The sequence below is a fragment of the Trifolium pratense genome, linkage group LG3, assembly GCF_020283565.1.
Source record: "Trifolium pratense cultivar HEN17-A07 linkage group LG3, ARS_RC_1.1, whole genome shotgun sequence".
Lineage (NCBI taxonomy): Eukaryota > Viridiplantae > Streptophyta > Magnoliopsida > Fabales > Fabaceae > Trifolium > Trifolium pratense.
In genome coordinates, this window is record NC_060061.1 from 26,148,929 (window position 1) to 26,221,017 (window position 72,089).

The following is a 72,089-nucleotide window of genomic DNA, read 5'->3' on the forward strand; positions in this document are numbered from 1 at the left end:
GAGATTTTGGCCAATTTTAGTGTTTGTAGTGGTTTTAATGTTTTTGGCCTATTTTAGGGTCGTTCTTTAGTTTTTGGCCAATTTAAGTGTTTGTAGTCGTTTTTATGGGTTATGGCCTATTTTAGTGTTCGTAGTCGTTTTTTTGGTTTTTGGCCTATTTTAGGCTCGGTTATATGGATTTTGGCCAATTTTAGTGTTTGTAGTCGTTTTTATGGTTTTTGGCCAATTTTAGTGTTTGTAGTCGTTTTTATGCTTTTTGGCCTATTTTATGTTTTGTAGTCGTTTTTATGGTTTTTGGCATATTTTAGGGTCGATATTTGGGATTTTGGCCAATTTTAGTGTTTGTAGTGGTTTTAATGTTTTTGGCCTATTTTAGGGTCGTTCTTTAGTTTTTGGCCAATTTAAGTGTTTGTAGTCGTTTTTATGGGTTATGGCCTAATTTAGTGTTCGTAGTCGTTTTTATGGTTTTTGGCCTATTTTACGCTCGTTTATATGGATTTTGGCCAATTTTAGTGTTTGTAGTCGTTTTTATGGTTTTTGGCCAATTTTTAGTGTTTGTAGTCATTTTTGTGTTTTTTGGCCTTTTTTAGGGTCGTTTATATAGTTTTTTGCCAATTTTAGTGTTTGTAGTCGTGTTTATGCTTTTTGGCCTATTTTAGGTCGTTTATATGGTTTTTGGCCAATTTTAGTTTTTGTAGTCGTTTTTATTGTTTTTGGCCAATTTAAGTGTTTGTAGCCGTTTTTATGGGTTATGGCCAATTTTAGTGTTCGTAGTAGTTTTTATGGTTTTTGGCCAATTTTGGTGTTTGTAGTTGTTTTTATGGTTTTTGGCCTATTTTAGGGTCGTTTATATAGTTTTTGGCCAATTTTAGTGTTTGTAGTCGTTTTTATGATTTTCGGCCTATTTTAGGGTCATTTATATAGTTTTAGCCAATTTTAGTGTTTGTAGTCATTTTTATGGTTTTTGGCCAATTTTTGTGTTTTTAGTCGTTTTTATGGTTTTTGGCCAATTTTAGGGTCGTTTTTGGGATTTTGGCCAATTTTAGGGTCGTTTTTGGGATTTTGGCCAATTTTAGTGTTTGTAGTGGTTTTTAATGTTTTTGGCCTATTTTAGGGTCGTTCTTTAGTTTTTGGCCAATTTAAGTGTTTGTAGTCGTTTTAATGGGTTATGGCCAATTTTATTGTTCGTAGTCGTTTTTTATGGTTTTTCGCCTATTTTAGGTCGTTTATATGGTTTTTGGCCAATTTTGGTGTTTGTAGTTGTTTTTATGGTTTTTGGCCTATTTTAGGTCGTTTATATGGTTTTTGGCCTATTTTAGTTCGTTTATATGGTTTTTGGCCAATTTTTGTGTTTTTAGTCGTTTTTATGTTTGTAGTGGTTTTTAATATTTTTGGCCTATTTTAGGTCGTTTATATGGTTTTTGGCCAATTTTAGTTTTCGTAGTTGTTTTTATTGTTTTTGGCCAATTTTAGTGTTTGTAGTCATTTTTATGCTTTTTGGCCTATTTTATTGTTTGTAGTCGTTTTTATGGTTTTTGGCATATTTTAGGGTCGATATTTGGGATTTTGGCCAATTTTAGTGTTTGTAGTGGTTTTAATGTTTTTGGCCTATTTTAGGGTCGTTCTTTAGTTTTTGGCCAATTTAAGTGTTTGTAGTCGTTTTTATGCTTTTTGGCCTATTTTATTGTTTGTAGTCGTTTTTATGGTTTTTGGCATATTTTAGGGTCGATATTTGGGATTTTGGCCAATTTTAGTGTTTGTAGTGGTTTTAATGTTTTTGGCCTATTTTAGGGTCGTTCTTTAGTTTTTGGCCAATTTAAGTGTTTGTAGTCGTTTTTATGGGTTATGGCCTATTTTAGTGTTCGTAGTCGTTTTTATGGTTTTTGGCCTATTTTAGGCTCGTTTATATGGATTTTGGCCAATTTTAGTGTTTGTAGTCGTTTTTATGGTTTTTGGCCAATTTTTAGTGTTTGTAGTCATTTTTGTGTTTTTTGGCCTTTTTTAGGGTCGTTTATATAGTTTTTTGCCAATTTTAGTGTTTGTAGTCGTGTTTATGCTTTTTGGCCTATTTTAGGTCGTTTATATGGTTTTTGGCCAATTTTAGTGTTTGTAGTGGTTTAATGGTTTTGGCCTATTTTAGGGTCGTTATTTAGTTTTTGGCCAATTTAAGTGGTTGTAGTCGTTTTTAAGGGTTATGGCCAATTTTAGTGTTTGTAGTCGTTTTTATGCTTTTTGGCCTATTTTATTGTTTGTAGTCGTTTTTATGGTTTTTGGCATATTTTAGAGTCGATATTTTGGATTTAGGCCAATTTTAGTGTTTGTAGTGGTTTTTATGGTTTTTGGCCTATTTTAGGTCGTTTATATGGTTTTTGGCCAATTTTTGTGTTTTTAGTCGTTTTTATGTTTGTAGTGGTTTTTAATGTTTTTGGCCTATTTTAGGTCGTTTATATGGTTTTTGGCCAATTTTAGTTTTTGTAGTTGTTTTTATTGTTTTTGGCCAATTTTAGTGTTTGTAGTCATTTTTATGGTTTTTGGCCTATTTTAGGTCGTTTATATGGTTTTTGGCCAATTTTAGTGTTTGTAGTCGTTTTTATGCTTTTTGGCCTATTTTATGTTTTGTAGTCGTTTTTATGGTTTTTGGCATAATTTAGGGTCGATATTTGGGATTTTGGCCAATTTTAGTGTTTGTAGTGGTTTTAATGTTTTTGGCCTATTTTAGGGTCGTTCTTTAGTTTTTGGCCAATTTAAGTGTTTGTAGTCGTTTTTATGGGTTATGGCCTATTTTAGTGTTCGTAGTCGTTTTTATGGTTTTTGGCCTATTTTACGCTCGTTTATATGGATTTTGGCCAATTTTGGTGTTTGTAGTTGTTTTTATGGTTTTTGGCCTATTTTACGGTCGTTTATATAGTTTTTGGCCAATTTTAGTGTTTGTAGTCGTTTTTATGGTTTTTGGCCTATTTTAGGGTCATTTATATAGTTTTGGCCAATTTTAGTGTTTGTAGTCATTTTTATGGTTTTTGGCCAATTTTTGTGTTTTTAGTCGTTTTTATGGTTTTTGGCCAATTTTAGGGTCGTTTTTGGGATTTTGGCCAATTTTAGTGTTTGTAGTCGTTTTTATGGTTTTTGGCCTATTTTAGGCTCGTTTATATGGATTTTGGCCAATTTTAGTGTTTGTAGTCGTTTTTATGTTTTTTGGCCAATTTTTAGTGTTTGTAGTCATTTTTATGTTTTTTGGCCTATTTTAGGGTCGTTTATATAGTTTTTTGCCAATTTTAGTGTTTGTAGTCGTGTTTACGCTTTTTGGCCTATTTTAGGTCGTTTATATGGTTTTTGGCCAATTTTAGTTTTTGTAGTCGTTTTTATTGTTTTTGGCCAATTTAAGTGTTTGTAGTCGTTTTTATGGGTTATGGCCAATTTTAGTGTTCGTAGTAGTTTTTATGGTTTTTGGCCTATTTTAGGTCGTTTATATGGTGTTTGGCCAATTTTGGTGTTTGTAGTTGTTTTTATGGTTTTTGGCCTATTTTACGGTCGTTTATATAGTTTTTGGCCAATTTTAGTGTTTGTAGTCGTTTTTATGGTTTTTGGCCTATTTTAGGGTCATTTATATAGTTTTGGCCAATTTTAGTGTTTGTAGTCATTTTTATGGTTTTTGGCCAATTTTTGTGTTTTTAGTCGTTTTTATGGTTTTTGGCCAATTTTAGGGTCGTTTTTGGGATTTTGGCCAATTTTAGTGTTTGTAGTGGTTTTTAATGTTTTTGGCCTATTTTAGGGTCGTTCTTTAGTTTTTGGCCAATTTAAGTGTTTGTAGTCGTTTTAATGGGTTATGGCCAATTTTATTGTTCGTAGTCGTTTTTTATGGTTTTTCGCCTATTTTAGGTCGTTTATATGGTTTTTGGCCAATTTTGGTGTTTGTAGTTGTTTTTATGGTTTTTGGCCTATTTTAGGTCGTTTATATGGTTTTTGGCCTATTTTAGTTCGTTTATATGGTTTTTGGCCAATTTTTGTGTTTTTAGTCGTTTTTATGTTTGTAGTGGTTTTTAATATTTTTGGCCTATTTTAGGTCGTTTATATGGTTTTTGGCCAATTTTAGTTTTTGTAGTTGTTTTTATTGTTTTTGGCCAATTTTAGTGTTTGTAGTCATTTTTATGCTTTTTGGCCTATTTTATTGTTTGTAGTCGTTTTTATGGTTTTTGGCATATTTTAGGGTCGATATTTGGGATTTTGGCCAATTTTAGTGTTTGTAGTGGTTTTAATGTTTTTGGCCTATTTTAGGGTCGTTCTTTAGTTTTTGGCCAATTTAAGTGTTTGTAGTCGTTTTTATGCTTTTTGGCCTATTTTATTGTTTGTAGTCGTTTTTATGGTTTTTGGCATATTTTAGGGTCGATATTTGGGATTTTGGCCAATTTTAGTGTTTGTAGTGGTTTTAATGTTTTTGGCCTATTTTAGGGTCGTTCTTTAGTTTTTGGCCAATTTAAGTGTTTGTAGTCGTTTTTATGGGTTATGGCCTATTTTAGTGTTCGTAGTCGTTTTTATGGTTTTTGGCCTATTTTAGGCTCGTTTATATGGATTTTGGCCAATTTTAGTGTTTGTAGTCGTTTTTATGGTTTTTGGCCAATTTTTAGTGTTTGTAGTCATTTTTGTGTTTTTTGGCCTTTTTTAGGGTCGTTTATATAGTTTTTTGCCAATTTTAGTGTTTGTAGTCGTGTTTATGCTTTTTGGCCTATTTTAGGTCGTTTATATGGTTTTTGGCCAATTTTAGTTTTTGTAGTCGTTTTTATTGTTTTTGGCCAATTTAAGTGTTTGTAGCCGTTTTTATGGGTTATGGCCAATTTTAGTGTTCGTAGTAGTTTTTATGGTTTTTGGCCTATTTTAGGGTCGTTTATATAGTTTTTGGCCAATTTTAGTGTTTGTAGTCGTTTTTATCATTTTTGGCCTATTTTAGGGTCATTTATATAGTTTTGGCCAATTTTAGTGTTTGTAGTCATTTTTATTGTTTTTGGCCAATTTTTGTGTTTTTAGTCGTTTTTATGGTTTTTGGCCAATTTTAGGGTCGTTTTTGGGATTTTGGCCAATTTTAGTTTTTGTGTGGTTTTTAATGTTTTTGGCCTATTTTAGGGTCGTTCTTTAGTTTTTTGCCAATTTAAGTGTTTGTAGTCGTTTTAATGGGTTATGGCCAATTTTATTGTTCGTAGTCGTTTTTTATGGTTTTTCGCCTATTTTAGGTCGTTCATATGGTTTTTGGCCAATTTTGGTGTTTGTTGTTGTTTTCATGGTTTTTGGCCTATTTTAGGTCGTTTATATGGTTTTTGGCCAATTTTTGTGTGTTTTAGTCGTTTTTATGTTTGTAGTGGTTTTTAATGTTTTTGGCCTATTTTAGGTCGTTTATATGGTTTTTAGTGTTTGTAGTCATTTTTATGGTTTTTGGCCTATTTTAGGTCGTTTATATGGTTTTTGGCCAATTTTAGTGTTTGTAGTCGTTTTTATGCTTTTTGGCCTATTTTATTGTTTGTAGTCGTTTTTATGGTTTTTGGCATATTTTAGGGTCGATATTTGGGATTTTGGCCAATTTTAGTGTTTGTAGTGGTTTTAATGTTTTTGGCCTATTTTAGGGTCGTTCTTTAGTTTTTGGCCCATTTAAGTGTTTGTAGTCGTTTTTATGGGTTATGGCCTATTTTAGTGTTCGTAGTCGGTTTTATGGTTTTTGGCCTATTTTAGGCTCGTTTATATGGATTTTGGCCAATTTTAGTGTTTGTAGTCGTTTTTATGTTTTTTGGCCAATTTTTAGTGTTTGTAGTCATTTTTATGTTTTTTGGCCTATTTTAGGGTCGTTTATATAGTTTTTTGCCAATTTTAGTGTTTGTAGTCGTGTTTACGCTTTTTGGCCTATTTTAGGTCGTTTATATGGTTTTTGGCCAATTTTAGTTTTTGTAGTCGTTTTTATTGTTTTTGGCCAATTTAAGTGTTTGTAGTCGTTTTTATGGGTTATGGCCAATTTTAGTGTTCGTAGTAGTTTTTATGGTTTTTGGCCTATTTTAGGTCGTTTATATGGTTTTTGGCCAATTTTGGTGTTTGTAGTTGTTTTTATGGTTTTTGGCCTATTTTACGGTCGTTTATATAGTTTTTGGCCAATTTTAGTGTTTGTAGTCGTTTTTATGGTTTTTGGCCTATTTTAGGGTCATTTATATAGTTTTGGCCAATTTTAGTGTTTGTAGTCATTTTTATGGTTTTTGGCCAATTTTTGTGTTTTTAGTCGTTTTTATGGTTTTTGGCCAATTTTAGGGTCGTTTTTGGGATTTTGGCCAATTTTAGTGTTTGTAGTGGTTTTTAATGTTTTTGGCCTATTTTAGGGTCGTTCTTTAGTTTTTGGCCAATTTAAGTGTTTGTAGTCGTTTTAATGGGTTATGGCCAATTTTATTGTTCGTAGTCGTTTTTTATGGTTTTTCGCCTATTTTAGGTTGGTTGTATGGTTTTTGGCCAATTTTGGTGTTTGTAGTTGTTTTTATGGTTTTTGGCCTATTTTAGGTCGTTTATATGGTTTTTGGCCTATTTTAGTTCGTTTATATGGTTTTTGGCCAATTTTTGTGTTTTTAGTCGTTTTTATGTTTGTAGTGGTTTTTAATATTTTTGGCCTATTTTAGGTCGTTTATATGGTTTTTGGCCAATTTTAGTTTTTGTAGTTGTTTTTATTGTTTTTGGCCAATTTTAGTGTTTGTAGTCATTTTTATGCTTTTTGGCCTACTTTATTGTTTGTAGTCGTTTTTATGGTTTTTGGCATATTTTAGGGTCGATATTTGGGATTTTGGCCAATTTTAGTGTTTGTAGTGGTTTTAATGTTTTTGGCCTATTTTAGGGTCGTTCTTTAGTTTTTGGCCAATTTAAGTGTTTGTAGTCGTTTTTATGCTTTTTGGCCTATTTTATTGTTTGTAGTCGTTTTTATGGTTTTTGGCATATTTTAGGGTCGATATTTGGGATTTTGGCCAATTTTAGTGTTTGTAGTGGTTTTAATGTTTTTGGCCTATTTTAGGGTCGTTCTTTAGTTTTTGGCCAATTTAAGTGTTTGTAGTCGTTTTTATGGGTTATGGCCTATTTTAGTGTTCGTAGTCGTTTTTATGGTTTTTGGCCTATTTTAGGCTCGTTTATATGGATTTTGGCCAATTTTAGTGTTTGTAGTCGTTTTTATGGTTTTTGGCCAATTTTTAGTGTTTGTAGTCATTTTTGTGTTTTTTGGCCTTTTTTAGGGTCGTTTATATAGTTTTTTGCCAATTTTAGTGTTTGTAGTCGTGTTTATGCTTTTTGGCCTATTTTAGGTCGTTTATATGGTTTTTGGCCAATTTTAGTGTTTGTAGTGGTTTAATGGTTTTGGCCTATTTTAGGGTCGTTCTTTAGTTTTTGGCCAATTTAAGTGGTTGTAGTCGTTTTTAAGGGTTATGGCCAATTTTAGTGTTTGTAGTCGTTTTTATGCTTTTTGGCCTATTTTATTGTTTGTAGTCGTTTTTATGGTTTTTGGCATATTTTAGAGTCGATATTTTGGATTTTGGCCAATTTTAGTGTTTGTAGTGGTTTTTAATGTTTTTGGCCTATTTTAGGGTCGTTCTTTAGTTTTTTGCCAATTTAAGTGTTTGTTGTCGTTTTTATGGGTTATGGCCAATTTTAGTGTTTGTAGTCATATTTATGGTTTTGGCCTATTTTAGCTCGTTTATATGGATTTTGGCCAATTTTAGTGTTTGTAGTCGTTTTTATGTTTTTTGGCCAATTTTTAGTGTTTGTAGTCATTTTTATGTTTTTTGGCCTATTTTAGGGTCGTTTATATAGTTTTTTTTGCCAATTTTAGTGTTTGTAGTCGTGTTTATGCTTTTTGGCCTATTTTAGGTTGTTTATATGGTTTTTGGCCAATTTTAGTTTTTGTAGTCGTTTTTATTGTTTTTGGCCAATTTAAGTGTTTGTAGTCGTTTTTATGGGTTATGGCCAATTTTAGTGTTCGTAGTAGTTTTTATGGTTTTTGGCCTATTTTAGGTCGTTTATATGGTTGTTGGCCAATTTTGGTGTTTGTAGTTGTTTTTATGGTTTTTGGCCTATTTTAGGGTCGTTTATATAGTTTTTGGCCAATTTTAGTGTTTGTAGTCGTTTTTATGGTTTTTGGCCTATTTTAGGGTCATTTATATAGTTTTGGCCAATTTTAGTGTTTGTAGTCATTTTTATGGTTTTTGGCCAATTTTTGTGTTTTTAGTCGTTTTTATGGTTTTTGGCCAATTTTAGGGTCGTTTTTGGGATTTTGGCCAATTTTAGTGTTTGTAGTGGTTTTTAATGTTTTTGGCCTATTTTAGGGTCGTTCTTTAGTTTTTGGCCAATTTAAGTGTTTGTAGTCGTTTTAATGGGTTATGGCCAATTTTATTGTTCGTAGTCGTTTTTTATGGTTTTTCGCCTATTTTAGGTCGTTTATATGGTTTTTGGCCAATTTTGGTGTTTGTAGTTGTTTTTATGGTTTTTGGCCTATTTTATTGTTTGTAGTCGTTTTTATGGTTTTTGGCATATTTTAGGGTCGATATTTGGGATTTTGGCCAATTTTAGTGTTTGTAGTGGTTTTAATGTTTTTGGTCTATTTTAGGGTCGTTCTTTAGTTTTTGGCCAATTTAAGTGTTTGTAGTCGTTTTTATGGGTTATGGCCTATTTTAGTGTTCGTAGTCGTTTTTATGGTTTTTGGCCTATTTTACGCTCGTTTATATGGATTTTGGCCAATTTTAGTGTTTGTAGTCGTTTTTATGGTTTTTGGCCAATTTTTAGTGTTTGTAGTCATTTTTGTGTTTTTTGGCCTTTTTTAGGGTCGTTTATATAGTTTTTTGCCAATTTTAGTGTTTGTAGTCGTGTTTATGCTTTTTGGCCTATTTTAGGTCGTTTATATGGTTTTTGGCCAATTTTAGTTTTTGTAGTCGTTTTTATTGTTTTTGGCCAATTTAAGTGTTTGTAGCCGTTTTTATGGGTTATGGCCAATTTTAGTGTTCGTAGTAGTTTTTATGGTTTTTGGCCAATTTTGGTGTTTGTAGTTGTTTTTATGGTTTTTGGCCTATTTTAGGGTCGTTTATATAGTTTTTGGCCAATTTTAGTGTTTGTAGTCGTTTTTATGGTTTTCGGCCTATTTTAGGGTCATTTATATAGTTTTGGCCAATTTTAGTGTTTGTAGTCATTTTTATGGTTTTTGGCCAATTTTTGTGTTTTTAGTCGTTTTTATGGTTTTTGGCCAATTTTAGGGTCGTTTTTGGGATTTTGGCCAATTTTAGTGTTTGTAGTGGTTTTTAATGTTTTTGGCCTATTTTAGGGTCGTTCTTTAGTTTTTGGCCAATTTAAGTGTTTGTAGTCGTTTTAATGGGTTATGGCCAATTTTATTGTTCGTAGTCGTTTTTTATGGTTTTTCGCCTATTTTAGGTCGTTTATATGGTTTTTGGCCAATTTTGGTGTTTGTAGTTGTTTTTATGGTTTTTGGCCTATTTTAGGTCGTTTATATGGTTTTTGGCCTATTTTTGTGTTTTTAGTCGTTTTTATGTTTGTAGTGGTTTTTAATATTTTTGGCCTATTTTAGGTCGTTTATATGGTTTTTGGCCAATTTTAGTTTCTGTAGTTGTTTTTATTGTTTTTGGCCAATTTTAGTGTTTGTAGTCATTTTTATGGTTTTTGGCCTATTTTAGGTCGTTTATATGGTTTTTGGCCAATTTTAGTGTTTGTAGTCGTTTTTATGCTTTTTGGCCTATTTTATTGTTTGTAGTCGTTTTTATGGTTTTTGGCATATTTTAGGGTCGATATTTGGGATTTTGGTCAATTTTAGTGTTTGTGGTGGTTTTAATGTTTTTGGCCTATTTTAGGGTCGTTCTTTAGTTTTTGGCCAATTTAAGTGTTTGTAGTCGTTTTTATGGGTTATGGCCTATTTTAGTGTTCGTAGTCGTTTTTATGGTTTTTGGCCTATTTTAGGCTCGTTTATATGGATTTTGGCCAATTTTAGTGTTTGTAGTCGTTTTTATGGTTTTTGGCCAATTTTTAGTGTTTGTAGTCATTTCTATGTTTTTTGGCCTATTTTAGGGTCGTTTATATAGTTTTTTGTCAATTTTAGTGTTTGTAGTCGTGTTTATGCTTTTTGGCCTATTTTTGGTCGTTTATATGGTTTTTGGCCAATTTTGGTGTTTGTAGTCGTTTATATGGTTTTTGGCCAATTTTAGTGTTTGTAGTCGTTTTTATGGTTTTTGACCTATTTTAGGTCGTTTATATGGTTTTTGGCCAATTTTATGGTTTTTGGCCTATTTTATTGTTTGTAGTCGTTTTTATGGTTTTTAGCCTATTTTAGGGTCGTTTTTATAGTTTTTGGGCAATTTTAGTGTTTGTAGTCGTTTTTATGGTTTTTGGCCTATTTTAGGGTCGTTTTTATAGTTTTTGGGCAATTTTAGTGTTTGTAGTCGTTTTGGCCAATTTTAGTGTTTGTAGTTGTTTTTTATGGGTTTTGGCCTATTTTAGAGTTTGTAGTCGTTTTTATGGTTTTTAGCCAATTTTAGTGTTTGTAGTCATTTTTATGGATTTTGGTCAATTTTAGTATTTGTAGTCGTTTTTATGGTTTTTAGCCTATTTTAGTGTAGTGGTTTTTAATGATTTTTGGCCTATTTTAGGGTCGTTTTTATAGTTTTTGGGCAATTTTAGTGTTTGTAGTCGTTTTTATGTTTTTTGGCCTATTTTATTGTTTGTATTCGTTTTTATGTTTTTTGGCCTATTTTACGGTCGTTTTTATAGTTTTTGGACAATTTTAGTGTTTGTTGCCCAAAAACTATAAAAACGACCCAAAAATAGGCCAAAAAACATAAAAACGACTACAAACACTAAAATTGGCCAAAAACCATAAAAACGACTACAAACACTTAAATTGGCCAAAAACTAAAGAACGACCCTAAAATAGGCCAAAAACTTTAAAACCACTACAAACACTAAAATTGGCCAAAATCCCAAATATCGACCCAAAAATAGGCCAAAAAACATAAAAACGACTACAAACACTAAAATTGGCCAAAAACCATAAAAATGTCTACAAACACTAAAATTGGCCAAAATCCCAAATATCGACCCTAAAATAGGCCAAAAATCATAAAAACGACTACAAACACCAATTTGGCCAAAAACCATAAAAATGACTACAAACACTTAAATTGGCCAAAATCCCAAATATCGACCCTAAAATAGGCCAAAAACATTAAAAACCACTACACTAAAATAGGCCAAAAACCATAAAAACGACTACAAACACCAAAATTGACCAAAAACCATAAAAATGTCTACAAACAGTAAAATTGGCCAAAAACTACAAAAATGACTACAAATACTAAAATTGGCCAAATTATGGTTTTAGACCTATTTTAGGGTCGTTTATACCCATAAAAAACAACTACAAACACTAAATTTTAGGGTTTTTTCGCCAAAATCCCAAATATCGACACTAAAATAGGCCAAAAACATTAAAAACCACTACACTAAAATAGGCCAAAAACCATAAAAACGACTACAAACACCAAAATTGGCCAATTTGTTTTTATGATTTTTGCCAAAAAAATATAATTTTAGTGTTTGTAGACGTTTTTATGGTTTTTGGCCTATTTTAGGGTCGTTTTTATAGTTTTTGGGCAATTTTAGTGTAAAATAGGCCAAAAACCATAAAATCGACTACAAACACTAAATTGTAGTCGTTTTTATGGTTTTTGGCCAATTTTAGTGTTTGTAGTCGTTTTTATGTTTTTTGGCCTGTTTTAGGGTCGTTTTTATGGTTTTTGGCCAATTTTAGTGTTTGTAGTCATTTTTATGATTTTTAGCCAAATTATGGTTTTTGACCTATTTTAGGTCGTTTATATGGTGTTTGGCCAATTTTAGTGTTTGTAGTCGTTTTTATGGTTTTTGGCCAAATTATGGTTTTTGTAGTCGTTTTTATGTTTTTTGGCCTATTTTAGGGTCGTTTATAGTTTTTGGCCAATTTTAGTGTTTGTAGACATTTTTATGGTTTTTGGCCAATTTTAGTGTTTGTAGTCGTTTTTATGGTTTTTGGCCTATTTTAGGGTTGATATTTGGGATTTTGGCCAATTTTAGTTGTTGTAGTCGTTTTTATGATTTTTGGCCAATTTTAGTATTTGTAGTCGTTTTTATGGTTTTGGCCTATTTTAGTGTAGTGGTTTTTAATGTTTTTGGCTTATTTTAGGGTCGTTTTTATGGTTTTTTGCCAATTTTAGTGTTTGTAACGACCTAAAATAGGTCAAAAACTATAAAAACGACTACAAACACTAAAATTGACCAAAATCCCAAATATCGACCCTAAAATAGGCCAAAAACCATAAAAACGACTACAAACAATAAAATCGGCCAATTTTAGTGTTTGTAGTCGTTTATATGGTTTTTGGCCAATTTTGGCCTGTTGTAGTTGTTTATATTTCTTAACTCGTGTTATAGAATCCACAAGCAAGAATTACAATCAGACAATAAAAGACTCAACAAAGACTCAATATGTGTAACTAATACTTTTCAATGAGATACTTAGTCTTGAGCTTGGTCTTCGTATATATAATGATCTAGCACGCTCCTCTTGCTTCACAATCAATAGGACGCTCCTTGAGGGTCATAAAGGGTGATCTGATTCTCTTTTGATCTTCATCAAGAATGTATAGAAACTTTCCAAAAGTGTTTAAGGGACTTTCTAGGATAAGTGTGATCATACCGTTGTACCATTAAGACTTATCTTATCCTTAAAATTCCTGATCAGATCAAATCTCCATTAAACGTGCTCTTTAAGTGGATTTCCATATATAACAGATGCTCTCATAAATGCGCGAGATTTCCTTTAATAAATATGATGTTGTAACATGTTTTCCAACATCTTGTTAGTATATTTGTTTTAGCAAAATTAAGCCAATTCAAATATCCAACAAATACAATGGCTCATCCACTATAAATAATATAACACATATTGTCAAATCGACATTCATAATATAATTCATCAGGTCTACTTGAAAGACTATCAAGTGACACCACCCCCACATTTGGTAACATAGGTGGATTTTTATTCAGGTCTACTCAAATGATTTCTCAAGTGACAGTGTCCCCATAATTGGAACAATTTATAATTCCGCATAGAGATATATTTCTCATAAACAAATTTACTATACATCATTGTATTATTTTAATACAATGGATAATCCACAATTTCACTAAACATCATTGTATTATTTTAATACAATGGATAATCCCAATATACCATATTATAGTTTATGGTATCTCAAAAATATTTCATGAATCATAATCATGTACAGGTTTACTTAGAATATTTCTAAGCGACAACATTTTTATCACATAAGTATCTCTATAAATATCTCAATATCATGAAATTTCTCAACAAAGTATCTCCTCAGTTTGCTTCAATCAATTATTAAAATTATAAGGAGTACTAAATAATTTATTCAGTTTCTATTTTTTTTTTATAAAAGTCCCTCAATATTACATTCCAGTAGTATTATACTACTATAGCACTCATTATAAATATATAAACATTTCATAAAGCTTCTCAATAAAATATTTAATGGTAACACAGTCTCAAAAATATAAGTATATGTACCTCATTATAAGACTTTATAATTGCACTGGATATGATGCTACACAAGTTAGTTTATTCGTTCTCTAAATGCACATATTACATGTTAGTTTATTCGTTCTCTAAATGCACATATTACATGTATAGCAATTTTTAACCACCGTAACTCATGTCATTGAATGACGTTTGTAAAACATTATTCTAAACACATGATAAGCATCATATACATAAACAATACCACTTTTATAGTCATTACTGTTTTAAAGTCTAATTCATCAAAATATGATATGAACATACTTGTGCTTCTTACAATTATATACTCAGTTTCAAAAGTAAAGTAACCCAAAGTTTCTTTCTTGTCTTTACATTATCGTTGAATGCCAATCACCATGCCATTTAATTTCCTAGCTTTTACCAGATATGAATCGCGGAGACTGCTTTGAGAATTAGATCACAAAACATGATAAATCCTTAAGATTGTTGTAAAAATTGGACCTAATCACAATATTCAACCATATATTAATTTAAGTAATTCAATAAATATTATAGAGAATAAATTAAAATAGAGTTCATAAGAACTTATCTTCTAATTGCGGTAATTGATGTCGGCAACCGTGAAGTATGCAACCACGATATCACAAATGATGAACGACCTGCAAACTATCAAACCGTGATACAATACCTGAGGCGTGCTGATCGCACTGTCCTTAAGGATTTATCCGCCTCATAAGTGCAAATCCCCAGGATTCAACAGGACCTTCCCGGATATGAATCATGTCCGAGGTGACAGAACTAACAAAATATTATTAGACACCGATAACGTAATCCAGGAAGATACACCTCAATTTTTATTGGAAAGAATAAAATTAGCTGATTGTATGTGCCCATGTATATTCCCTCTCTCACTCCCTTAAGCCACGTTCCAATCTCTATATATGAACCAAGCCTCTTTGTGAGGAGATCAAACATGTGTATGCACCGTATTCCCCTTTTATTTCTTAATGCCACATACATCTGTATATTGTTGCAAGCATAACAGACAAATCCTAATAAATAGGATTAAAACCATATAAATTCAATTAAAAGAAAAACGTGTCTTTGACTAAGTAAAAAATCACATTTAACAAATCATCAATAATACTATTAATTTATTTAAAACAATATATAAAATTATTTTAAATAACTTTAAAATAAATTATAAGATCAAAATATCCAACATTTTCTACATAGGCTAACTTCGGTTTACAGAAACCGAATCAGGAAGCGAGTGGGTTTTAGAAACCGAATTTCTAATTCCTTCGATTTGTAAAACCCGAATTTGCTGACAAATTTTTTTCACATTTTGGAAGAGCAAAATGGGATTTAAGGGGGTGTAAAAGAATCGTGGGGGGCCTAAAGAGAAATTATCTTAATTATTTATACCCCTAAGTGAAACAACGTGCCTCGCCAGCCCACTTGCCTCATGCGCCCAAACAAACAAATCAACACGCCTCGCGCCAGAAAGTAGAAAACCATGCATGCAATAGCACGCTAATGCGCCGCGCACCAAGGGCTTTGCGCGCCGCGCGCACCAAGGGCTTTGTGCGCCGCGCGCACCAAGGGCTTTGCGCGCCGCACAAAATGGAATGGTGTCCCGCACCAGTTGCAACCCCTCCATGCTACTGTTTTGCTTCCAAAACACCTCCTTTTAACATCCTATACCCTCTCCTTCATACAAACACACAAATTCACATCAAATGAAATTAATCAAACACAAATACTAGTAAAATTAACACTAATAAAAATTGGGGTGGTACATGGATCTCCACTAATTTTATTTTATTTTTTGGTAAGTGGATCTCCACTAATTAAGGACATATAACACACAAATTCACATCTTTTATATTATAAGCTTGTATACACAAGCAAATCCTAAACCCTAATTTGTTTTCCTTGTTTTCCCTCCATTTTATCTTGCAATTTTTATTAAAAAATAATACAATTTTGTCTTGATTAGGATTTGAACCCGCAACCCTTTAGTGCAAAGCAATATTTCCAACCACTATGGCAAGTATACCAATTGTGATTAAAATTATGTGCAATAATTGATAAGCACCATCAATTTTAAAAGTATATCATATCAAAATTATTGTTGACTATATTATTCATCACGAAATATTTTTATGTCTTTCCTGATCAATGATTTTTTTCTACCGGATCATAAATTTAGAGAATAATTATCATGTGAGATTTGGAAAGTTATTATCATGTGTGATTTGGAAAGTTATTATCAAACTCAATTCTGCTAAATCAATTTTTTTTGCAATACAACCAAACGCAACCATAGTCATGTCACTAATCACATTCATTATTTTGATTTTAACATTGCAGATTTAATATTAACCGATGATCAATTAATATAATATGCACTACCAGATATTGAGATGATGTTACGTAGTTGTGGGAAGAGTTTAAAAGATTATCCTCCAATGCCTAGAGCAGACACATTATTAGTTCATGATATACAAAACAGTTTAATACGCGACTGTCGCGGTGATTTTTGGACGGCAAGCTATTGGTTAGCTTTGGTTCTCAAAAAATGATTCACCACCGAACTTTAATTTATCCAAGGGAAGGGAAAAAGATCGAATAAAACCAAAATTAAATTTTTAGAGATTAAAAGGTTCGGGGGTTAGTTATACAAAAGGAAGGTATTAGCACTCTTTGTATCCGTAGTACTCTACGGGAACCTCTTGTGCTATGTGTATTTTGTGCTAAAAGGGATTTGCTTGTAAATAATTGTTTATAAATAATTGGGATAATGAGAAACAAAAGAAAATATGTATTTTATTAATTTTGATTTGGGAAGACGCAAGGTCTCTTGCACTACGTACCCGTTAAGGATCAAAATCCCGTAGTTCGGGGTAAAAATTGTAAAATGGTTTGTTTGGTTATTTTTTTTAGGTGGAAAGACGAGTTGTCATCTTAAGTTTTAAACTCTTTTTAATCCACCACAAACATGCTAAAAAAGGGATTTTTAATTCATAATAGGGAAGGGCTCTCACTCGGAATTCATCATCGAGTATGCCACTAACTCTCCTAGATGAAGAAGAAATCAAACTTTTCATTGTTTGGGGAATATTAGGATTCTCGACCATAGAGATGACTCACGTCTAAACTTTTTTGGGAAAATGTTTTAAAACTAAAAGCCAAGCGGCAAAAAAGAGTTTGAATTTGTTTTTATATTTTTTAGTCTCTTTTGAAAAAAATCTTTAAACATGCTTAAGTGTATTAAGGCATTTATTTAAAAAAAGAGAGTTGGAAAAAGTCTCTCGACGAAAGTCGAGGTTTATTAGAAAAAGATTCTTTTTGAAAAGTATTTTTTTATTTATTTGAAAATTTTTGTTTTGTTATATGAAAAAGGGTATTATCATTATTTTAAAAAAGGGTATTATTTTTTAGCGTCGATTACTCAGACCGCAAGCCATCCGGCAAGAAATCCAAAGTAACCGGGGAGTGGAAAGTCATCCGTCCAACCACTCCATTTCAAATTCTCTTTAGAACAAAACTTTTTATTTTAAAGGGACGAGTAAAAAAATGTAACGCTAGGTTAACGAAAAAATATTTATTCCCTTGGATAAAAAAAAATAATCATACAACACATATTTTTTTGCATTTTTCATGTTCAAACAAACTAATAAAGCAATAAAATAAAAAACATGGCATATATTTTGCATTTTTCACTTAAACAAAAATAATAAATATCATCAAGAAACATGACATATTTTTGGCAATATTAATCATGACATATAAGGTATAAATAAATGACAAATAAATTAAATGGCATAAAAAAAAAAATAAGGCAGGGAGGGGTAAACAGCAACATAGGGGGTGCTGATAGTAGATCTGGGCTTAAGGCCCAATCAGCAAATCCACAAAAAAAAAACAAAAAAACGAAAAAAAGGAAAAAACAAATGGTGAAAAAACAACAGGGGGAGGTTCGAACCCGTCCCCTCTCTCTCCAGGGTACGAGCTTCAGCCAACTGGGCTGCGGGCGCTGTTGAGATTACAAACTCACTAACATGTATTAAAACCAAATATTAAAACGTTTTTTAGAAAAAATAATTTTGCTATAAATAGCAATATTATCAGAGGAAACCGTTCCATTCTTTCATTTTTCTTTCAACTTCTCTCTTCCTCTCAGCGCTCTGCTAGGGTTTGTTCTCTAACCCGACGCCGGCGCGGCGGCCGTCGGGCCAGACTGCGGCGCCGCCGTGTCGGAAACCCAAAACAACCAAAAAAGAAAAAGGTTTCACTAAAACCCCCCTTATTCAACCCCTAGAATACGATAATAAGCATAAAAAGTTTAGAATCCTCACCCAAACGTAGATCGGAGGCAGTTTTCAAAGTTTTTTTTCCTTCCTCTTTCTTTCGGTTTCTGTGTTTTTGTTTTCGTTTGGTTTTATTGATGGAAGATGGTGGGGTTTTAATGGCTGTGTTTTTTTTGAGTGATTCAAGCTTCTGAAATGGTTTAGAAGCTTTATGAATGAATGGATTGAAGTTTTTTTATGGGTTTTTTAATTTCTGTGGTAATGAAAAAATTAGGGTTTTGTTGTTTTGCAGGTTGCGGCTGTGCTTTTTTTTTCTTCCCCTCCCTTGATTGATTTCTGGTTCTATATTTATAGATCAATTGATCAATCTTTGTCCAAGAGATAAAATTATAAACTGGACTTTTGTTTATTTTGGCCAAAGAAGTAGATTTGCAGAGTTAAAGGGAAAGATGAGGATCTACTTTTGCTTAGTAGAATTGGTGAAAGTTAAACTTGATTTTTGTGAAAGCAGTTATGAAAAGAAGGAAGCTGAAAACATGGGGAGGAGGCGTGCACTGCTGCTACAGTGTTCTGCTTTTTCCTTTTGATTTTTTTTTTTCATTATAATAATACCAATAATAATAAATAATAATAAAAAGGATTCTCTTTTATATGTTTTTTATTTTTAATAATAACTAGAAATAAACCCCGATTAAAATACACATTTAAAATATTTTCATAAATGAAAAATAATAATTATGATAAATATCATTATATATAATTCAATGATTGATAGTATTTTAAAATATAGTGAAATAGATAGATTTAATATTAATTTATATTAAAAATAAGAGGGTTATTTGAAAATATGAAATTTTGTATTGGTTTATATAATTGATTTTTTATTTTTATATATATTTTTGCTGAAAAATATATTTTAAAGACAATTAATATAGTTTTTAATGATCTCTTATAATATTCCATCAAAAAAATGATCTCTTATACTATTTATAAGTGCGAAAAGATGTATTATATTGTATCTTAATTGTGTAATTTTAATTTAATTTTTTTATGGGTCTCATTAGTGCACTCGCAAGTTTTTTTTTTTATTTTGGTATATTTTTTATTCTTTTCAATAAGAATTATAGCAGGAGTCATCCTTGCTAAAAATATTGTTTATGAGAAAGAAAAAATCAAACTCAACTTATAGAATATGATTTTTATATGAGGAGTGCTAGCAACACACTCCAATGACAAACACACTCTAACACACTCTCTTTTATTGGTTAAAATTTATATGGGTCCCATAAAAGTTATATGGGTCCACATTTTTTATGGGACCCATGTGAATTTCAACCAATAAAAGAGAGTGTGTTGGAGTGTGTTTGTTAAAGAGTGTGTTGCTAATATTATTCTTTTTATATTTATATATATATATATATATATATATATATATATATATATATATATATATATATATATGTATGGTAGTTTTGTCTTTTTCATCTTTTGCTTATATTCCATGAAATTATGTATAAAATAGCAAAACGACTTATTGTCTTCCATCCAATTTATGTTTTCTTATATTTTATGAAAATAAAATTTTGGTGCTGATATATTGACTTCTTTTAAAATTTTACGTCAAACTTTCACTTGGTGGAGTTTATTTTAACTACCAAAGAAATTGCAAATGAATGCATGCAGGTTTGATTAGAACATACTTAAAATATATTATTAGAAATGAAAAATAATAATTATGATAAGTATAATGACATATATATTTAAATTATAGTAACATGATTTAGTTGTAATTCTGTTATATTAAAAATAAGAAAGTTGTTTGGGAAAATGAGATTTTATATTGTAGATTAAGGACACAATGAATATAATTTTTAGTGAGTCTCTTATAATATCTCATAAGTTTGAAGAGATGTATCATATTTTATTCTAATAGTGTAGTCGTATAAAATAAAATTAAAAATTTAAGTGTGTTCGTATAAAATAATAAATAAAAGGAAAAACTAATATATCTCATAAGTTTGAAGAGATGCATCATATTTTCTTTTTATGGATCGTAGTGGAGCAGTCATAAGTTGCTTTGCTTTTTTACTACGGTGTATTTCATATTATTTTCAAAAAGAGTTAGAGGCGGTTTGCTAACAATATTGCTCGTGAGAAAGATTGAAATAAGTTTCAATTATAGAATATAATGTGATTCATAGATATTAGTTTTTCCTTTTTCATCATTTGATCACATTCTTTGAAAGTATGTACCAAATAACATAGCCGCTTATTCTACTCTATGTAATTAAACATAACTTATATTTAACAATAATACAATATTTGTGTTGATATATTAACCTTTTTTCCTCTCAAACTCTTACTTGGTGAAATTTTATCTCAACTTTTATTTGTGAGGATTTTTTAGTTTATTGTCCAGTTTACCTTTTTTTAATTGCTTAATTTTTTTTTTTAGTTTTTTTTTCTTTGCGAGGTTTACCTCCGTCCAATTTTTTTTATGTAATTGAAGTGTGGATTGTTTAAATAATTACGAAAAAAAATTGTTAATGTAATTCAATAATAATCATCAAATTACCAAGAAATATATATATTTCATCAATCAACATCACTATTGTTAGTGCAAATCAATAATAACCATCAATTACTAATATATAACTTGTTATATTTAACAATAAAGAATGAGCACACAAAATTTTTTACCAATAAGAGTTGATAGACTAATTTATACTTATAGAGTAATTTTTACCACAAATTTTTTAATGATTTATTATTGTTATAAGAAACTTGATCTTCTCATACATTCATTTTTCTTATTGTAACTAATTTACAAATGAATTAAGGTGGATTTGTGGTTTTATTTTCACGGTTACTTCAAAAGACAAATTTAATTGAATATAAATGAATAACTGCTCTATCACAAAGAATATGTAATATCAAAATTAAAATGGTTTTTTTTTGTTACAATTAAAATGATGGTTTTGTTGTTTTAATAATTTGTGATATTTTCCTTGAAAAAAATAAGTGATATTGTTGTAGGGTAGTAAGTAAAAATTGTCTTCAAACTTGTTTCATACTTTACTACAGATGAATAACAAAAAAAAAAATTAGTTTGTAAAAAAAAAATTAGTACATATAAATATGGTATTATGAAATGTACCAAAAAAAAAATTGTATTATGAATAATAACATAACATAGTGGAAATGCACTCAAAGATATATACTCACATAAATTGTCATTTTTCATCGACTTTCTTGAGCATCAAAGATGCAACAAAGACAAAAATAGAGATCCCTCTTTTATTCTTTTATCCTAATTCACATGAAAAAATTGTCATATCTACGTTAAGAAATAAAAAAAAAAAGGAAAAAGTTAGAAAACAAACATTATATCAATAAAAATAAGAATGTCTAGAATTTTCACACAATATGTAAGAGTGACATAATTAATAAGTTGATATATATATATATAGAAACTAATAAATTGTGAAGAAATGAAGAACCTATTGAAGAGATGTCATCCAATAGTTGATTGAGGAAAAGTGATGCTGAAAACTCAAATTTGCACTACAAATTAACATTTATCATTTGTGCACAAAATCATATATTTATACACACAATGGTTAGGGATGAGAAAAGATGAAGGTTTAAAGGATTTTATGATAAATTTATTTGTCATAGTTAAGGAATAAGAGTTAAGGAATATGAAAGAATGGTAGTTTAAAAGTTGGTGTGACAAAGTTAATTTTTTTTTTAAAAAAAATAATAGCACAATAGTAATTAATTAATAAACAATATAACTAAAGTATTTTTTTTCATAAAATTTATTTATTTATTTTGTCAAGCATGAAATTTTTTTGAGGAGTAATTTTTTTATTTGGTTTATTTATTTAAAGTAAAATTTTGCAAATTGCAAATCATATTTACGCATGCATGATTTATATTTTATGTTTGGTAGTGTAAAATATGAAAGAGCATATATCTATTCATTGTTCTTTTGTAATTTGAGCTTTTTTTTTTTCTTTTTTTTCTTTCATTATTATTGGGAGTCATTATTATTGTAACATATAGATAATTACTTTGGAGGATGAATGGACACACAAAATAAATTGTGGGACAAATTTTAAATAGATATGAGAAGCTCTCTAAAGCATGCCACATCATCACAATGCTTGCTTATGAGCAATTCAACATTCCTTTTACTAGTAAATAAAAGATAATAAATAATAATAATAATAATAATAATAAATATAATAATTATAATTATAATGGTAATAATAGAACTAAAGATATAAAAATAAAAAAAATAAAAATAAAAGACTAACACTAAGAAAAATGACGAAAGGACACTTGAACCAAAACGAAAATGAGGTATTTTGAAATACCTTTTTGCCGAAATTTTGTTTAAAAAGTAAAGGAATATCCCGGACAAAAGATATGAAAAAAATGTGAATGAAACGGGATCTTAGGTCAAAAATTGGGGTATGACAACGACGAATTGAATTATAACAGACAATCATTAGCTGAGGAACATGTTAGATTGATGTTAACTATGACTTCAGAGCAACGTAAAGTATATGGCACAATCATGACAAGAGTTAACGAAAACAAACCTGGTGTATTTTTTCTTTATCGTTATGGCGGTACATGGAAGACATTTATCTAGAGGGTCATGTCAGCCGCATTACGCTCAAAAGGTGAGATAGTTTTAACAGTTGCCTCAAGTGGGATCGCTGCATTGCTTATACCTGGCGGTAGAACAACACATTCAAGGTTTTGTATTCCTCTAAATGTTGACGAGTTTTCAACATGTACCATAGTTTCTAAAAGCCTTTTGGAGCTATTAATACAAAAAGCAAAGCCCATTATATGGGATGAAGCACCAATGATGCACAAACACTGTTTCGAAGCTGTTGATCGAACTTTAAAATATATTCTCAAGTCTGTCGATGAAAAAAATAAACACATTCCTTTCGGTGGGAAAGTTATTGTTTTTGGCGGAGATTTTAGACAAATTCTACCAGTAATACCCAAAGGTACAAGGCCAGAAGTTGTTCATGCTACTATTAATTCTTTAGTTCTTTGGAATTTTTGTGAAGTTTTAACATTGAGTAAAAACATGAGGCTTCTCGGTGGTGCTTCGAGTGCAGACGTTGAACAAAGAAGATTGTTTTCTGAATGGGTTTTGGGTATTGGCGATGGATAAATTGGAGATGACAACGACGATGATTTAGAACTTGACATTCCATCAGATTTGTTGATTCCAAGTTCAGTTGATCATCTTGCTTCTATCGTTGAAAACACATATCCCCAACTTTTACAAAACATGAACGATATAACGTATTTCCAAAATAGAGTTATACTAGCTCCTAAAAATTCAATAGTCGACACAATAAATGATTATATGTTGGATTTAATTCCTGGTGAAGAAAAAACATAATTGAGTTATGATACTCCACTCACACAAAATGTAGACGGTCAAACAGTGGATGATGTTCATACTCCCGAATTTTTGAACATGATTTCTACGTCCGGACTTCCAAATCACAAGTTGAGACTTAAAGTTGTAGTTCCAGTTATGCTATTAAGGAATTTGAATCAAAAATTAGGATTATGCAATGGTACAAGACTTATTATTACGAGATTGGGAAAACGTGCTCTTGAAAGAAAAATTATTTCATGAAGTAATATTGGTGATCGGGTTTTCATACCTAGATTTTCTCTGACACCATCTGACGTGAGAATTCCTTTTAAATTTCAACGGAGACAATTTCCTATAATGATTTCTTTTGCGATGACTATTAATAAGAGTCGGGGACAATCTTTAAAGCATGTTGGGATATATCTTCTGTCGCCAGTGTTTTCACATGGTCAGTTGTATGTTGCAATTTCAAGAGTTACTTCTAGAAAAGGATTAAAAATATATGGTGAAGATACGACTAAGACTTCGAATGTGGTCTATAAGGAAGTCTTCCGTAATATAACATAATTTTCTTTGTATGAATATTTTTCCAAAATAATTGTTGAACTATCGTTTAATGTTATTCAACTTTTTTCATATACCTTACATTATTGAAATTATCATATCTTATTTAATCATTATATAACTTACAGTTAATCAGACCCGTGCACCGCACGGGTCGATGTTCTTGTGTATATATATATATATATATATATATATATATATATATATATATATATATATATATATATATATATATATATATATATATATATATATATATTAATATAATACATAATATTATACATGAATTTTTTTTGTGAAAGTATAATATATGAAATTTTATATATACCAAACTATGGAGTTTTTTTACATAATATTTTTTTTTATATATCCCACAAGAGTTTTTTTTATAGAAATTGCTCAATCAGGTTTTATGAACAAATGTCTATATATTAATATTTTGATACAATTGAAAATTTACGTATGGAAATTTTTGATTATTGACCAACTCATTTTTGGAATATATATTGATTAAATTAAATCAATGCTGAAATGGATGGAAATTTCAAAAATTAAGGACCAAAAATCTACTATAGTTTCTATATATACGAGTCAACATGTAAGAGTGAGAGTCATTGAGTGTCTCAGCGCCTCTTCTCTATTTTCTCTTCTCTTCTCACCTTCACTACTCTTCTTTTTTTTTTTTTTGACAGAATAATTACTTTTTTTTAATCTCTATTGCTATTGTTGGTTTTTTTTTTTAAAATAAAAAATCTATTGCTATTGTTGGTTATTTCTTATTTATTTGTTCAATATAACTTTTGTTGCTCTCAAGTGGAATGAAATTTAAATTTTATTTGTTTTTCTTTGCAGGTATTTTGTTTACTTGTGTTAGGCTACAACAAGAGGATTCAACATAAAAAAGAGAAATCATTTTCTTCTCTAAAGTCAATAATATTTTGTAAACTTTTTTTTTTTGGTAGAAATTGTAAACTTCTTTTTAAGAAGCCAAAATATTATTGATCTATCTTTGTAACTTTTATTTACTATTTGGATTCTTGCAGAGAGTGAAGAAGATGACTACGAGGGATAAATAACATCTGGATTGGGAACAGAGGAGTGGATAAAATATTCAAGTTTAATTCTACAATCAGAAAATTGTACTAATTTTGAGTTATAAATCTTTATTTGCAGGTCCATATACGGAAGAACAACATTGTTTGTTATTCAAATTAGGATTAAGTATTATCAATTGATGTTAGAGTTTTAAGTATTTATTTATATTTTTTATATTTTATTGTCATTTTTTTTAATCATATGTTTACTTATTAAAAAAGAATTGGTGTTCATATTATTTTTTATTGGATTTAAATCATGCTTATAAATGTTTTTTTACTATTATTTATAAATAAATGTTGTACTCTATTTTTTTACTCATTATTTTTTTATTTCTCTAATTTTTCATGTGATATTTAACAAATACACTGATAAAATAATAGAAACTCCTCGAATGACTATATTATAGAATGAATTGGAAAAATGTGGAATTGAGAAATTGATATGCTTAAAAAAAATTATTCTTAAACTTCATACTTATCAAGTAAAGAAAAAGGTGTCATTGTCTGAAATATAAATGGAATGAAGTAATTGACTTCATAGATTATTTTTCTATTTCATTTTATTATTCTTTTAATTATGGTTTACCTTAACGTGGTTTTTCTAATAAAAAAAATACATAGTGATTTGTACCAAACAAAATATTAAAATACGGGGGTATTGATAAAAAAAAAACCTACATGGAGGTATTAAGCAAAAAATAACTTACACGGGGTGAGACATACATTTGTAGATTTTATTATATAAAAAATACGATATCAATTGAAAGCAGAGAAAATAACAATGATTTTACTTTATTTTTATTCTCCATACATCACTGTAAAATAAACAAATAAAAATAAAAACAAATAGATACACTTTTTAAAATTTGCACATTAACAAATGAGACATGCTTAAAAAAATTATATAATTTTTTTTTGTGTCAAGCAAATGACAAACAATTCTACTGTTCATTACTTTTAAATAAATAATATTAAAATTAAAATCGCCCCATTTTGCTTCTCAAATGTGAAATTTTTTCACACGGGGACATGAGATAAAATACTCCTGAAGAAAACAAATGTCTAAAGGAGAGAGATGACGATTAAGAACAAATATATTAACCGTTAGATTAGTTTTTGCATAATGACATTTTTTTTTTATGAAAATAAAAGAACAAATATATGAACATGTGAGTTGGGAACGAGGAGTGGAGTATCACTCTCCATTATGTCATTTCTCCTTAAAATCTCCAAAATTTGGATCTTTTATCATATTTAAATAAACTATTACATTAAATATAAAATTAATTTTACAAATAATTAAAAAAATCACAATATTAAAATTTTAATAATCCATATTTTTCATGTGTGAAAAAAAATGATCTATATTTTTCATAGAACATTAACCCGGGCGATAGCACGGGTAAGTTATACTAGTCAAATTGATAAATTTGTATTTCATTTAGGTTCTTTCCTTCTTTTAAATTAATTTATATATATTATCGATTTTACGCATACATTCAATAATATACCAACACATATGTTTAAAAACACATGGTTTTTTTTAGAGGAGGGGAATAATTAATTAACACCGTATTGAATTAAAAATAAGGTCATGTTAACATGTGCACAAAGGGCACATGTTAAGCTTCTAAATATAGAAAATTGCATTTAATGTTCGAAAAAAATTTAATGTTTAAAAAGTTAAATACACAAATTTCAATATATTATTTCTACTTTTGCTTCATGTACACTTTGTGCACATGTTAACATTTTCCTTAAAAATAAATAAAAAATTAAGACCGTATTGAAGTCAGTGTCTATGTTATATGTATCCTTCATCATCACTGTTCTTCTTACTCTCATCATCTAACTTTCCTTCCATCTTCTTCTTTACTTCAGCCGTTTCTGTGTATTGAATATGACAGCTGGGAGCGTGAATTACGTTATAACGCCATTCTTGAGCAAAACCTACGATATGGTTGATGATTCTTCAACCAACACGATCCTTTCATGGGGTAAAAACGACAACTCCTTCGTCGTTTTCAGTGCCGCCGATTTCTCCAAACACATCTTACCCAAATATTTCAAGCACAACAACTTCTCCAGCTTCGTCAGGCAATTGAATACCTACGTATGTTCTTCTCTTCATTCACCTCTCAATTTTCACCTTTTTTTTTTTTTTTTTTTTTTTTTTTTTACTTATTATATTTTAGGGTTTCAAAGTTCATTTACTTTCGATCTATTTATTTACGGTAACCGATTTAGTTCAAATCAACTTTATTGATTAACGACGATTTGATTAGGTTTTGCAATCGGATTAATAGAATTTATTTATTTATTTATAAACTGTTCAGTGATTGTAATTGTAACTTGGCGATTGGAGAGGGAGCTGTGGTTTTAATTAGAAGCTCAAGTGTGTAGAGAAATTACGTTCAGGACGCATTTCCGATTGTAAATGCAAGGATATAATTAGCTGCCACTGTTGCCATGATGCTGCTGATGCCATCGTCGTACCAGGAATATTTTCTAAGATTTGGATATAGGAAACATTTCTAAGAGTTTCATGGAAGAAATGTTTCAAACCAGCAACTTTTTGCAGCATTTCCGGAAATGTTAGAACAGAATTTTCACGGTAAGTAGAAAAGTGACTGTAATCAAATAGAATTCTAGGTCTCCTCTCCTATTCGGGATTAGTTAGTTAGTCGTCAAAATCACTATAATTGTTCAGGTTTTTTTTTTTTTTTAAAATAGAAAATGTTTTTTTTGAAGAAGCCAAAATGATATATATTAACACTAACAGCCTCCCCAGCACAAGGCGTACCAAGATAGACTATAAAAATACAAGAGAGTCAGAGAGATACAATTAAAGTAAAATCATACAAGACCCAAACACAACAATGGACTAGACCACCAGCTATGGTAGTTTAAAGCTAACGTGATGTTCGTCGTCTTCAACCACCTGAAAGAGAAGAGCTTGATCTTGTCCAATAAAATATGAGGTGTGCCTATTGAGCCTTTGAACAACCGATGATTTCTCTCTGTCCATATCACCCAAACACAAGCGAGCCACACAAGCTGCAAAAAAGACCGTCTCGCGCGAGAACCACCTGATGATGCCGTAAACTGGACAAAATGATCACGCAGAGAGGTGGAATCCACCAAAGAAATACCAATCCAGGCGCGAACTAAATCCCAAAGCGATCCAGAAATACTACATGATAGAAATAAATGATGAGCCGACTCAGTCACTCCACATCCAAAAACACAAGTAGCAACCGTAGGAGACAAAACGCCGCGAGTAACCAGGTTTGCTCTCGTAGGCAACCTGTCCCGCAATAAACGCCAAGCAAAGATGGAAACCTTCAAAGGAACCTGAGAATGCCAAATAAGGTTATCCGCATCGTCCTGAGAATGCTGATAAACTCCCCCCACCGTATAACCTGTGTCAGGGTCAAGACTCCACTGCCACCTGTCAATAGCCTGATCCTGCAAAGAAATGTCAAGAAGTAAAGACTGACACTCCCCCAACATCTCCTCCTCCCACACCCACAAACTCCTCCGCCACTCCCACGCCCCCCCATCTGCCCCCCACCCTAAAGCAAACATATCTGCGACCGACCGAGATTTGGTTACAGCCAACTCAAAAAGGCGTCCAAACCGCTCCCTCAACGAAATCCCATCCAACCACGGGTCTGTCCAAAAAAGAGTATCTGACCCATCCCCCACCCTCCTCGAGACATGCTCCCTAAACCAACTGCCTCCTGGCTCGCCTACACCCTCCCTAATACGCACTAGCTCCCTCCACCACACTGATCCTCTCTGACCTCCCGCCCGAAGACTACCTCCCTCAATCCCATACCTCGCTGCCAACACTCTAAACCACAAACCCTCTCTATCCACCAGCATCCTCCAACACCACTTCCCCAGCAACGCTATGTTGAACTCACGCAACTGTCTAACCCCCAAGCCTCCATACTCCTTACGCAAACAAACAGATTTCCAACTAACCCAAGAAATCTTCCTAGAATCCTCACAACCCCCCCAAAAAAATTTAATGAAAAGAGATTCAATAGAGGAAATAATACCTGAGGGAGCTTTGAAGAAAGAAAGGGCGTAGGGTCTGTTTGGGACGAGGACTTTGGAGGACTAGATTTATATTTTAATGTTTTTTTTTTTTTAAAAGTTGAAAGAATACCATGATATATGATCATATAACAATTCAATCACACTTCATTCATTTTTAGGAACATTTGATAGCTTTTATAATTTAGAAAAGAAAAACAACTTAACAAGTCCTCCCCTCCTAAATCCCCCTCCCAAATAGACCCTTGGGTGGAGTTGGACACATGATCTCCTTGTTACTCCAACCCCTATGTTTTTCCCCCAAACCACCTTATCAATCCACTACTAGTTCTAGTGTTGTTTACGATAATTTACCTTTATGTAATATATATACTTGCGAAATATAATATTTTAGTTGTTCCCCCTCCTCTTCTTGCGTTATTAATACTACTCATGTAATCATCTTTTTTATTCATAACCAGGGTTTTAGAAAGGTTGACCCTGATCGCTGGGAATTTGCACATGAAGGATTTTTAAGGGGTCAAAAACAATTGTTGAAGACTATCACTAGGAGGAAATCTACTCATGCAAATGGTAATAGTCAGCAACCATCTAAGGTGCAGAACCCACATGTTGGGTCATGTGTTGAAGTGGGGAAGTTTGGGATTGACGAAGAGGTTGAAAGACTGAAACGGGATAAGAATGTTCTTATGCAGGAACTTGTTAGGTTAAGACAGCAACAACAAACGACCGATAACCAATTGCAAAATTTTGGGCAACGTGTGCAAGTGATGGAGCAGCGTCAGCAACAGATGATGTCGTTCCTGGCAAAGGCCATGAATAGTCCGGGATTCATGGCTCAGTTTTCACAGCAGCAGAGTGAAAGTAATAGACATGTTACCGCAGTTAAAAAGAGGCGGCTCCAGAGACAGGAAGAAGATAATTTAGCCACCAAGAATCACCATAATCCTCTTGATGGAAGTGTTGTCAAGTACCAGCCTTCGGTTAATGAGGCTGCTAAAACATTATTTAGCCAGATATTGCAAATGAACAATTCTACAAGGATGGACTCGTCCATTAACAACCTTGATGCATTCCTTATTGATGATATTCCTTCAGGCATTCCATTAGATAGCAGTAGTTCCTCCACCCAAGTTTCTGGTGTAACGCTTTCTGAGGTTCCACCTATTTCTGGGCAGTCGTTTGTGGCAGTAGAATCTCAATTTCCTGTTAGTTGTATGACCAGTAGCATGTCTGAGGTACAATCTTCCCCTGCTGTGTTGACTGACTGTGTCAATGCAGCTGAGTTTCCTGAATTAACAGCACATAACTGTCAAGACAATGTTTTGGATTTTGGTAAAGTTGAAGGGATGGCTACAGAAAGCAGCTTCGTCAATCCTGATCAAAATTTTGTGGGGTCTGTCAGTGAGATCAGTGAGAATGGCAAGGAATTGGACGTCTTATCAGCTGTTTTGAATGGGACACAGTCCTTGGAAACTGATGCTTTTTCTCCTGATGCAAATGAAATTTCTAAGCTTCCAGGAATCAATGATGAATTATGGGAACTGTTTTTTAGGCCAAGCCCACTTACTGGTGACACAGATGAAGATAAAGGTAGCTGCTCTCTAGGATATGGTTTGACTAAGGACCAGGAATTGTCATTAGACAAGGAGATTCAACAAGAAAAGATGGACAAGAAACAACATATGGACCATCTTACTCAACAGATGGAACTTCTTGCATCAGACTCATCGTTTTGTATATAATATACTTATATATATGTTTTGCATCTGAAGGTAAAATTTTCATGCTTGCCTTGGTGGTTCTATAATTGTTACTTGACTTGAAACTAGTGTAAAATTGTCTGTCATTATTAGCATGCTCCAAATACTGTCTTTGCCTTCTTCAATATGATGACCGTTGTACAGATTGGGAAAAAGATGGTTTAACATGAATGACTATATAAAAACATCTGATCTTGTTCCTAAATGTATACTGTATTATTAATACAGATGTTTTTTTTTTTTTTTTTTTTTTATATTTCGTTGGTGTACTATAGATGGATTATATGCTTTCTTCAACATTTCTCAATATTCCTTATATTCTGTGTACACATTGGTGAGGTTTGGAATCCCTTTAAAAGGGATGTTTGGGAAGAAGAGGAAGTCTGCTAGAATATTTTGTTTTTTATTTTCCAATATTATTTGTTCATGATTCCTGCAGACGTTGATGTCCTTTGCGACTGGAACAACAAAACCATGCTTCCTACTTCTACAAAAACACCTGATAGATATCAACAAACAAAGTGGCCCCCACCCAGTTTAATGTTGTACTCTCTATTTGGGGGACCAAATGAAGTTCTATTTTAATTTCATATTTTCTTACTTATATTTTGAATTTTGATTTTGACAACTGTGTGGTGCTGTTTCTTTTTTTTTTTTTTGAAAACTTGGTATCCGGCCTTAGGACCGACTAATCCAAGGGGACCAATCCCACCGCCCACTTGCGGGGGCCCCATTTAAAGCCAGAGTTTTTTTGCTCTGTATGGACTTGGCCCACCGAAATTAGCACCAGTGGGAATCGAACCTGAGACCTTGAGAGGAGCATACTCCAAGGGCCCAAGCCAACACCACTCGACCAACCCCAAGTGGGTTTGTGTGGTGTTGTTTCTGACCATGGTTATGATCATAACAATGAATTTTGTAAACTTTTTCGTTTTCATTTCCCCTCCTCGAATCCATCTCCTCTTCTCATGTGTGTGGTAATATTTTAGCCACAATGTTATAAGTTCATTTTTGCGATGTTGCCTTCAGCATTATTTACTCCTTAATAATAAAAGTGATGTTAAAATGCAAGCAATTTGTACTCGGTTTATTTGTTGGGTTCTGTGATTCCTTGGTGGAGGCTCTTCACTTGATTGATTTCGATGCAGTTCTTGCCTGAATAAACCCAGAACTTGTCTTTGCAAATTTTCCAGGAAAGTCTTAAATAGGGCAATGGAAATCGATTGGTAAATTGGTGGTGGTGTCCGCTTTTTAAATCTTGCTCACTTATCCATGAGAAGAGTACCTGACCAAAATGGCAATAGCACTTTAAGAGACAGATTAAATAACTATTCTTCTTAAACATTTACTCTAATCAAACCTTAATACAATGAGAATCACCATAAGCTCTGATTCCAGTACAGGAGGAATAGAAATGAAAAATATTGTAAAAATAAAAAAAGACTACATCATTTTTATTCCTCCCCAAGTCCTTCAAAACTACTCCAAACACTGAATCCCAGAATCTCTTCATGGCCAGTTTTTTGCACAAATTAATGACTCATTTAAGTTTGCCACCCCAAAATTAGTGTTCTGGAAAAAGTCAAAAAGTATCTCCAACACATGCACAGCATCTTAGCAGAAACATTCCTTAGCAGAAACTCGTTTTTAGTTTTGAAAATGTATTTTATAAAACTTTTTTTAAAAAGAGAAAAACAAAATTCTTTGAATCTGTTTTACTTTTTCAGTTTTAAAAACTGATAATACACAAAAGAATTTTTTAAAACACTTGTAAAATTGAATTACCAATTAAGTTTTTTCGTTTTTAATTTTAAAAAAAATGTTTTCAAGAAAGAAATCAAACAGTCCCTTAATTTTTCGGTATATAAAAATATGGCTTAAATGATCGATTCATCCTTGTAAGTTCAGGAGTTTTTGGTTTTCATCCCTGTATCTTTTTTGTTTTAAAATAGTCCTCGAATGTTCAAATCCATTTGGTTTTAGTCCCTAATGTTAAGTGATGTTACAAAAATGATGGCGTGGCAAATAAAGGCTGACGTGGCAATGTGTGACGTGGCAAATGATGATGATGTGTCAATAATGATACCCAGTCATCCACTTAGAGGAACCAAATCCAAAAATCAAATTGTAGAGAAGGACCAAAACCAAAAAACGAAATTAAAGCCAAAAACATATTTTTCTTCTTTTTTCTCTAAACCTAAAAATGGGCTCATATTTTTCTAAACCCAGAAATTTGTGTTGAATGTACTAAAATGATATATTCTTCTTCTCCCCAACCTAAAATTCCATAAAACTCTTTAACCAACAAAAAATTGAGTTTCCTGATACACCATTTATTTTGATTTAATCAAAAGACCATATTAATTTACTAATCACCATCTTCAAAATTTGACATGAATTTTTAATCAAACAACTATATATATATTGTAAAATTTGAGTTCCATTATATCCTCAAATGTCAACCAAAAAATTCACAAACTTTTAAGATAAAATGACTCATTTTTAGTCCTTTTTTTCATTTGAATCTCTCAAATCGCATGCATTAAAACATGCTTTGCAATTTATGGGTTCATAGAAATATAAGTCAATTTATGAGTTTAGAGAAAAAAGAAAGAAAAATATGTTTTTGAATTTAATTTCGTTTTTTTTGGTTTTGGTCCCTCCCTACAATTTTATTTTTAGATTTGGTCCCTCTAAGTGGATGATTGTGCATCATCATTGACATGTCATCCTCGTTTGCCACGTCACACAGTGTCATGTCAACCTCTATTTGCCACGTCATCATTTTTGAAACGACACTTAATATTAGGGACTAAAACCAAAAGGATTTACACATTCAGAGACTATTTTAAAGCAAAAAAATATACAGGGACGAAAACCAAAAACTTGCGAACTTACAGAGACAAATTGGTCATTTAAGCCTAAAAATATTTCATTAATAGATATCCGGTAACAACATCAACATAGACATACTCTATCCAACTTTAATGAAGAGTTATAAAAGACATATACTATCATGTGCTAGATAACCAGACATAAAAGCCATGTTCTTTGAAGTCGTCTAAGCAAGACAATCGTCACCATTACTATCAGGAGATTTGATCATGTCACACTACTTGAGGCAGCTTTACTGCTCAGTGCTCAGCATTTAAACTGCAATTTTCTTTTTCAATAACATAAAATTTCACTGGCCTACTCAACTCCATAGAAGCCAATTCCACCAAAATTAAGGAGGGAAGAACACAAATTTCACTGCCCCTTCATTCCAATTTCCCATGCCTTTTATTAAAAGACCAAGATGATAAATTTTGTTAACTAAACCATGTGAAACAAACACTTGAATACAACAAATCCAACGTAAATATAGTAAGCAAAAAGAGTTCCATGTTCTCGAGTTATAAACGGATTATGGAAGCATAATTAGATTGGAAATGAGAGCATTTCTTTGTTAGCATAGCCTATCACTGTTTCACTTAAATAGATCTAACGGGTGAATTTGCACCATAAAAAATAAGAATGAATTACAAAGAAAAAACTATTTAAATTAACTAATACTACTAAGCGCCAGTGCTAAACACTTGAAAGAGTCAATCACAATTATTGCTCCTCGGGTTTTCTTAATACTAAGCATTTTCCAATACTAAATCATGTCATTACAAAGAGCTTTCCCAAGTTCGGAGAATGCACCCATCAATGACATTGTATACAAATAAATTATAGATGTGATTAATACGGCAATTCATGTTTCTCCCTATCATGCCCCTTTATCATTATGGGTAAAGTATTTTTATCAAGAACTCAAACTATGATTGAAGAATGCTTCTCTTATTGATGCCTCTCCAAAAACTTCTCTATCACGACAGAGAATGCTGCAAAGCCAGCGCAACCCATACATGCAGCTTTTGGACCACCTACAACCACACAAAAACATTGGAAAACATTAACAAATGTCATTGCAAAACACAGGGAGAGAGCAGAAATATCAAGGAGCATTAAGGGTTTCAATTCTCGGTTTATCCGGCCTGATAATTGTTTCTTTTCTCTTTTTTAAATCAATTTGCTTTTTCAATTTAACAGCCTACAATGCACAAATTTCTTCAAGAACGAGGAAAGAGATGAATAAACCAACAAGACCTAAATCCAGCACTGCTTCCATATTGGACCACTATCAGAACCCTATGAAAACTCGCAGCTACAATTGCGTATTCTGATTTTTGGTTTTCAATTTTCGTCAACAGCACTAACTTATATTTAAATAGAAAACAACTTTTCATCAACAGCACTAACTTATATTTAAATAGAAAACAACTTTGAAAAGGGATAAACAAAATATTTCTACCAATAACCTTCTGTTTTGGGTGAAATACATGAAGATAAATGTTGCTAAGCCACCACAAATATAGTAAACCTCTAGACACTTGATGAACACCACTTTGTGCTCTCCATCCGCACCAAACTCCCTTTGTACCGCACTCGATGAAGAATTAGAGAAGCAGTTCCTTGTGTAAGGCACTACCGTTTCAGTGGTTTGTTGGCTCTTAATATTAGGGCACTACATTAAGGCTTTTAGTAACACCTCAGTAAGGAGACCCTATTGAGAATACACTAACGGTATATGTAGCTTCAAGCTTGGCTCAGTTAAAGTGTTAAGTAGCATTCCCTCTTCTAAATGCAAGCAGGCCCAGCTCATGAGTATGTGTGCATGCATCCCATCACCATTACTCACTTATCCCATAAGTGCTCAACCCCATCTCCTTGAGTATGCACAACAAAGACAATGATGTCGAATTGCAACCTTTTTTGCCATACATTTTATCCCATAAGTGCTCAACCCCATCTCCTAAAAGAAACAAAATCCACCTTCGCACCCACCTAAGTCACTCCTATAAATATTCTTCTTTCTAAATTTCTAACCATCCCAGACACCAAAAACCATACAAAGAAACCCCCACACCATGACAACACACTTAAAACAATTTGAGAAAGACTAGGGTTGTAATAATACGTTAAAATTATTTGCCAATATAGTCAAAATCGCAATCTTGCTCATAAGATCCTTGACAACTTGGACGATCCAAATAATAGGCAGAATTGCAATCTGGTAGGATTCTGTGGGATCGACAATCTTACTTATAAGATTGGTGGGATCAGTCATTTTAACTTGAAAGATTGTCTAGATTAGATATCTAAAAAATTTGACAACTTAATTTTGGTGTTTATGTCTTGCCGCTTGCTAAAAATTTGGTGCTTTGTATTTGTATATTTGGAGTTTCCTAAGTTGCACTTGTTAATGCTCTAGCTTAACTTGTTAATTTGTAACTTGTGATTGCGTATGTATGACTTTATTATGGACTTTGAATTTAAGTTTAATTAAGTGTTTGTAGTGATCTGGAGGTACTTTTCTATCTTGACTCTCCTTCTAATCCTAAGTAAAATCTGGATTAGACTCTGGTGAAAGACAGCATATAGCATAAACTTGGTCTTGCTTGAAGTTAATCATTTTACCAAACAGAATTACAGGACTAGAGTATATAAGCTCACAACAACAAAAGGTATATTCTACCATTTAGCTAAAATTTAGTTTCAATGGCTATCAATTACCGAATCCTTAGCACCCAAGAAGAAGCAATTATTAGGCTAGTCACTTCTGGTCATTTGGCATTGGTTTTCTTTTCTTATGGGAGGCATGTCAGGCCATGTCTGCCCCTCATTTCTTAAATACAGGTAATGAGAGACAAAAACACAATAAATGACAGAAAATGAATGAAAAAGAGGGTTACCTTTAGCTGATATAGCACCTCCAGTAGCACATCCAGCAACAGCAGTATTTCCGATGTCATGTTTAGCTCGGGCCTGAAAACAAAAGAACACAGATGATAGGAAGAAGAATTAAACTCACATGCTTGATGTAAATATATATTTTCATTCCCAAATCCATTAGACCTTTTCAACAACACACTCGGCAGCTGAGAATACTAAACCCATAACAGCAAATGCTTTGGCTGAACTCCAACTCCTTCGCCCCATCTGCTTTGCTTGAAATATAAGCTGTTGTTTGCCAGTCATTTCCTCCTGCATTAGTGGGTTGTCCAGTGCTCCAAGAAACAATCCCATGAAGATGCCGAGACCACCTCCTGAAATTTATCACATGAATCCCAACAAACAATTATTTTACAATACATACCTCAACATCTTGCAATGTCTCTAAAGCTGAAATTATTCTTCAATGACATTTGATATTTCACAGTAATTTGGCTATGTTGACATTTGTACAATAAGAAATTTCCAGATCCATTCGTTTTATTTTGCAAAATGCGTTCACTAGAAACTTATATGTTTCGAGGGGTAAGGATTTTTGTTGGTATCATTGTATTGATTTGTTCAAACTGACGTTACAAGAACAATCACCAAAGCATTCTCCTACTAGATAAAATCAATCAAATACATGGATCACACAGAAAAACATCTGATAATATATAATGCCGGATAATTTATTTTATCATGCCCGGTGTTCAAACTGAGGTTGTTTAACAGATTAAACAAAATCAAACCATCAAAATTTATAATTGGTAGACAAATTTCTCAAATGTGACGTGCCTAAAAATACAATATCTTAGCTTTCTTCAAGTCTCATTCATTGACACTTAATTTTTAAATTAATATTAAGTAAAGCTAGTTTCAGATGACTTAGTACATCATTTGAAATCCTTGAAAAGAAACACCAAACTTACACAAATATTTGGAGCAGATTAGTTTTAACTTTTAATACAATTTATAAGAGGTAAAATAAGATGCTAGCAAATATATGGAAAAACGAAATAAAGGGAGAGTTCAATGAGCATACCCATGACACCACTAACAACACTGCGCACAGCGCAATTATTCCAAATGTCTTGGCCACGAATTTCCTCAACAGTGGGCAAACTTATGGGCTGAATCTGAGGCTTCTCAGCTTCTTTTGAGTTTAAAGCATCATTTGAGACTGTTTTTCCCAACTCATCAGCCATTGTTGAAGCACAAACCAAAAATAATAAACAAGGCTAGTTGAATTGAAATGACCACAAAACCTGTGCAATGAACAACGGATGAATATCATTATCATTACCACTTCACCATGAAGCAAAAAACACTTCAAAATATCCATCATACATACATGAGTCAAATCAAATATTCCGAATATGAAGACATCATGTGATATACATTACTCAAAGTGGTTTCAAATAGCATAACATTACTAACTGAGATTTCTTTTTTTTGTTTTTTTTTTGTTTTGAAGAAGCTAAATTAACCCACCCAAAATTGGGACCAAGAGAATCGAACCTGACCTTAAGGAGGAAGCACACTCCGAGGTCCCAAACCAATACCACCGGACTAACCCAACCCTAACTAAGATTTGATGAAAACTAACTAACATATATTAGAATAATAAAAACAAATTAATCAACACTAATAAAGAAGAAAGGAAATGGAACATGTTATAATAAGTTATGAATTTCAATTGAATGATACTGCATGTTAGCTATAACATCACAGTGTATGTCTTTGGATGGGAAATTATTACAAACCTAAAAACTCGAGGAAACAAAAATACAGATGAGAGTAAGAGAGGGAAGAGTCACCGCTGGTGAGGAATCCGCCGGCGTTGTGATTCTGAATTTGAAGTTGCTCTGTCAGATAAAACCACGGTAGAACCCTTTCTTGTGCACGGGGAAAAGCATGTAACTTTCCCTATTTTTGCACCGTTGGATCGATCAAGTGGTCCAGAATATGCCAGCTGATATCACGGATTCGTATTGTCTAACGTTAGCGCGGGAATGTCACCTAACTTTGGAGAATTTAGAGCCATTTGATAAATCCAATGCTTGAGGTCTAGCCACGTGCCCTGCTATTTTAAATTGACAAAAAACTATGGATTGAGTAGGGATTGGTTATTATACATAAGCTATCCTTATGCACCATGCATAAGTTACTTAGTGCACCCCCCAAATTACTTGTGCACCCCCCAAATTACTAGCACACCCCCAAATTTTTCATGCACCCCCCACATTACTTGTGCACCTCCAAATTTCTCATGCACCCCCAAATTTCTCATGCACCCCCAAAATTTCTCGCACACCCCTAATATGACTTTTGCCCCCCAATTTTATTTTTTTGGTCCCCTCCACATTTCTAGCCTAAACCATTTTGTTGTGGGAATGGTTTCAGAGATATGCACTCCAAAATCATTAAGTGTATAAGATGGTTTTAGAGTACAACCCTATAATTAGAATACAAACAATAATTGTGATTTGAAACCATTTAACCAACATAATGGTTTCCAGAATTTTTAAAACCATATAAACACACATAAAACCATTTTACAATACAAATGGTTTCAGTGTATAACTATCTGAAACCATTTAACCAACATAATGGTTTCCAGAATTTTTAAAACAATAAAAACACACATAAAACCATTTTACAATACAAATGGTTTCAGTGTATAACTATCTGAAACCATTTAACCAGCATAATGGTTTCCAGAATTTTTGAAACCATAAAAACACACATAAAACCATTTTACAATACAAATGGTTTTAGTGTATAACTATCTGAAACCATTTAACTGGTTTTAAATAATGATTATAATTGTACAAAAAAAAAACAATTATGATTCTAATTATAGGTTGTACTTCAAAACCATCTTATGCACTTAATGGTTTTGGAGTGTATATTTTTGAAACCATTCCCACAGCAAAATGGTTTAGGCTTGAAATATGGGGGGTTAAAAAAAAATTGGGCGCACAAGTCATCTGGGGGTGCGTGAAAAATTTTGGGGGGTGCGCTAGAAATTTGGGGGTGCGCGAGAAATTGGGGTGCATGAGAAATTTGGGGGGTGCACGAGAAATTTGGGGGTGCGCGAGTAATTTGGGGGGTACGTGAGAAATTTGGGGGGTGTGAGATTAGGTGTGAGTGTGTGAGTTGAGATTGGCTAGGATTATTACATGTGGATGCTCAATCTAATGGATGTTATTGACTTATGTACCATGCATAAGGATTACACTTATGTATAATAACTTCTCCTGATTGAATAATGCTAGTAACACACTCTTTAACAAACACATTTCAACACACTCTCTTTTATTGGTTGAAATTCATATGGGTCTCATAAAAAAATATGGACCCATATAACTTTTATGGGACCCATATAAATTTTAACCAATAGAAGAGAGCGTGTTAGAGTGCGTTTGTTAAAGAGTGTGTTGCTAGCACTCCTCACTATGGATTTTCAGAAAAAGTGAACCGGAACAATGCTTCATGAGTAACGTCGGATCATTGTACGGATCAAAAGGTTTGAAAGTCATGTGTTTTTTTCCCACTTGAAAATTAACTGTATTTAATAAAACTCATAAACCGCTAATTTTAATGGATCTCAATAACATATCAAATGATTTTCAATTATTCTAAAAATTTCTACGGATGATCTATATATGATATAATCTTTCAATCAAACGATCGATTTTGTAAAATTCGTATTCGTTATAATATTATTCGAGACTTGTGCATGATGCCCTACATGAACCACTTGTTCATGTTAGAAAAAACCTATATATCCTCTCTCTCTCTCTCTCTCTCTCTCTCTCTCTATATATATATATATATATATATATATATATATATATATATATATATATATATATATATATATATATATTTGTGTGTGAAAAACTAATGTAGATCAATAAACTCAAACTACAAAAAAAAATTAATATACAAATTTTAATATATAAATAATAATAGTATTGAAAATATTATGCAGAAACCGATCTAGTAGGCTCAAGGATTTTTTTAATAGTCTGCAGCTTGACCTATTTTTGTTTCTGACGGAAACCACACTATCCAGTTTGTGGGAGATTCTTCCTGTGAATGAATTAATTGGTTTTCTTATGTAGGAGTATTTTATTTTAATAATTTATTTGTGTTAAAATAAGCAATATTTTTTTTTTGAAGAAGCTAAAATGAGATATATATTAAACTAAAAATAGTCACCTCAGCACAAGGTGTGCCTAGATGAGCTACCAGAGTTTACAAAGAGACAGAAAAGAAAATAAAAAGATCAAAATCATACAAAGCCCAAACATAACAGAGGACTAGACCACCAGCTATGGTAGTTTAAAGCCAAAGTAACATTCTTCGACTTCAACCACCTATACGAAAATAACTTGATCTTGTCCAATAACTGAAGAGAAGTTCTAGTTGAGCCTCTATACAATCTGTGGTTTCTTTCCGTCCATATGACCCATACGCTGACAAGCCATATAAGCTGCAAAAAAGACCGACGTGCCCGAGATCCACCTAATGATGATATGAAGTGAACGAAGTGGTCCCGAATAGTACTGGAATCTGTCAAAGAAATGTCAATCCACATACACACCAAAGCCCAAAGTGAACCAAAGAAACTGCAAGAGATGAATAAATGGTGAGCCGACTCTGCCTCCCCACAACCAGCTACGCACACCTGTGCCGAAGAAGATAAGATGCCTCGAATAACCAGATTTGACTTTGTAGGTAACCTATCACGAAGTAGACGCCACGCAAAGATAGATACCTTCAAAGGAACCTGAGGATGCCAGATAAGATGATCTGCCTCATCCAAAGTAACCGAATCACGAGTAGTCAAAAGCTGGTAAACTCCTCGAACAGTGTAGCCTGTGTCAGGATCTGGCTGCCACCCGCCACCTATCTGAATACTGTGCCTGTAAAGAAATGTTAGCAAGCAAAAACTGACACTCCCTCAACATGTCCTCCTCCCACGCCCTCAACTGCCTCCGCCAAACCCAAGCCGCCCCATCCATCCCCCACCCCATCGAAAACATCTCAGCCACCATACGCAATTTGGTCTCTGATAAAGCAAACAGACGGCCAAATCGCTCACATAAAGGAGTCTCATCCACCCAGGGATCAGTCCAGAAAAGAGTATCTGAACCATCCCCCACTATCCTAACAACCTGCTCCCCGAACCAACCTCCCTCTGACTCTCCAACCCCATCCCGAATGCTCACTATCTCTCGCCACCACATAGACCCTCGCCGCCCTCCATCTCTCAATCTCCCTCGTTCCACCCCATAACGCGCTGCCAACACACGAAACCACAACCCCTCTCGATCCACTAACATCCTCCAACACCATTTACCTAACAGTGCCAAATTAAACTCCCTCAACTGCCGCACCCCCAAACCTCCATACTCTTTCCGTAAACAAATAGTTTTCCAATTCACCCAAGCTGTTTTCCTAACATCCTCACACCCCCCCCCCCCCCCCCCCCCCCTTCAAAAAAAATTTAATTAAAAGAGATTCAATAGAGGAAATGATACGTGAAGGAGCTTTGAAGAAGGAGAAAGCATAGACAGGTAGAGATGTCAGGACAGACTTAATCAAAACCAGACGACCACCAAAGGAAAGAAAACGACTCGTCCACCCAGATAATCTATTCTTTAAACATTCCAACACCGATTTCCAAAAGCCCAAACGCCGCGAATCACCTCCAATAGGAAGGCCCAGGTAAAGAAAAGGAATTTTTCCCACTTTACAACATAAAGCAGACGCGGCTTCGCCTAACCAAGATTCAGGAATATTCACCCCAACAAGCATACTTTTGTTAAAATTGACCTTTAAATCTGACATAGTCTCAAATAACACTAGTAACGCTCTCAGAGCCCGTACATTAGCCCAACTCTTCGCCCCCATTAGCAGAGTGTCATCAGCAAACTGCAAGTGCGACACTGAAATAGGATCCGACTCCCCTAAACTATATCCCACAAATAAATTACGCTCTACCATAGCCTCCATCAGCACATTTAACCCCTCCGCAGCCAAGAGGAAAAGAAAAGGAGACAACGGATCTTCTTGTCTAAGGCCTCTCTCAAGAGGGAAATCATCAGTTGGACTACCATTGACCAGAATAGATGCCGTAGCCGTACCCACACATTCCTTAATCCACTTCCTCCACAAAGTAGGAAACGACATACTCTCCATAACCTTGTCCAAATAACTCCAATCCACCGAATCATAGGCTTTCTCAAAATCCACCTTGAAAAGCATAAGTTCCTTCTTAGACTTCCGAGCCTCATCCACAACCTCATTAGCTATAAGAATTCCATCCAGGATCTGCCTATCCTTAACGAACGCCGTTTGAGACTCCGATATGACACTACCAATAACAAGACGTAGCCGATTCGCAAGTACCTTCGCCAAAATTTTATAAATACTACCAACTAACGAAATCGGTCAAAAATCATTCAGCCGTTGGGGGCTATCAACCTTTGGGATCAACGCAATAAAAGTAGAATTAATACCTTTTGTCAGTTTTCCATTCCGATGAAAATCTGAAATAAAACGCATGACATCTCCCCTCAGCTCAGTCCAAAAATCCTTAAAGAAACCAAAGTTAATCCCATCAGGCCCAGGACTTTTAAAACTATCACAGTCCCACACTGCTGATTTCACCTCTGCTTCCGTAAAATGTTTGATAAGGCTACTACACTCAACATGGTTCAACCTCTTAAACTGCAGATTATCCACACCGGGTCTTTCCATATTTGAATTCTTAAAGTGAGACGCAAAATGCGAGAACACAGCCTGCCTGATCGGATTCACCCCCTCCAAGGTAACCCCACCCACTTGGATTACCGAGATAGCATTCCGTCGTCTACGTCCCGCCAAGACTGAATGGAAGTACTTAGTATTAGCATCACCCTCCTTGAGCCACAACGATCGCGACTGTTGCCAACTTATACTAGCATGCAAACGAGACATCGAGTGAATACCAGCAGTGACCCCATGAAGCTCAGATAACTCTACTTCCGTCAACTCTTCCTCCTCCCCCTTCTGGTCTAAAACCAACAAACGCTCTTTCAAAGATTCAATTCTGCTAGGCAAGTTCTGGACGTGAGCTTGATGCCAACCTTTCAAAGCTGCCTTTATCATCTTAAGCTTCTCCTTAAGCACAAACCCACCCCATCCATCGACATGGAATGAATTCCATTTCTCTTTAACAAAAGAGTTGTAACCAGGAACATCTGTCCAACATTTAAGCATCCTTGAAGGACGAGGTCCCCAATCTTCCTCACTTGTAGAGAGAACTAGAGGGCAGTGATCAGAAAGCCCTCGCAAATTAGCCACCTGCTTGCAATTTGGCCAAGTCAAGCACCAATCCTCAGAGAACAAAAACCTATCTAAACGACTCATCACGAGGTCATCCCCTTTAAACCACGTAAATTTGCGACCAATGAGAGGAAGATCAATAAGATTATTCTCGTCAATAAAATGATTAAAAGGAGCAATATCCACACTACGTTGACTCCCTCTAGAGGAGCGTCTCTCCTCAGGTTGTCTAACTGCATTAAAATCACCGCAAATACAAACCCTCTCTCTCCCCGTCAAAAGAATCCGAGCCGATAAAGAATCCCAAAGCTCTTGCTTAGCACCATCATCACATGGCGCATAGACATTGGCCAACAAAAACTCATCTCCAGATTTAACAAACCTACCCCGACACCACAAAACATGGTTGCTCGTCTCAGACGTCCACACCTCCACCTCAGAAGTATCTCATAACGTTAGCAAACCCCCCGATGCCCCATCTGAAGGCCGATAAGAAAATGCATGTTGCGAGCTGCTCCAGAGTGTCGAACACATAAAAACATCGCAGTATGATACTTTAGTCTCCTGGAGACAGAGAATGAAAGGTTTCTGGTCCCCCACCAACTTACGCACTTCCTTCCTCTTTTCAAACCCACCCAAGCCTCTAATATTCCAAGAAATAATCTTCATCAAACACACTCCCCCCTCACTTAACCAAAAATAATGCAGACCTAGCACTCCGATTCATGATGTGCTCCCCCCCTAATCTCGAGCCTGATGCCGTCTTCTTACCTTTTCCTGCCCTAGATAAAACACGAAACATATTCACATTATCTCCATTGAACTTTACCCCAATAGATTTTCCTATCCCCCACACATCATCCACTGCCATTTGTTTAGAACCTTGCATAGCCACCCAATTCTGCCAATCATTGTTTACAGAGAGCGATGAAGAAGGCTCCTCAGAAGAATTCCGACGACTCATAGAACAGGAACGATTCACCTCATCCCCACCCCGACGGTGTCGCACATTCTTCTTTAAAACTTTTAGAACCTCTCTACGATCCTTCCTTGGCATTCTAGCCACCTTTTTGATACTATGGAGTGGATGACTAAGCAACCCTCTCTCTTTCCTTCTCCTAGAGTCAATTTGACTGCCTTTCTGCTTCCTCACTCCACTAAGATCCCTCGAGGACAGTCTCTTACGTGCCGAAAAAATAACCCCAGCGTCCCCAAAATTGTGATCATGTAACCATTCCAAACTCCAAGGCCCCGAGTGAATAGAGCGGCCCGCTTTTGGAGGACAAGATTCAGATCTCTTGCGATGGAGCGTAGAGTGTTCTTCACGTCCAAATATGGTGCCCGCTTTAGGAGAACTAGAAAGCCTTAAAGGAGACTCCACACAGTTCCCTGCATAGTTAACGCTGTCCGCTACTCGTTCAACCTCCTCCTCAACAACTTTCTCGGCGGCCAGACTAACCTCATTCTTCTCTTCCAACTCAGCATCCCCCTAAACTCGAGGATCGTCGCAATCATCATTCCCCAGCCCCTCCCCAAGACTCTCAACCAAAACGTCAACATTACGGCGGACTTCCATATCAACCGGCCCCTCTCCAAACTCGGAACAGTTACCTTCATTCACGCTCTCTTCCTCAAAAAGACAAGTGTCCTCTCCCAAATCATACCCCCATTCCTCTACCACCTGGATTTTTACCTGGGCGCCGTCCACCAGGACAGTCACCACACTTTTAATAATACCTAACTCAGACGTGGCAACAAGAACCCGAGCAAAATCCAATCTATCTTTATCTACAGAACACTTATCCGTGCGTAAGTAGCTTCCACAGTCAAGGACACATAACTTAAAGAAGTTTATATTCCACGCATTCAACGGTACACCATACAGGCGAACCCACGCCCCTCTCCGGTAAGGCGTCACATCTTGGTCCCATCGTAACCAATGCGAGAAAACAAGTTGGAAAAACTCCTTTGCGCCATTCACAATCAACCAAGCATCCTCCCCCTCCGAACTCCTGACAAAAACTTTGTCAGCCCCCATGGGGATAAGTATCAAATCACCAAAGCCTGCGTCTGTTAATCTATTTTGCACCACAGGAATGGCCTCTCCATTTAGGACTGTTGCCACCAGCCCCTTTTTAACCCATTCCACGTCATCTGGCACTGATCGATACTTGCTTAAAAAAACACCGCGCTCATTTACTTGAGCGACTTCTTTAGGCTTCACCTCCTCGATGCTTTTCATTCCCCCCTTTCTTTCGAGCATCTTTTCGAGCAACTCGTTTCTGTCCAGCCCCTACCTTGACAACTATATCTCCCACGTGCACACTATCCAAATGGCCAGAGTCCTCCTTCTCGCGAGGTATCTTTTGCTCAACCATTATGCCCTCATTGCCTTTCATCACAGCAGGCTGCCTTAGCACTTTGGAACCATTCTTTGTCGGGATTTGATCCACACGCTTTGGTTTACCATCCTTGATAAAATCATGACCACCGACCTCCCCAGAGTTATAACGATCAAATAAAGCCACACTAGCTCGGACCCGATAGTTTCCAAACCAGACATCATTTAAGGCTTTTGTCAATTTAGGCACATTTTTAACATTGGAAAATCTTACAAAACCATAGGGTTCTCCATACTTATTCTTCTTTTTAGCAACATACACATCCTCCAAAATACCGCATACCTCAAAACCCTTTCTAAGAAAAAAATTCGAAAGCAACGGCGGAAAATTTGTGAAGTAAAACGAAACATACCGTTGGACGTGAGTGGTCAATTTTCCACCAAAATCACTATTGCACTGCTCCTTAACTAAGCCATTAACCACCACATCTTCTTTCTCCTTCTTCTGCGTACAACCATCAAGTGCAGCAACCACCACAACTTCTTCCTCCTTCCTCTGCAAACGTCCAGCAGCAACATCTCCCTTGCACACCCGTCCTTGATCACAACAACGTCCACTGCAGAACTCCCGACCATCCTCCCGTCGCGTCGCAAACCTGCACGTTAGGGATTCCTTCCTTCGCCGAGGACAAGCCGATGCAGATCGCTTGCGATGTTCCTGTGTATTAAGACCATAACCAGAAGAAAAGCAATCATAACGATAGCCTGAATTAGACCGTGAATGGTACCCATTTCCTCGCCGGCGAGTTTCACGATCAAACTCCATGTTGTACCGTGCTCTGTTCCTGTTTCGACCTACAAGATCATGATCGCGATCGTCTGGGCTCCAACTTCGATGCCGATCGTGTGAAGAATGAAAACGGGATCGACCGACCGCTCTGTCTTGGTGGTTTCTAGAATCGCACCGTCTGTCATGTCGTCTATCAGTCTGTCGCGGCTCTCTCCTCCGTCGTCGACTCACCTCAAGCCACTCCTCGCTATCCACCGAACAACCCCCCGTTTGTGCCTTACTCTCGGTGAAGGCGGTGACCGGAATCGCCGCTCTAAGCTTGCCCTAGAGGCGGCGTGATTGTTTCTCTCTCTACCTCTCTCTCTCTCTCTCATCTAGATTTTTTATGCAACGTTTTTAAAATAAGCAATATTAAAATTAACCCACACTTTGGAAGGCAAGTACAGACGTTTTCATTGAAATTCATGAGCGAAGGAGTCGTGCCATATATATTATTTTAATTCACCATATTATTGAAGAATAGTTTATTGAAGTTGACTATTTTTAAAAACTGCAATATTATTGAAGAATAAAATTGTTATTAAAATTTAATATAAAAAAATTTTAAAATATATAATTTTGTAAAAAAAAAAATTTAACTCTTTATTTTATCGGATATTGCAGTAAATCCTATTATAGATGAAAATTGGGAATCCCTTATCCTTCATTCTAAGACTCTTGTTTTGATCACATTCTGAGCTGACCAGAGTACTTCCTCCCATTTTATGATTCTCAAAATGAAATTTTTGACAAATGGTTATGATTCTCGTAAGGTCGAGTTTTACAAACTTAATGTTGATGTTAGTCCAATAACTCCTGCTAAGGTACCGTTTGACCTGACTTTTTTAATCATAAAAGTTACTTTTAAATTAAAGTTAAAAAATAAGAACTTTAAAAATAAAGTTAAAGTTGTTTGTGGTAATTTCAATTAACTTTTTTTATTTTAGAAGCTATTTTTACAAAAAAAAAATTGACAAAAGGTTTGATTTTGTTAAAAATTATAATAAATGAATAGTATGTTAAAAAGATAAAATAATAAGTAATATGATTTTTTTTATAATTGATAAAAAAAATTAGTTTATAAATAATTATATAAATATATGACAACTTACATGAGTAAGCATTTAAAGAGAATTAAATAGTATAATAACTTTAGTTATAAGATTATAATTTATTTTTCAATATTATAATTTTAATATTTTGAATATGATAAATTCTTTGATACCCGACTTACATTGTTGGGTATCACTACCCTATAGGCAAAATTTAATTAAAACATAATTTTTTTTAAATATAAACAAACATAAAAATATTTTGCTAAAAAAAATTACATAATATTAAATTTTGTCGTAAAATCGATAGTCAACAATGTAAGTTTTTTTTTACTGAACAATGCAAGTTAGGTATCAGAGTATTCACTTTTAACTGATTAATTATATCTAAAAATAAAAAATCTTTTCAATAATAATAACAAATAGTAATACTTCAAATATGCAAAAAAATAAAATGTCATGTTGGTGTGCTTGTAACGACCCAATTTTCAAATTATTAATTTTAATGTGTTAAATTATTTTATTTAACGTGGCATTTTAATTAAGTTAATAACTAGAGTTATTTATCGAGTACTTTAGTTATTAAGCGATAGTGAGAGTTTTCGTGTTATTGGGCCAAGCCAATTGGGCTTGAGGCCCAATGGGCCTTGTGTGTGTGAGGTGGCGCCATATGGCCATGAAGCAAGGGAGAAACATTTCATTTTTCTCATAGTTCTTGTGTTCTTGAGTTGAAGAGAGGAGAGCTTAGGAGCTAGGGCAAGAAGAAAAGCTAGAGATTCGAGATCTTCGTCGAGTTTTCTTCGAATCCAGGTATGAGAGTAGTTTCCTTAATCGTGGGTGACCCGAGGAAGGGGAGAATGTCGATTTCTCCTCACCCGAACTTCCTCCACCCCATTTTCGTTTTAGCTTGAAATGGATTTTCTTGATGAAAATCGTTTCTAAGGTTCTTGATATGTTTAACATGCTTTTAACATGATTAATGAACGAAAATAATGGTTAAAAACGAGTTTTCTAACAGATTAAACTCAAGAACTTTGTGTTCTTGAGAGTTTTTGATGAAAAAGTGTCAATCTTTACTTTTTCGATGTTTATGACGTAGATCTGAGAAATGAACTGTCCTTTTGTGTTTATCTATGTTTGTTAAGCTTGAATACAAACTCTTTTGGGATTTATAACATGAAAAATGGGATTTTTGGGTCATTGGTGTAGAAAACGCCAGAATTTCGCCCCAGGCGAAATATGTTTCGCCCCAAGCGAAAATGTGATCAGTGAGCAACCAGTTCATTCTGCAGTTATTTCGCCCCAGGCGAAAATGTTTCGCCCCAGGCGAAAATTGATCAGTGAGCAAACCAGTACTTCAGGAATTTTTCCGCCCCAGGCGAAAATGTTGCAGATTTCACAAATTTTCATCTGCTATCTTCCTTTGCATGTAGTTTCAAATTAGTGTCTTATTCTTCATGATAATGGTATTCTTACATGATTGTTGATGCATGTTGATGCTTATAATGCTCATTGCTAATCGTTAATTGATTGTTAATCATGTATGAAGTATAAATGAAGAATATTAAGGTTTTGTTAAATCTTAATGATGAAGTATGTTGGATAGTGTTCCACATAGTAAATGAAGAGCTTTATGCTATATAACTGTGAGTGAATTCATGAAAAACATATACATGCATTCATGAATTAAATAGGATATTGGATATTCCAATAAAGAAGTATATCGGATTATATTTATCCGATAAAGAAGGATATTAGAGGTGAGATACTATAATAAAGAAGATGGTACCACATGCATTAGTAATGTCTAGGATTAACATTCATGAAGTTGAAGCATTAGAGTTGCATTAGGTTATATGTGTGCATTACTTGATAAGTGATATGTGACATATAATTTGGCTAAGTGTAATGAATTGTAGATTGATTATTTGGTACTTGATTATACATGTTTAGAACTTGTAATTGAGTAGTTAATAGTGATGCATGTTTATAAATTATGAATATGCTTGTTGTTGTTGAAGGAGTGTTTAAGTACCTTTTACTTACACTTATATTTTGATTATGTGATCTAACTCTCATGCTTTGTGTTATGTGCTGGACCGTTGGGGGTTCAGATACTCAGGTTGAGGATCCTGCTCGGAATTAGAGGAGTTGCTCGTGCTTAGTATAGCGCTTTTTGGTGAGGAGTTTAGCTTAGACTACTCCTTTAGATATATTTGTATATCTCTTTTGACGGGTTGTATAGAGTTGCTCCGATTAGGTGTAATACCGTGATGGGATATTCGCTTGATTTGTATCTAAGCCCGTGATGGCATATTTAACTTTGCTAATCCTATCTTTTGGGTTGTAAACATAATATCCTTTGTTGATATGGCCTAGAGCCTAGGGATATTGTGTGAACAATTATGATCATTGTATGATATACATTATGATAATTATTCGCTTTTAATTCCGCTGTGCTAGCATGATTTAATTATGCCGTGGTTTTTGTTTTATTAACATGTGACGCCTAGATTTTCTTAAGTGTTTTATTTATTTATATTTAATAAATTCACGTTAAGGGGTTTGGGTGTTACAATAGTGGTATCAGAGCAAGGTCGGTTCATGTGGAACCAATTAGGATTAGTTGCCTATATATTCAACTTGTGTAGAGATAACACTGTTGATATTACCTTTCTAAGTCTGTTCTTGGAATTGATTGGTTGTTCAGGATCATGGCTGGAAGAGGTCACAATCAGATGGCAGATGCGATAGCTACTTTGACCAACATCGTGGCTAGAGATCATCAACCCGGGAGGGAAGATGAGATGAGGTTAGAGAGGTTCATGAAGCATAATCCGAAGCTTTTCACTGGAGGCTATGCTGCGGAAGCTGCTGTCAAGTGGATAGAGGAAGTTGAGATTGTCTTTGAGGCTATGAGGTGTACCGAGGAGAGTAAGCTAACCTTGGGTACTTATGTACTTCGTGAAGAAGCTAACAAGTGGTGGAAGAATGCTAAGCTGAGGATGGGAATTGGTGGTGTGGTAATCACTTGGGAGATGTTCAAGGGAGAGTTCTTGAGGAAGTACTTTCCGGCTGATATTAGGAACAAGAAAGTGGTGGAGTTCATGGAGCTCAAGCAAGGGAACATGTCTGTAGCGGAGTATTCCGTGAAGTTTGAGGAGCTATGTGCGTTTAGTCCACACTACAACACCGTGGAAGCTGAGAATGACTAGTGCGTCAAGTTTGAAAGTGGGTTGCGCCCGGACATCAAGCATCTTATCGGATTTTCTCAAATCCGAGACTTTGCAACTTTGGTGGATAAGTGCCGTATTTGTGATGATGATGGACAGGCCAAGACTAACTACTACAAGGCCATGAGTGACAAAAGAGGAAAAGGTCAAGACCGTGGGAAGCCTTAGGGTGACAAGGGGAAGAAGGTTGTTGAGACTAGTGGTGGAAAGAAGAGAGGTGGTGGGCAATGCTACAAGTGTGGTGAGTTGGGTCATAAGTCTTTTGAGTGCCCAAAGAAAGTGGACAAGTGTTTCAACTGTGGGAGGCTAGGACATAAGTCGGATGTTTGTCAAGTGAAAGTGACTTGTTTCAATTGTGGCGAAGAGGGTCACAAGAGTCCTATGTGCAAGAAGCCGAAGAAGACTATGGGAAAGGTGTTTGCCTTGAGTGGAGATGATGCGGATCAGGGAGATAATCTCATTAGAGGTACGTGTTTCATCTATAACACTCCTTTAATTGCGATTATTGATACGGGAGCAACACATTCTTTTATATCCATTGATTGCATGAAGCGTCTTAGTATACCCGTGTCTGAAATGTCTGGTCGTATGGAAATAGAAACTCCTGCTAATGGTTCTGTAACTACCCGTCTCGTATGTCGTGACTGTCCCGTAACCGTGTTTGGTAGACACTTTGGAATGGACCTAGTGTGTATCCAACTTAGTGGAATAGATGTTATCTTTGGTATGAACTGGTTGATATTTAATCGAGTCCATATCAATTGTTGCGAGAAGACTGTTGTGTTTCCTAAACCGGAGGAGAGTTTGCATTTGATGAGTAAGAAGGAAGTAGTAGAATCGTTGAAGGAACCTGTAGAGGTGTACGCGTTGTTTGCATCCTTGAAGATGGAAGGTGAAGTTAAGGTGGAAGAGTTACCAGTTGTTTGTGAATTTCCCGATGTATTTCCGGAAGACGTGTCAGATGTACCGCCGAAAAGAGAAGTAGAGTTTACGATCGATTTGGTACCTGGTACTAGTCCGATATCTATGGCGCCGTATAGAATGTCAGCGTCAGAGTTGAATGAGTTGAAGAAACAACTAGAGGAACTACTTGAGAAGAAGTTTATTCGACCTAGTGTATCGCCGTGGGGTGCACCTGTGCTGTTAGTAAAGAAGAAGGAAGGGAGTATGAGGTTGTGTATCGACTACCGACAATTGAACAAAGTGACGATCAAGAATAAATATCCACTTCCGAGGATAGATGATTTGATGGATCAATTGGTTGGAGCTTGCGTGTTTAGTAAAATCGATTTGAGATCCGGATACCATCAGATTAGAGTGAAAACGGAAGATATACCAAAGACTGCTTTTAGGACGAGGTATGGTCATTACGAATATTCGGTGATGCCTTTTGGTGTGACCAATGCACCTGGTGTTTTTATGGAGTACATGAATAGGATTTTTCATTCATTCTTGGACAAGTTTGTTGTGGTATTCATCGATGATATTTTGGTTTACTCAAAGTCCGAAGAGGAACATAAGGAGCATTTGCGGATTGTTTTGCAAATTTTGAAAGAGAAGAAGTTGTATGCCAAATTGTCGAAGTGCGAATTTTGGTTGAAAGAAGTAAGTTTTCTTGGTCATGTGATTTCAAGTGGAGGAATAGCGGTTGACCCAGCGAAAGTTGATGCCGTATTACAATGGGGAACGCCGGAGTCTGTTTCTGAGATAAGAAGTTTTCTTGGATTGGCTGGTTATTATAGAAGATTCATCGAGGGATTTTTGAAGTTGGCTTTGCCTTTGACGCAGTTGACTCGGAAGGATCAAGCGTTTGTTTGGGATGTGAAGTGTGAAGAAAGTTTTCAAGAGCTTAAGAAGAGGTTGACTACCGCGCCTGTGTTGATTTTGCCGGATGCTAAGGAATCTTTCGTCGTGTATTGTGATGCTTCGAAGATGGGACTAGGAGGTGTGCTTATGCAAAAAGGTCAAGTTGTAGCGTATGCGTCAAGACAATTGAAGGTTCACGAGAGGAACTATCCGACACACGATCTTGAATTAGCCGTAGTTGTGTTTTCATTAAAGGTGTGGAGGCATTATTTGTATGGATCGAAGTTTGAAGTCTTTAGTGATCACAAGAGTTTGAAGTATCTATTCGATCAGAAGGAGTTGAATATGAGACAAAGAAGATGGCTCGAATTTTTGAAGGATTATGACTTTGATTTGAGTTATCACCCCGGAAAAGCTAATGTGGTGGCCGATGCGTTGAGTAGGAAATCGTTGCACATGTCATCACTAATGGTGAAGGAGTTGGAGTTGATTGAAGAGTTCAGAGACTTGAGTCTAGTGTGTGAAGTGACTCCTAAGAGTGTGAAATTGGGAATGTTGAAGTTGACGAATCCTTTTCTAGAGAATATCAAAGAATGTCAAAAGACGGATAAGAAGTTAATGGAGAAGTTGGCACTAGTAGTTGAGGAAGGAAAAGAAGCTAATTTCAAAGTTGACGAGAATGGAGTTATAAGGTTTCATGGAAGAGTGTGCGTGCCCGATGTGCCCGAAATGAAGAAGATGATTTTGGAAGAAGGTCTTAGGAGCGGAATGAGTATTCACCCGGGAGTAACCAAGATGTATCAAGACTTGAAGAAGTTGTTTTGGTGGCCAGGAATGAAGAGGCAAATTTCTGAGTTTGTTTATGCTTGCCTAGTTTGTCAGAAGTCGAAGATTGAACATCAGAAACCGTCTGGTTTATTGCAACCTTTGTTTATCCCGGAATGGAAGTGGGATAGTATTGCGATGGATTTTGTAGGAGGTTTACCCAAGACTACTAATGTTTATGAAGTGATTTGGGTGGTAGTAGATCGTTTAACGAAGTGTGCGCATTTTATTGCTATTAAGAAAGGTACCTTGGTGCCTAAGTTGGCCGAGATTTATGTGGAGCAAATTGTCAAGTTGCATGGTATTCCGTCGAGTATTGTTTCGGATCGAGATCCGAGGTTTACTTCGAGATTTTGGGAAAGTTTACAAGAGGCTTTAGGGACTAAGTTGAGGTTGAGTTCGGCTTATCATCCTCAAACGGATGGCCAATCGGAAAGGACAATACAATCTTTGGAAGATTTGTTGAGAGCTTGTGTTTTGGAGCAAGGAGTAAGTTGGGATTCGTGTTTGCCGTTGATCGAGTTCACGTACAACAATAGTTTTCATTCGAGTATTGGAATGGCACCTTTTGAGGCTTTGTATGGGAGGAGGTGTAGAACACCGCTTTGTTGGTTTGAATCCGGAGAGAGTGTGATTCTTGGTCCGGAGATTGTGCAAGAGACTACGGAAAAGATTAGAATGATTCGAGAGAAGATGAAAACGTCTCAGAGTCGTCAAAAGAGTTATCATGACAAGTGGAGGAAAGACATTGAATTTCAAGAAGGTGATCATGTTTTCTTAAGAGTTACATCGACTACCGGAATTGGACGTGCTTTGAAGTCGAGGAAGTTGACGTCGAAGTTTATTGGTCCTTATCAGATTTTGAAAAGAGTGGGGAAGGTGGCGTATAGGATTGCTTTACCGCCATCATTGGCGAATTTGCACGATGTGTTTCACGTGTCACAATTGAGGAAGTATGTAAGAGACCCGTCACATGTGATTGAGTCAGATGATGTTCAAGTGAGGGATGACTTAACGGTCGAGACTGTGCCTTTGAGGATTGAAGGTAGAGAAGTGAAGAGGTTGAGAAACAAGGATATCACCTCGGTGAAGGTAGTATGGGGAGGACCCGCTGGTGAGAATGCGACTTGGGAATTGGAGAGCAAGATGATGAGTTCGTATCCAGAGTTATTTCCAGGTAATTTTCGAGGGCAAAAATTCTTTAAGGAGGGTAGAGTTGTAACGACCCAATTTTCAAATTATTAATTTTAATGTGTTAAAATATTTTATTTAACGTGGCATTTTAATTAAGTTAATAACTAGAGTTATTTATCGAGTACTTTAGTTATTAAGCGATAGTGAGAGTTATCGTGTTATTGGGCCAAGCCAAATGGGCTTGAGGCCCAATGGGCCTTGTGTGTGTGAGGTGGCGCCATATGGCCATGAAGCAAGGGAGAAACATTTCATTTTTCTCATAGTTCTTGTGTTCTTGAGTTGAAGAGAGGAGAGCTTAGGAGCTAGGGCAAGAAGAAAAGCTAGAGATTCGAGATCTTCGTCGAGTTTTCTTCGAATCCAGGTATGAGAGTAGTTTCCTTAATCGTGGGTGACCCGAGGAAGGGGAGAATGTCGATTTCTCCTCACCCGAACTTCCTCCACCCCATTTTCATTTTAGCTTGAAATGGATTTTCTTGATGAAAATCGTTTCTAAGGTTCTTGATATGTTTAACATGCTTTTAACATGATTAATGAACGAAAATAATGGTTAAAAACGAGTTTTCTAACAGATTAAACTCAAGAACTTTGTGTTCTTGAGAGTTTTTGATGAAAAAGTGTCAATCTTTACTTTTTCGATGTTTATGACGTAGATCTGAGAAATGAACTGTCCTTTTGTGTTTATCTATGTTTGTTAAGCTTGAATACAAACTCTTTTGGGATTTATAACATGAAAAATGGGATTTTTGGGTCATTGGTGTAGAAAACGCCAGAATTTCGCCCCAGGCGAAATATGTTTCGCCCCAAGCGAAAATGTGATCAGTGAGCAACCAGTTCATTCTGCAGTTATTTCGCCCCAGGCGAAAATGTTTCGCCCCAGGCGAAAATTGATCAGTGAGCAAACCAGTACTTCAGGAATTTTTCCGCCCCAGGCGAAAATGTTTCGCCCCAGGCGAAAATGTTCACAAATTTTCATCTGCTATCTTCCTTTGCATGTAGTTTCAAATCAGTGTCTTATTCTTCATGATAATGGTATTCTTACATGATTGTTGATGCATGTTGATGCTTATAATGCTCATTGCTAATCGTTAATTGATTGTTAATCATGTATGAAGTATAAATGAAGAATATTAAGGTTTTGTTAAATCTTAATGATGAATGAAATTCCTGGCACACAGTGGACAGGTGTTGATCAAGGTGTATCAACACTTGTCTGTTGTAGACAGATGTTGTTACCGGTGCGCCAACACTTGTCTATAAACAGAGCAAATAACATAAAACAATACAAACAGTAAAGTAAATAACACACGAGAGTTGTTAACCCAGTTCAGCCTAAAGCCTACTCTGGGGGATACCAATCCATGAATGAAGTCCACTATCAGCAGTATTACTTCGAAGCTAAACTCACCCGTTTACAACTTCTCACTTAATCACTACCCAATGACACTTCTACCTAGGAACTCCTAAATATGAGACCCCGTCCCAATTCCCACCTTAGCAACACAGACAGCGTTGCTATTCAATTCAACAATCACAACAGGTGGAGACACACTCCTAAGAAACTAGGATTCACTCTTGCTTAAAAGCTTGCGAGTAAACCACACAACACAATAGAACAATCTCCGTACTTCAAAGCTTAGGAGAAGTTCACACATACAACTCAATAAACTCAGGTCCTAAGCTTGCATCACTAAGACACAAGAAAGGCTCACAATTAACACTCTAAAATCCCTAAAACACACGCTTTGTAAGAACACGATTTTAGATGCTTGAAACCATATGCTTGCCTTCGTATTTATAGTAGTAGAATGACTTGGGCTTCAAGACAAAATTAGGGCTTCTAGAATTGCGGCAGCAGTGATATATTTTTGAAAACAATAGTTATATTTTTGAACCGCAAAAATATATTTTCCAAAAATATAATTCCTTTGGAAAATAAAACTAGGGTTTGGCTGCCTCATGAAACACATTAAACACGTGCGCCTTCCTCTGTAAGAAACCTTGAAACAATTCTTCAAACAGATCTTCAAAAGATTGAGTAGAAAATAATAACCTCCAGCTGGCGCGCGCAGATACAGAGTCAGGTGTTGTTCCAAAGTGTACCAACATTTGTCACAACACTTGGGGTCAGCACATTTGTCTCAACACTTGGCTAAAATATGTTTTTGCAAAATGTAGCCAATATACAAAAACCCAACAATCTCCCCCTTTGGCAAATTTTGGCTAAAACAATATTAGACCAGTATATAGAGAGATACAGTAATACTTTTCCTTCGAGTCAACATGAACACACAACTAGGAAAGAAAGTAACACATAATAAAAACTACTTCCAGAAGAGATAAGTAGTATCAGAGGCAATGCAACAGCGGAATAAAAACAACTAGCCTCATGGAACAACACAAGGGAGAAATAAACTCCCATAGTAGATGCTAAGAAGTAGGAGAAATAAACTTCTAATAGTTTAACGCGTATTTCTTTACCATAAGAACAACAGGGAAAAATAAATTCCCATAAACATCTGAGAAAAATAAATTCTCAGACATAATGGATAGTGGACTCAATAGTCAGGTGCCATAACACTTGGCACAACATTTGTCATCAAATACATTCAGGCGATCAAGAGATCATATCACTCACACTCCCCCTGAATTCATGCATACATACATCAGATAGAGAAAGAATATTCACTACTCCCCCTCAGTACATGCATATTACTCACACTCCCCCTTAATACGAGCATACGAACATTAGCACAAAAACAGTCACCAGATGTGAGAACATCTGTCCACACACTTGTCACACACACACACTACTCCCCCTTTTTAGCCACAATTTAGACAAACATCATGCATAGGAAATCATAGTGTAGTAGACAATAGAAGTGTCAGGGTGCAGTTATTACAGACCATAGAGCACACACAGGTGCTAGAAATTCAGGGCCTTGCCCATAAAAGGAACAACAAAGAAACACCAAAAGTACATCAGGAAAATCATAAGAAAAACATCAGAACTATATTGAAGAACTTTCATCAGAGTCCTTCATCACATCCTCAGAGGCATCCTCAGAGCCACTAGTTCCTTCTCCTTCTTGTCCATTGGGCTCACCCTCAACAGTCTCAGCAGCCTCCTCAGCCTTCAATGCCTCAATCACACGATCAATTTTTAATTTTCTTGCCTCAAGGGCTCTGCTAGTCTCAGTAAGATCAGCAATCATCTGCTTTCTTGAAAGTGCTCCAGCCTGGACAGATGTGCCAACACCGGCTGCAACATTTGTCCCATCCAACAGTCTCTGCTCAATAACCAACACCCCTTTCCTTTTGCAAGGAACATCAGTACTCCTTAGTATATCTGGGTGTTGCTCAAGGATGATATTGCATAGCAGAGTAGGAAGAGCAATTGGTTTCTCAACAGCATAAGTCAGGGCATGGCTTAAGGTTTCTTGAAAGAAATATGATCCATAATCAAATTTGGCCTTTGTACCCACAGCATAGATAAACTTTCCTAATCCTCTGGCCACATCACCTGAGTGGGTTGTAGGCACCCAATTATGTGCAGCTATCCTATTCAAAACAGCATAAAATGGAGAGAGAGAAGTTGCAGCCTACTTAGCCTTGCTTGGCCATACCTTTATTCTTCCACCAGTGAGGACCTTGCAGATCTCATTGTCTGTGACTTTTAGAGGAGCCACTTCTTCAGAATCTCTTTGCAAATATTGGTTGATCACAGTTGGTGAGAATTGAACACACTTCCCACGAACAAATACCTGCCTGTATTCAGGACTTGCTGGATCATTACAGTTTGCAGCCACATTAATTAAAAATTCTTTGACAAGCCTGTCATAGCACTTGTCCAAACCCACAACAGTTTTCATTAATCCTGCATACTCAAGAGCTTCAACAACACTTGGACATTCAAGAATATCATTTTTCAAATTCCTTTCCAGAGCTAACCTCTGTGAATATATGCCTTGACAGGAATATTTTTGTTTTGATGATTGACAAAAGAGTCCGAGAATGACAAGGATGCAAAAAGCGGAAAAGAGGGTCAAGCTTTTCAAGACTTGAGTTATAGACTTATTGAGTTATAATACACATATTTTTATGATCCTTATGTGAGTAGTAAAAATAGCTCTCTTGAAAATATATCACACACTCACAATAATTTTTATTTAAATATGATTTTACATAAAAATATTTTGACATAAATTATTTTAAAATTGCATGATTTCTTTATGTCTTTAAGAATATTTTTGACCATGCTTTTGAAATTAATCTTAGCATGTCTACGTGTTTCTCAAAATGGCATGTTGGAGATCATAGCCAAATTGATTTCAATGTGATTATGGCATATTTGTTTTCAATGGACCATTATTGTTACAACGGCTATTTGGTTAAAATGGTATAAATTGGATTTTATTTTATGATCATCATGGAATTAAAGTGCAATGAAGAAAAATATTTTCCAGACGTGTTTTGCTCAGCTAACGGCTAGTATTTGTTTTGCACTTCATTCTCATTCCATTTTCTATATAAATAGAGTCTTGTGCCATCCATTTGAAGCACTGAATTTTTACATCAAAATCATATAGAAAATAATACTCATCACTCTCACTATTTCTACACTTGCTAATATATTTACTTGAGAGCTCTTTTATACTACATAGTTTACTTTGTAGTACTTGTGCTTCAATTTGTTATATCTACACACTTGGTGTAATATCATTGTAATTTCTTTTGTATTGGGTGTGATCCCAAGGTTTTCAAGAGAGGTGATATCTCTTGGTTTAGAGGCTCTTGCACAAGGGAGGTGATATCCCATTGTTTGTGTTGAGAGTTCTCGGTTGTAAAGGTTATTAGCTTATCCTGTTATAAAAGCTTGGTTTAGTGAAATCTCAAGGTGCTTTCCTTGGGGACTGGAGTAGGCCCTTTGTTTTTGGCCGAACCAGGATAATTTCTTTGTGTTTTTCTTCTTACCATTTCATCTCTTTTATTTCTCGCTACAAGTTATTTTTATTTGGTTAAAAAAATTTAAGGGCTTATTTTTAATTGGTTTTTCGAATACACAATTCACCCCCCCTCTTGTGTTGTTTGGAGTCACTTGACTAACAACCTCCTGTGATACACATACTTCCATCTTGCAGACCCATTCTCCAGATGAAATGAGACATTATCCAAAGGAGCATAGGGAACAGTTTGTGGGACCTTCTTCCTTCCTATACTCTTCCTAGATGTGCTGCTAGATGCAGCAACATCTGTCTCTGGCTCAAAATCAGAATCACTAGTTGGTGGAGCTTTCCTTTTCCAAGTTTCTGTTCTAGGTATTACCTTACTTACAGGTTTTGGAGGTCCATAAAGAGGCTTTTTACCAGTATCTTTTCCAGCCCTAGAAGGTTTGGGTGTTTGGGCAGGTGTGTTAGCAATCTCTACCCCTTTACCAGCCCTACTTCTAGTCCTTCTAGCCACACTAGCCTCAGAATTTGTAGGAACAACTTTATCACTAACAGTAGTTTCATTAACAATTATAACCTCAGGATGTTCATTCACAACTTTATCAGGAACAGTTTCTTTATCAGTAGCCTTAGGTGGGGGACTTTCATCAGACTCAGAATAGTCCACAAGGTTTTCTTGTGCCAAAGATGTGGTAACATCTGGCACCACATTTGGCGTAGCGCCATGTGTTGCAACACTTGTCGCAACATGAGTCTCAGGAGCAGTTTTCTTAATGGACTCATCAGCAACATCATTATTGGTCTCAGTAGAAGCACCAATATTATCATCAACAGCAACAGGGGAGTTAGGAACACTTTTCCCCAAATTTTCAGTCACAGAAGGGTTCTCTAAACCTAGGGTTTTACCAGATGCGTCGACATTAACCTCTGCAGCTTTTACGACAGGAGTAGCAACACCACTCGATGGAAGTGGATCAACATGCAGTTCAGACATTGTAAAACTTCTCCTTGATTCAGATTTCGATTTCTTGCTCTTACGCTGTGAAGCTTTAATTGAAGCGGAGGGAGATGAAGGATTTGTACTTGTTCGGGATGATTTATCCTTCTTTGCAACTGATTTTCTCTTCATCGTTGGACTTGTGGCAGGTATGGTGTTGAGAGGAATAGCATTTATCGCCACTTGTGGTGATGGAACATCTTCATTCTTCGTTGGTGAGGATTTTCCAGAATCAGACATGATTATTGAGTAAGATTTTCTGAGAAATGTAAGGATTAGAGAAATGTTGATGCGGAAGATGGAGAGTTTTTGAACGTGAGAGAGAGAATGAATGAAAAGTAATGATTGTGGTTGATGGAGTTTGTGGGAAGTTGAATGAAAACTTTCTTGATTAGCGTGTAACTTTAAGTGATGAGAGGTAGTTACACGCATTACATACTGTAACTGCTATTTGTCTTCAAAAAGGCAAATTCCAAGTTTGCCTCTTAATTTTTCAAATTGGCTTGCGTCCAACGCCTTTGTAAAAATGTCTGCTAATTGTTCTTCAGATGTAATGTGCTCAAGTGTAACAATTTTTTCTTCCACAAGTTCTCTTATAAAATGATGTCGTATATCAATGTGCTTGGTCCTACTATGTTGAATAGGATTTTTAGAGATATTTATAGCACTCAGATTATCACAGTAGAGTGTCATAACATCTTGCTCAACACTATACTCCTTCAACATTTGTCTCATCCATAACAATTGAGAGCAACTACTACCAGCTGCTATATATTCTGCCTCAGCTGTTGACAGAGACACACTATTCTGCTTCTTACTAAACCAAGATACTAGATTGTTTCCCAAGAAGAAACATGCACCAGAGGTGCTCTTTCTATCATCTGCACTTCCTGCCCAATCTGCATCACAATAGCCAACTAAGGTAGAATCATTTCCATGAGAGTATAAAATTCCATAGCCACATGTTCCATTGACATATTTGAAAATCCTCTTTACTTGAGTCAGATGACTCATCTTGGGTTCAGATTGATATCTAGCACAAGCACCAACTGCAAATATGATATCAGGCCTGCTAGCTGTGAGATATAGCAAGCTCCCAATCATACTTCTGTAGAGACTTTGATCCACATCAATCCCTTTCTCATCTTTGGTAAGCTTCAAGTGTGTAGGTGCAGGTGTCCTTTTGTGACTACCACCTTCCATTCCAAATTTCTTCACAATGTTTCTTGCATATTTTTCCTGAGAGATAAATATGGTGTCTTCCATTTGTTTGACCTGAAGACCTAAAAAATAAGTTAGCTCACCTACAAGACTCATTTCAAATTCAGATTGCATTTGATGCACAAAATGTTCCACCATTTGTCGCGACATTCCACCAAATACTATATCATCCACATATATCTGAGCTATCATTAGCTTCCCTTTCTCTTCTCTTACAAACAGGGTTTTATCATTACCACCTTTCTTGTATCCATGGCTGACAAGGAATTCAGTCAGTCTTTCATACCATGCTCTAGGGGCTTGTTTCAATCCATAGAGTGCTTTCTTTAGTTTGTAAACATGGTTAGGAAAGCTTGGATCTACAAACCCTTTTGGTTGCTCAACATATACCTCTTCATTTAGATAGCCATTTAGGAATGCACTTTTTACATCCATTTGATATAGCTTGAATTTTAAAATGCATGCCACAGCCAAGAGTAATCTTATGGACTCCAAACGAGCAACTGGAGCGAAAGTCTCATCAAAATCTACTCCTTTTATCTAGGTGTATCCTTGTGCTACAAGTCTGGCTTTATTTCTAGTAATATCACCATTTTCATCAGTTTTGTTCTTGTACACCCACTTTGTACCAATAACATTTATACCATCTGGTCTTGGTACTAGATCCCATACCTCACTTCTTTTGAACTGAGTTAGTTCATCCTGCATAGCATTGATCCAGTATTCATCAGTCAAAGCTTCTTTAACATTCCTTGGTTCAATCTTGGATATGAAGCATGAGTTGGAGATTGCTTCTTTTGATCTTCTTGTTGCAATTCCTTGATTTGGATTTCCAATGACAAGTTCCAGAGGATGATTCTTTTGTGTTCTAGTAGATGGTCCCTTGTTTGGTCTAGGAGCCTCTGTAGTAGATTCAGAATGTTGATCAGGTTCAGGTTCAGTTTGATCATCATCTGGTGTTGGGACAGGTGTTATGACATCTGTCTCTTCAGCTGGATCTGCACTTGTTGTGTCATTATCATCAACAACAACATTAATTGATTCCATCATGGTTCTTGTTATGGAGTTAAAGACTCTGTATGCTATGCTGTTGGTTGAGTAACCTAAAAATATCCCCTCATCACTTTTGGGGTCTAATTTTCTTCTAGGTTCTCTATCTGCCAAAATATAACATTTTGACCCAAACACATGGAAATATTTCACAGTAGGCTTCCTATTCTTCCATAGTTCATACAGTGTTGTAGCAGTACCTTTTCTTAATGTTACTCTATTGTGAATGTAACATGCTGTATTCATGGCTTCAGCCCAGAACTTGTAAGGAACATTTTTGGCATGCAACATTACTCTAGCAGATTCCTGTAAGGTTCTATTCTTTCTTTCAACCACACCATTTTGTTGAGGTGTAATTGGTGAAGAAAATTCATGAGTTATTCCTTCAGCAGCACAAAAATCAGCAAATTTAGAGTTTTCAAACTCCTTACCATGGTCACTTCTGGTTCTTACAATACCACAGTCTTTCTCTTTTTGAAGTTGTAAACAAAGATTTTTGAATTCTTCAAAAGTCTCAGATTTTTCCCTAATGAAATTGACCCAAGTATATCTAGAGAAGTCATCAACAACAACAAGAACATATTTCTTACCTCCAAGACTCTCAACTTGTATGGGCCCCATCAGATCCATGTGTAGTAACTCAAGAACTCTAGAGGTGGACAAGTGTTGCAACTTCTGGTGCAACACTTTGGTTTGCTTCCCAATCTGACATTCACCACAGATATTGCCTTCCTGTATCTGTAAACTTGGTAATCCTCTGACAGCTTCTTCTGATATGACTCTCTTCATGCTCTTCAGGTTAAGGTGTCCTAATTTTTGATGCCACAGCTTAACCTCTTCATTTTTAGTTAAGAGACATGTAGATACATTAGCTTCTTCAAGAGGGATCCACAAGTAGCAGTTGTCTTTTGATCTAACACCCCTCATAAGGATGTCTCCTTCATTATTGCTGACCAGACATTCATTTTTTGTAAAGTTGACTTTCATGCCTTGATCACATAGTTGGCTTATACTGATTAGATTGGCAGTTAGTCCTTTTACAAGGAGAACATTTTCAAGTTTTGGTAGACCATGGTCAATCAGTCTTCCAATACCTTTGATTTCCCCCTTTGCTCCATCTCCAAATGTCACAAAACTTGTGGCATAAGATTTTACTTCCTTTAAATATTTTTCAACACCAGTCATGTGTCTGGAACAACCACTATCAAAGTACCAATCTTCTTTTGATGAGGCTCTGAGAGACGTATGGGCAATCAAACTTTTCCCACTGCTTTCAGTTGTATACTCCTTGGTATTGGTTGCATCATCTTTTTGCTTCCATTCCATCCTTGTTTTAGTGATGGATGGATCAGACTCTTGAGGAATTTCACTTGGATAACCATACAATTTGTAGCAGTAAGGCCTTATGTGCCCCTTTCTTCCACAGTGGTGACATCTCCATGAGTGGTACCTGCTTCTAGGTCTAGGTATAAATCTAGGTCTCTGCCATCTTTGCTGATGTGGTGTCACATGTGGTAACACTTGTCTCTGCTGTCTAGGAGCCAGGTGTGGCGACATCCTGTCATGCATTCTTGGAGAAGGTTGTTTACTTATCTCAGGCATATATTTCCCTTCTTTGTTGTAATCCATAATCCTATTAACATTTTTGTACTCGTACCCAATGCCTGTTTTGGATCTATTAGGAGCAGGCAAAGTTTCCAGGATTTCATCTAGATCACTTCCTTTGAATAGCCTAAGAACATGCTTCTTTAAATTCTCAAGATGAGAGTTTAGTTCAGTTACCTCTTCATTCAGATGGGCTATCTCAGTCAGTTGTTTGATCTTGTCTGCTTCTAAGTTGATGATAGTTGCCTTTTGTTCCTCAATGATCTTTAAACTATCTTCCCATTTAGTACTAAATTCAGAGATTCTTGACAGATTAGCAGCTCTCTCAGTTTGCAACTTAGTGATTGTTTCTTTTTGTTCTTCAGAGACTCTGCAAACTTCTGCACTCTTCAGACACAGCTTTTTATATGATTCAGCAAGTTCATCAAAGGTCAGTTCTTCTTCACATGATTCAGTGTCAGATGTGCAAACACTTGTCAATACATGTATAGCCTTTGCAGTATCAGCTTCTCCCTCAGAATCTTCATCTGACCAAGTTACAGTTAACCCCTTCTTCTGTTTCTTCAGAAAGGTTCCACATTCACTTCTAATGTGACCATACCCTTCACATTCATGGCATTGAACACCTTTATTTGGAGCTGATTTCTCATCTGTTACAGTTTTTCTGAAATTCCTGTAAGTGTTGCGACTAATGTCAGCTGCACCTGTCCTAGAGCGTTTGTCCATTCTCTTTAGCACCTTATTAAATTGTTTTCCCAAAAGAACCATTGCATCAGAGATGCTGTGTTCAGACTCTGTGTCACTTAGTTGATCTTCTTCCTCAGCATTTGTTTTTCTTATCCATCTTTTCATTTGTAGCTACCTCATAGGTTTGTAGTGAACCAACCAGTTCATCTAGCTTCATATCTGTGATATCCTTTGCTTCTTCTATAGCTGTGACTTTCATGTCAAACTTCTTAGGTAGAGACCTGAGCATTTTTCTTACCAGCTTTTCTTCAGGTATCTTTTCACCCAAGGCATCAAATTGATTGTCAAAATCAAGTATGGTCATGTGAAAATCCTGAATGGTTTCATCATCATTCATTCTAAGATTCTCAAACTTAGTTGTTAGGAGTTGTAGTTTGACAGCTTTACTTTAGAGGTACCTTCATGAACAGCCTCAAGAATTGTCCAAGCTTCTTTAGCAGAGACACACTTTTTGATGAGTCTGAATATGTGCTTGTCAACACCATTATATAGTGCATATAATGCTTTTGAGTTTGCAAGAGCAAGCTCATCCTCTTCTTTGGACCATTCTTCAGCAGATTTCAACTCAAGAGTTGGTTTACCATCTTTATCCATCTTCACAGGTGGAGTCCACCCTCTCAGAACTGCCTTCCATGTCTTGCTATCAATTTGTTTTAGAAAGGCCATCATGCGGGACTTCCAATAGTCATAGTTTGAAGCACCAACCAGAAGAGGTGGTCTGGTAACAAACCCTCCTTCTTTGTCCATCCTTGCCAGAAAAAGTTTCCCTGGAGCTCACCCTAAAATTCAGAACAGGGTGCCTGCTCTGATACCAATTGAAATTCCTGGCACACAGTGGACAGGTGTTGATCAAGGTGTATCAACACTTGTCTGTTGTAGACAGATGTTGTTACCGGTGCGCCAACACTTGTCTATAAACAGAGCAAATAACATAAAACAATACAAACAGTAAAGTAAATAACACACGAGAGTTGTTAACCCAGTTCAGCCTAAAGCCTACTCTGGGGGATACCAATCCATGAATGAAGTCCACTATCAGCAGTATTACTTCGAAGCTAAACTCACCCGTTTACAACTTCTCACTTAATCACTACCCAATGACACTTCTACCTAGGAACTCCTAGATATGAGACCCCGTCCCAATTCCCACCTTAGCAACACAGACAGCGTTGCTATTCAATTCAACAATCACAACAGGTGGAGACACACTCCTAAGAAACTAGGATTCACTCTTGCTTAAAAGCTTGCGAGTAAACCACACAACACAATAGAACAATCTCCGTACTTCAAAGCTTAGGAGAAGTTCACACATACAACTCAATAAACTCAGGTCCTAAGCTTGCATCACTAAGACACAAGAAAGGCTCACAATTAACACTCTAAAATCCCTAAAACACACGCTTTGTAAGAACACGATTTTAGATGCTTGAAACCATATGCTTGCCTTCGTATTTATAGTAGTAGAATGACTTGGGCTTCAAGACAAAATTAGGGCTTCTAGAATTGCGGCAGCAGTGATATATTTTTGAAAACAATAGTTATATTTTTGAACCGCAAAAATATATTTTCCAAAAATATAATTCCTTTGGAAAATAAAACTAGGGTTTGGCTGCCTCATGAAACACATTAAACACGTGCGCCTTCCTCTGTAAGAAACCTTGAAACAATTCTTCAAACAGATCTTCAAAAGATTGAGTAGAAAATAATAACCTCCAGCTGGCGCGCGCAGATACAGAGTCAGGTGTTGTTCCAAAGTGTACCAACATTTGTCACAACACTTGGGGTCAGCACATTTGTCTCAACACTTGGCTAAAATATGTTTTTGCAAAATGTAGCCAATATACAAAAACCCAACAATGAAGTATGTTGGATAGTGTTCCACATAGTAAATGAAGAGCTTTATGCTATATAACTGTGAGTGAATTCATGAAAAACATATACATGCATTCATGAATTAAATCGGATATTGGATATTCCAATAAAGAAGTATATCGGATTATATTTATCCGATAAAGAAGGATATTAGAGGTGAGATACTCTAATAAAGAAGATGGTACCACATGCATTAGTAATGTCTAGGATTGACATTCATGAAGTTGAAGCATTAGAGTTGCATTAGGTTATATGTGTGCATTACTTGATAAGTGATATGTGACATATAATTTGGCTAAGTGTAATGAATTGTAGATTGATTATTTGGTACTTGATTATACATGTTTAGAACTTGTAATTGAGTAGTTAATAGTGATGCATGTTTATAAATTATGAATATGCTTGTTGTTGTTGAAGGAGTGTTTAAGTACCTTTTACTTACACTTATATTTTGATTATGTGATCTAACTCTCATGCTTTGTGTTATGTGCTGGACCGTTGGGGGTTCAGATACTCAGGTTGAGGATCCTGCTCGGAATTAGAGGAGTTGCTCGTGCTTAGTATAGCGCTTTTTGGTGAGGAGTTTAGCTTAGACTACTCCTTTAGATATATTTGTATATCTCTTTTGACGGGTTGTATAGAGTTGCTATGATTAGGTGTAATACCGTGATGGGATATTCGCTTGATTTGTATCTAAGCCCGTCATGGCATATTTAACTTTGCTAATCCTATCTTTTGGGTTGTAAACATAATATCCTTTGTTGATATGGCCTAGAGCCTAGGGATATTGTGTGAACAATTATGATCATTGTATGATATACATTATGATAATTATTCGCTTTTAATTCCGCTGTGCTAGCATGATTTAATTATGCCGTGGTTTTTGTTTTATTAACATGTGACGCCTAGATTTTCTTAAGTGTTTTATTTATTTATATTTAATAAATTCGCGTTAAGGGGTTTAGGTGTTACAGTGCTCGCTGGGAATCGAAGAGGCGCACACACATGCAAGAAAAAGCCATAAGTTACCGAAAAATTGGTATTTGTGACTTTTTCGGATGTTTTATTTTTAACGTTTTTCTTCATAAAATTAAGTTACTTATTTAGTTTAGAACTTCTTGTAAATTATGTTTAGCCCGTCTTTAACTTTTTTACTTTTAAGGAGTAGAAAAGTCATAAAAAAGTCAGGACAAAGGGTTCTAAGTGTGGAAATATTCAGCAGAAGCTAAATATGGAAACAGGAAAAATAGGAAGGAAAGAAAGTTGAGGCTTATGTTTACGTTTAATTCTGTTCTATCAATTTATAGCATGTAGTCTACTATTTAAACTAAGCCTATATTGTTTTGTTATAACAACAAAAGAGTAACAACATATATACAAAGTAATATTATCTCATAAATTCAATCTTTTCTTCTTAGACATATTTCTTTATACAAGTTTATTGTTCTAGCTACATTATTTTATGTTCAACTTTAGTGAGGGTGATATTTCATATCATTATTAGAAGTCAAATTTCCGCTGCGACTCCAACAATTGGTATCAGAGCCAATTGTAAAATAGTAAGTGGTAAAACTTTATTATTTTTTGGTTATCGAAGATCATGGCTTCTACTAGTGGAACCGTCAAGGTTGGTAAATATGAAATTGAAAAGTTCAATGGGAAAAATGATTTTTCCTATTGGAGGATGCAGATGAAAAATCTGCTTATTTCACAAAAGTTGCACAAGGCGTTAGCAGAGCAGAAACCTGAAAGTATGAAGGATGAGGATTGGGAAGAGTTAGATCTCGAAGCACGAGCAGCCATAATCTTATGCCTTGAGAGGGATGTTGCATTCTTGGTTAATGAAGAAGCAACGGCTGCTGGCGTGTGGTCAAAGTTAGAGAAAAATTTCATGACGAAAACTCTAACAAATCGGATCTACTTGAAATCCAAATTGTATACATGCAAAATGGAGGAAGGCACCTCAATCCGGGATTATGTCAACAAGTTTGATAGGATTATATCAGACTTGAAGGATATAGGAGTGAAGATTGATGATGAAGACCAAGCACTTATGTTACTTCTTTCATTGACCAAGAAGTATGAAAATCTAGTTCAAACATTGATGCTTGTGGGTGATACTCTAACCATGGATGAGACTAGAACATCGTTATTAGCGGATGATCTTCGAAAGATTGCTACTAGCGGGATGTCTGGTAATGGTGGAGAAAATAACGAACAGGCACAAGGGTTGTTTGCTAGTAGGGGGAGGAACAATGAAAGAGGAAAGGGCAAGGGCGGTAAGTCTAGATCAAAATCTAGAGCCCCTGTGGAAAGAACATGCTTTAAATGTGGTGAGCTTGGGCACTTTAAAGCAAATTGTCCCAATAAGAGAGTATTATTTAAGTATACCAACAACGAAAACAACTCCAGAGGTAAACAACAAGATTTGCAGGAGGCGAGTTATGTCTCAAATGGCGAGGATGATTGCTTCTCGATTTCAGAGCAAGACCATGATATCTCCGGGAGATGGATGCTTGATTCAGGAGCTTCACACCATATGTGCCCAAATAGGAAGTGGTTTACTACCTACAAAAGCATAGATGGTGGTATAGTTTTAATGGGGAATAACCATGCATGTAAAATTATGGGGTATGGTACAATACGAATCAAGATGCATGATGGAGCGGTAAGGACTCTGATGAACGTGAGACATGTCCCTAATTTGCGGAAAAACCTTATTTCTCTTGGTGTATTAGAGGAAAACGGTTGCAAAATAATCTTGGAAAATGGAGGCTTAAAGGTTGTTCGTGGTTCGTTGGTTGTGATGAAGGGGGTTCGTCACAGGAATCTATATACTCTTATGGGGGAAACTGTTACAGGTGATTTGGCAGTTGGAATCAATAGAAGTAAAGACCAGACTGAATGTACGAGGATGTGGCACATGCGCCTTGGGCATATGTCTGAAAAGGGTCTATCACTGCTTGGTGAGAAAGGTTTGCTGAAGAACATGGAAAAGCCATGCATGGAATTTTGTGAACATTGTGTGTATGGAAAAGCACATAGGTTGCGGTTTTCTTCAAGCAAGCATAAAAGCAGGGGAATATTAGACTACGTGCATACTGATGTTTGGGGTCCGGCTCCAGTTACTTCTAAGGGTGGTTCCAGGTACTTTGTTACATATGTTGACGATCATTCGAGGTATGCTTGGATTTATTTTCTTAAGCATAAGAATGAGGTATTTGATAATTTCAAGTGTTGGAAAGCAATGGTTGAGAACAGAACGGGTAGAAAGCTAAAAACTCTGCGATCGGATAATGGTACAGAGTATACGGATGGAGCTTTCAAGAGGTTTTGTGATCAGGAAGGCATTGTTAGACACTGGACGGTCAGAGGCACACCACAACAGAATGGAGTCGCAGAAAGACTGAACCGTACACTACTTGAGAAAGCAAGGTGTATGCGCTCTAATTCTGGGTTAGGTCGAGAATGGTGGGCAGAGTCGGTTGCTACAGCTTCTTATGTAGTAAACATATCCCCACATTCTAGTTTAGGTGGAGACACACCCTATAAGGTGTGGTCAGGTGAACATGCTAATTATGACAAACTCAAAATTTTTGGATGCACAGCCTATTATCACGTCAAGGATAACAAACTTGATAATAGAGCAAAGAAAGCTATCTTTCTAGGATATGCAAAAGGAGTTAATGGTTATCGACTTTGGAGTGTAGAAGATTCTAAGTTTGTGATTAGCAGGGATGTTACATTTGACGAAAAATCTATAGTAGCTTTGTCAAAAGCTATAAAACCTAATGACGGTGATGTGACGATATCAAATAAGCAAGTTATTGAGATAGAATCTGAAGACCAACCAGATTCTAGTCAAGGTCAGGTGGAGAATCCTATCGCTAGTGAAGACGAGGAAGAGGATGAACGTGATCATGAGGAGGTTCAGCAAGAAAATACACATGTTTTACAACAACAGCAGCAAGAATCTTTGGATGCCACTAGGCCAAAGAGGAATTATAAACTAGTTCAGAAGTTTGGGTCAGACAAACCTCTGAGGCATTATGGGCAGGTTAACTGGGTGGAATATGCACTCTCAGTTGAAGATGATGAGCCGATCACCTTCAAGCAAGCTATCAAAGACAAAGATAGAGAGAGTTGGTTGGTTGCTATGGAGGAAGAAATGCAATCTCTTCACAAGAACAAGACATGGGAGGTGGTCCCATTGCCTGTAGGAAAGTCTGCTATCGGTTGTAAATGGGTGTATAAAAGAAAAGAAGATCATACTAAGTCATGCGGTACAAGATATAAGGCTAGACTAGTGGCCAAGGGGTTTGCACAAAAAGAAGGAGTTGATTACAATGAGATATTTTCTCCGGTGGTGAAACATACTTCTATTCGGGTGCTATTAAGTTTAGTAGCTCATGG

General features: G+C 35.3%; 2 protein-coding genes and 1 pseudogene across 8 annotated transcripts; 2 read left to right on the forward strand and 1 right to left on the reverse strand.

Moving 5' to 3' along the window:
• The first annotated feature begins 23,251 nt into the window (after nt 1–23,251).
• On the forward strand, nt 23,252–23,881 carry LOC123916395 (annotated as a pseudogene).
• A 2,894-nt stretch (nt 23,882–26,775) lies between these two features.
• Nucleotides 26,776–31,443, forward strand: LOC123914099 (heat stress transcription factor A-1b). Of its 2 annotated transcripts, XM_045965097.1 has the most exons (3): nt 26,785–27,100; nt 29,514–30,827; nt 31,255–31,443. In XM_045965097.1, the coding sequence occupies exons 1-2, from the start codon at nt 26,888–26,890 to the stop codon at nt 30,795–30,797; spliced, it is 1,497 nt and encodes a 498-aa protein (XP_045821053.1). In that variant the 5' UTR covers nt 26,785–26,887; the 3' UTR covers nt 30,798–30,827; nt 31,255–31,443. The 2 variants fall into 2 exon arrangements, with proteins under 2 accessions (XP_045821052.1, XP_045821053.1); XM_045965096.1 differs by having other exon boundaries at nt 26,776–27,100; nt 29,514–31,443.
• A 2,943-nt stretch (nt 31,444–34,386) lies between these two features.
• On the reverse strand, nt 34,387–38,529 carry LOC123914100 (mitochondrial import inner membrane translocase subunit TIM22-4-like). 6 transcript variants are annotated; one of them, XM_045965100.1, is made up of 6 exons: nt 38,381–38,490; nt 38,141–38,201; nt 37,660–37,882; nt 36,759–36,949; nt 36,596–36,668; nt 34,387–34,726 (listed from the first exon to the last, which is right to left on the reverse strand). In XM_045965100.1, the coding sequence occupies exons 3-6, from the start codon at nt 37,820–37,822 to the stop codon at nt 34,641–34,643; spliced, it is 513 nt and encodes a 170-aa protein (XP_045821056.1). In that variant the 5' UTR covers nt 37,823–37,882; nt 38,141–38,201; nt 38,381–38,490; the 3' UTR covers nt 34,387–34,640. The 6 variants fall into 6 exon arrangements, with proteins under 6 accessions (XP_045821056.1, XP_045821059.1, XP_045821058.1 ...); XM_045965103.1 differs by having other exon boundaries at nt 38,136–38,201; XM_045965102.1 differs by having other exon boundaries at nt 38,141–38,222; nt 38,381–38,484.
• Between the last annotated feature and the right edge of the window lie 33,560 nt (nt 38,530–72,089).

Bases quoted from the DNA above. Each gene is read 5' to 3' on its own strand.
- LOC123914100 (XM_045965099.1), bottom strand. From the start codon at position 37,822: ATGGCTGATGAGTTGGGAAAAACAGTCTCAAATGATGCTTTAAACTCA. The intron at 36,669-36,758 runs GTCTAATGGATT...TTTTGTTTTCAG, and splicing joins CCGAGTGTGTTGTTGAAAAG to GCCCGAGCTAAACATGACAT. The intron at 34,727-36,595 runs GTAACCCTCTTT...GTGTGGTTGTAG, and splicing joins AGGTGCTATATCAGCTAAAG to GTGGTCCAAAAGCTGCATGT.
- LOC123914099 (XM_045965096.1), top strand. From the start codon at position 26,888: ATGACAGCTGGGAGCGTGAATTACGTTATAACGCCATTCTTGAGCAAA. The intron at 27,101-29,513 runs GTATGTTCTTCT...ATTCATAACCAG, and splicing joins TCAGGCAATTGAATACCTAC to GGTTTTAGAAAGGTTGACCC.